We start from the raw sequence: 72089 nt of genomic DNA on the forward strand, positions 1-72089 counted from the left end.
TTTGGGTGCAGTTGGTTGAGGGAGTGCAGGTCTCTTACCATCATGGGGCAACTGGCTGGAGGACAGAAGCCAAGGGGTAGAAAAGCATAGAACAGAAAGATGGAAGGACGCTGGGTCCCTGAGAACATTATTGAGCTGCTGAACAAATACAAGGCCTGCCCAGCTTCAGGCTTTTCGGTTATGTGAAAAAAGCAAAATAAACAAAAAGACAAAACAAAACAACAAAAACCCTTTATTTAGGCTACTTTCTCTTGAGTATTCTGCTGATTGTATCCCAAAACATCTCAGCTGGTACAGTCAGCAAGAACAGGTGCAACGGAGTGGTGGGGATAAGAAGGGACAGTTGTTGCTGAGGTCCACTTAAACCGAATGTGAAGGAAAGGGACAATGGCTTGACTGTGAAGAAAGGTAGAAAAAGAAGAGATTAAACCTAGAACTTCCTTCTATAAGGCAGTATATGTGAGGGTGAAGGGTGTGGACTCTGGATTCAGAAAGACACTGGTTTAGATCCCAGTTCTACCATTTGTTAGTTGTGAACTGGTTATCTTCTCTCTTGGAGCCTCTATTTCCTTTTCTGTTAAGTGGGGATTAGAGTAGAGTGCATTCAGAGGACTGTTGTTGCAAGGCTGATCCGAGTTCACATGTGTGAAGCTCTTAGCACAGGGCCCAGCAAGTGTTTAACACATGTTAGCTATGATTTAGACCATCACTGATCTTTTTAGCCTTTTATATCTGCTCTTGCATATCTCCCTCTGGATTGCCTCATACACACCTCAAACTCCTGGTGCCTGGTCTCCCTCTCACCATGTGCTCTTCATTTTTGCTAATTAGGAAAATGTCTTGGGTGCAGCAGAAAGACATGTGGCATGGGCTGTGTGAAACTGGATGTTTGGGCTGGATAGATTTAATTCACAGAGTATGCTATGTGCTGCCTGGTTATCCAAGGAACCCAATAAAAGCTGATCTCATCATACTGATTGAATTTGCTGACACGCTTATCATTTCCTTTTACAGTTTTTTATGGTCCAGGATGACTCTGTTGCCAGCATCTTCTGATAGAAGGAATTACTTTTCCAGGCAGTGCAATAATGCTATTTATCAAAAGAAACACTGGACAGTCAGAATGGACTTCAGAGCTGTGTCCTGAGCCATCTGGCCAACTCTCGGCAAGAAACTTCTTTGTTCTTTAGAGACTGAGCTTTATCCCCAAGCACTAACAGAGTTGAAATGGAAGAAGTTGGACTTACTTGTCTTTGGTATGTAAACAATAACTTACTATTTACGCATATGAAGGGACATTTTTAAAGGAAGGAAGCAATTGTAGGGTGTTTTGTCCCTGCCTCACTGACCTCTCCATTTTAACCTTGCTCTTTTTATGTGGGGGGTGTGTTTACTCTTGTTTATGAAGCTGTGTCTGTGAATATAAACCCTTTATGTAATTCACTTGTTTATTCAACATTTACTGAATGCCTACTATGGTTCTGGCATCTTTTAGGTGTTGTGATACTGTGAAGTTCCTGCTCCCAGGAGGCTGAGCCCTGGGCTTGGGGTACCTGGTAGGACAGATTTGGGTTGAAGGCACTGGGGTGCAGAAAAGGAGAATATTCCAGGAAACAAATGGCAAAATTGCTCTGAGGGGAACACTGGATATAGAACCTACATTCCTGAGAGCGTCAAGGATGCCATAAAACAAATATCAGTGTTTCTATCATGCTTCTAACTGTACTTTTCACTACAGCATTGACGTATTCAGAGCTCCTATTCAAGTCAGAAGCTGTTATACAATCTTTTCTGAATGAAGGCAGTAATGATTCCCTGTAATATGGTTTATTATATGAAATTAGTAAAATCTTAAGCCTCAAGACATAATGTGCACCATAAAATCGTGATATAACATAGTTAATCTATACTTTGGGGGTTAGCTCAGTTCCCCTCAATTATCATTATAAAAAGGTTTCGCTCCAACTGGAAGAAAGAGCAGCTGAATTTGTAAAAGAGTTCTAGATGCTGCTGCCTTAGTTAAACAAAGACAGAAAAGCAGGAGGATGGAATGTGGATTTGGTGAAATGCTGGCATAGAATACAAAGCAGCAGTGAGTCCTTAATATAAATACATTTCACTCCAATAATTGCAGGTGAAATTAACTGTTTTGGGGGGAGAATAATAGGAATGAATCAATTCTATTTCAGGTTAGCATTTTGATGTGAGGTTTTAAGCATTTGTAATTCCAAGTTAAGAAACATGAAATGTGACATTTTTCATTTTGGGTATGAATTTCTATGTTTATGGATACTGTTTCTATATGTAATACGTATTTTTTTAGTATAACCATTTTCCTTCTCACACACTCTTTTTTTTTTAGAACTACATTCCTTCCTGAACTACCCTGCAGCCTTTGCATTAATTCCTAGGCTTCCTGAAGGAGGCTCCATGTTAATCTACTGATCCTATACCCTAGTCAGTATCCTTTTCAGGGATTTCAGAAATGGCAATAAAGCCCATTCTGCCCCTCTGGCTCTGAATTGCGGGGGCTGTGAGATGTGGTACTGGGGGCGGTGTTAGCGTCCATATTTCTTAGCGTGTGGTGTGGTCTGCAGAGTCCAAGAGAAGATGAAGCACGAGCCCAGAGGAACAGGAGGACAGACAACAAAAGCCTTCGTTGCAGTTGTTCCCAGGTTCAGTGCCAGATTTCTGTTCATGAATTGTGTAAGACACTCCGCTATCCTGATTTCCCCTTTCTGATTAAACTAGTTCAAGTGGGGTTTCTATCACATGCAACCAAGTAATTTCTGACTAATGCAATCACCCTCCCTGCTGCCCTCTATGAGCTCTTCAGTTAATTTGGGTTCTTCATCCTACTTTCTTTTCTTTTCTTTTTTTTTAAGATTTTATTTTTAAGTAATCTCTACACCTAATGTGGGGCTCGAACTTAAAACTCCGAGATCAAGAGTCACATGCTGTACCAACTGAGCCAGCCAGATGAAGCCCCTCTTCATCCTACTTTCTAAACCTCTTCTGTGTTCCTGCCTCCACACTTCTGCATTGAGATCATCACCATTCTCTCCCGTTATGGAAGCTCAGTCCTTAACAACGTCCAGCCAAAGTTCTGCCTGCCCTGCACATCTTTCCCTGACTACCTGGCCTTCTCTCTATGCCCAGAACTCATGCAGCCTTTGTTCTCAATATATGTGCACTGGCACTTTCATTTTCCCCAAACTGAGCTAAACTCCTTGAGCACTGAGGCAATTTATCCTACCTTTGTGTCTCTCCAGGGCCTTAAACATTGTAAGTGTTTCGTTTTGAGAGAGATGATGTTGCCAGCTATGATTTTATAGCTAGATGATAATCTTGAAGATCTAATTTAAATGGAAAACTAAATATAATGAGCTCATGTCAGCTGAGTAATTATTTTAGGATGAGGTTACATTGAATGGCAATAGTTCTTGTAGTGATGACTTCTATATAGAGATATTGTTGTATAAGATGTACACACCCTGCTTGGCAGGGAGGATGTGTTTTGGGAACTAGGACTGCTAACAATGTCACACAGGGTTGTTAGAGCACAGCCGTCAAGACCATGCATTCCCAGCGTTTTATATTGACAATGCCTCTTCCATTCTCTTCAAATGACTTGAAGTTATGACATGCTTCTGGCCCAGTTTTCTTCTAGGTATTTTTCACACAATAGCAGATCAATTATCCCAGGCTACAGAGATATTTGTGATGCCATTCTAATGTCACTGTATTTCCACAATCCTGGAATTGTCTGCTGAGCCTCACCCTATGTTTTCACATCTATTTCTTTGAGGGTAACACCAGCTGCCTTACAACTAGTATAATTATAGCATCCAGCATGACATTTTCCTTGCTTTCTTTGGGGCATGTCCAACTCTATCACTTTCAAACATTATGTTAGCCATTAAGAATAAAAATTCTTGACCAGACCCAAAATAATTGGCAGAAATAAAGACCAAGGAAAGTAGATACCCTGCAGAACATGCTTGCTTTTGGAGAGCAAGGCAACATACTCAGAGGCTGTGGTTTTTGCAGTTTGTGTCCCAGCTCTTATTGGTTGACTGCCTACAAGTATAACTAGTGCTCATAGCATGGCAGAAATATTCAGTAATAGAGAACCAAACTGGAGAGTATATTGATACATGTGTATGTGATTTGGGAAAATACTTCAGAAACAAAACGCTTTATAAAATTCAGGGGCAGATAAACAGCATTAAACCTGGTAACTTGGATAGAAAAAGGAGAACTTATATATAGGTATGTACTCAACTTACAAATATGGCTTCTTTGCTAACTACAAATGAAGGATTCAAAACTCAGAACTTTGATATAGGTTTGTGAAAAGAAATGGAAGGAGAGGTCCTGAAAGGTGAAAATAGATGACAAAAATAACAGACCATTAGTCACAATACCAAGGCAGTTACAAACCAGAGCTGGGATGACCGTTATTCTAGTTAATGAAGACAACAAGGTGGAGAATGACCCCTGGATAAGCAGCATAGGGGGAAATGTCAGAAAGGTCTGAGTCCCAGGACTCAGTAGGGACTTGTTGGAATTGCTTTCTCAGGATTCAAGACTTCTGAAGAGTGAATAAAATATGCTCTCATGAAAACCCTGACAAGCCACCATCCTGGTCAAATGACTCTGGCCATCTATATTATTTAAAATAGCTTTGGTTAACTCAGAAATGTGGAGAAGCATTTTTTCCTAAAAAAAGCTAATGTCTACATGTATTACATGTGGATAAAACCTAGCAGGTCATCGCAGTTCCATTGGATCTCATCTTAATAAGAAGTTCCAAACTTAATTTTTAAAAAAATTTCTTTCTTTCTTTCTTTCTTTCTTTCTTTCTTTCTTTCTTTCTTTCTTTCTTTATAAATTAAGATTTCAGCTTCTGGTACTGCAAGATCAGAAGAAATGCTGAGGGCTACATTTTTGAGAAATGAGTATAGTAAAATACAGAAGAAAGAAGTCTCTTTCCTATTGTGTTCTTGAGATGGCAGCATAACATGATCACATCCCATTTAATCCCTAGCCAACTGCAAGCCTTCCCTCCCCAGGAGGGCCAGGCTCATGGGTGTGCAAGCCATGCAGTGGCATATGACTCTGTTCCCAGAAGGAACCCTGTGCTTATTTTAATGTCTTGCTGTTGCTGTTTGGACATGCTTAGTAATTTTACCTTTGAACTTGTGTTTTATAAGTGGAGCCTGATGGGACAAGGAGTACACTCATGAACAGAGGGGCTACTCCTGGGGTGTGTACTGAGAGGCACAGACAGGCAGGTTCCAGGGGCTACAGACAGCAGTGTATACATGGAGCATCACCGAGCACACACACACAAGCCTGGGGTGGTCCAAGATGTGGAGGGGACCCCAAGGAGACAGCTGGGGCTAGACCTGGGTCTGACTTGGTGGTGGCAAAAACAGCACTGGTGGCCTTGGGAAAGAGGAGGGTATGGCAGGGGGCAGTACTGGGACCGAGGTTGTGACCCTGGCTTTGTGGTCCATCTCGGAAGCCCCAGAGCTTCTGCACAAACATTAATTCTCTAGACTGAGCAAGGGTATAGGAAATGCTGGCACCAAGGAAGTAAATTTTGTCCGTAAATAATTACAGAATAATAGCATACACATGGATATTGCTGTAAAGCATATTAGGGAGTTATCACTTTTCAAAGAGTTTAGAATTTTTGGGTTTGAAAAATGCTGCAATATTATGAAACAAATATCAGACTTATGAATAGAAATTAAATTTATAAATTCTCCCATTAGGGGTACCTAAGTGGCTTGGTCAGTTAAGCCTCTGACTCTTGATTTTGGCTCAGGTCATGATCTCAGGGTTGTGAGATTGAGCCCCATATCAGGCTCCAGGCCCAGCATGGAATTTGCTCAAGATTCTCTCTCTCCCTCTTCCCCTCCCCCCTCCTCTCTCTCTCTCTCAAAAAAAAGAAAGATCATCCCATTAGATGGAAAAGAACACTGTTTTCATATGAAGCTTCAGATGAATCAATTACTAATGAAGATGACAATTCTAAAATTAATTTTTCCTTTTAATTGAAAATGCAATAGAGGAGTCTGGGGGATGATGGCTGTGTAGGAGGACCCTGAACTCTCTCTGTCCCTAGTTTACAACAAGATACCATCCACATCCAAGTCAATAAACTGGAGAATGATCAGAAGACCAGAACAAACTCCACAGCTAAATATGAAGAAGCTACATCTGAAAGCTTAGGAAGGACAGAGAGGCAGAGGGAGCTGCCTGCAGAAGGGAGAGAGCTGTGACAGAAAGGGCAGAAAAATGGGTCCTTGCACCAGGGAGCTCACATGAAGAAGACTAATCCCCATAATGTTTGTCTTTAAAAGCCAGAGGAACTGAATTCTATGAGTTTGTAAAACCAGTGGGACTTGGAACCTGGAGCTTTAAAAGTCAGCTGACTCAGCACTGTGTGAGCTGGGAGCAAGTAATAGCTGGGTCCCCACCCTTAAAGAGACAGCAGCCTGCACAGAGAGGTAACATAAAAACAGCAGTTTATACAATGCTGGGGGAAAATGGGAGACAGATCTGTTCATATGGATTTTAGAGCATGGTGGGGCACTTCTATGAAAATAAAGGAGCTGGCAGGCACCATTTTCCTCCCTCGCCCCCCAGCATAAACACAGAACCACCTGGGAAGCAGGGCTACATGGACAGTTGGTACCTAATAAGCTAGCTGTGTGCCAGGCCCACAAGTTCTCCTAAGGTCTCACCCACTCCAAGCCTGCTAGCCTCTGTCCTGGGCTCAGGGCAAATTTTGTTAGCACACAAAACTGCACTGTTAGCCAACTGCACAGCTGCCACTGTATACCATGCCCAGTGGTGCTCCCCCAGCCACCCTAGCACTGTAGCATCTCAGGTGATCCAGCATAGGACGAGTGATCCAGTACAAACTTTGCCAGCACTGCTGCCCTGCTCCCAAGTTCCCCAGCAGGCACACCCTCTCAGAGCTGGCCTGCATGGGTCCCACTAACACTACAGAGAGCAAGCACAGCTCACAACAGGCAGCGTGTCAGTGCAGATGACTGCACTGAAAGGAAAAGTGACCCAGACACAACAGAAGGGCATAAGCAACAAACATAGGATACTCTCCTGAAGTGCCAAGTTCTGTTGAACAGGGGACATGCACTGCAGGGCACTCCAGGACCTCTTCTTCATAAAGTCACTGCTTTCAAGAGTAGAAGACATGGTCGACTTTCTTAACACACAAAGACACAGAGAGGAAAATAAAATGAGAAGACAGAGAAATGTATCCCAAATGAAAGAACAGGACAAGGCCACAGCCAGAGATCTAAGTGAAACAGATATAAGTAACATGCCTGATAGAGAATTTAAAGCAATGACCATAAGGAAGTGGAAGACATGAATGAGACCCTTAACGCAGAGATAAGGAATAACATAGCAGAGAAGAAGGGCTCAATAAATGACATGAGAAACATGCTTGATGGAATCAACAACAGGATGGAAGAAGCAGAGGAATGAATTAGCGACCTAGAAGAGAGTAATGAAAAGTAATCAAGCTGAACAAAAGAGAGAAAGAAAAATTATGCAAAATGAGAATAGACTTAGGGAACTCAGACTCCATCAAATGTAATAATATTCATATTTTAGGAGTCCCAGAAGAAGAGAGAAAAAGGGACAGAAAATTTGAAGAAATAATAGTGGAAAACTTCCCTAATCTGGGGAAGGAAACAGATGTCCAGATCCAGGAAGTAGAGAGAACTCCCTTCAAAATGAACAAAAGCAGACCCACACCAAGACATATTGTATTTATGCAAATATATAGTGATAAAGTGGCAAAGTATAATGATAAAGAAAAAATTTTAAAAGCAGCAAGACAAAAGAAGTCAGTAACTTACAAGGGAAAACCCATAAAACTAGCAAGAGACTTTTCAATAAAAACTTTCCAAGCCAGAAAGGAGAGGCATGATATAGTGAAAGTGCTGAATGGGAAAAATCTGCAGCCAAGAATACTCTATCCAGCAAGGCTGTCACTCAGAGTAGAAAAAAAAGATAAAGAGTTCCCCAGACAAAAAAAAAAAAAAAAACACTAAAGAAGTTCATGACCACTAAACCAGCCCTGCAAGAAATATTAAAGGGAACTCTTTGAGTGGAGAGACCAAATGTGAGAGTATAAAGGTAGGAAATGCAATAAGCAGTAAAAATGAATATTTCTGTAAAAACTTAGTCAAGGAACTCACAACAAAACGAAGATATAAAATACAATAACATATACCTTAAACATGGGGAAGACAGAAGAATGGGTTCAAACTTAAATGACCATCAACTTAAGATAGACTGCTATATGCAGAAGGTGTTATATACAAATCTAATGGTAACCCTATATCAAAAACCACTAATAAACATGCAAAGAATAAAGAGAAAGAAATCCAAATATGTCACTAAAGAAAATCAGCAAACTGTGAAAGACAGAAAGGTAAGAAAGGATCTGAGAAAATCTTCAGAAACAGCTATACAGCAAGTAATAAAATGACAGTGAATACATATCTAAAAATAATTACTTTGAGTTTAAATGGACTAAATGCTCCAATCAAAAGACATAGGGAGACAGAACAAATAAAAAAACCAAGGCCTATTTATATGCTACCTACAAGTCTCATTTCAGACCTAAAGATACATGCAAATTGAAAGTGAAGGGATGGAGAAGCATTTACCATACAAATGGATGTTAAAAGAAAGCCAAGGTACCAATACTTATATAAGACAAACTAGATTTTAAAACAAAGACTGTAAAAGAGACAAAGAAGGACACTATATAATAATAAGGGGGACAATCTAACAAGAAGATATAACAATTGTAAATATTTATGCACCCAAAATAGGAGCACCCAAATACATAAAACAGTGAATAACAAACATAAGTGAACTAATTGATGATAATACAATAAAAATAGAAGACTTTAACACCCCACTTACATCAATGGACAGATCATCTAAACAGAAAATCAGCAAGGAAACAATGATTTTGAATGATACACTGGAACAGATGGATTTAACCAATACATTCAGAACATTACATCCTAAAACAGGAGAATACACATTCGTTTCAAGTGCACGCAGAACATTCTCCAGAATAGATCACATATTAGCCCATAAAACAAGCTTCAACAAATTCAAGAAGATCAAAGTCAAACCATGCATCTTTTCTGACCACAACATTATGAAATGAGGAGTCAACCACAAGAAAAAAATTTGGGAAGACCACAAATACATGGAGGTTAAATAATATGCTGCTAAACAATGAATGGATCAACCAGGAGATCAAAAAAGAAATTAAAAAGTACATGGAAACAAATGAAAACACCATGGTCCAAAACCTCTGGGAGGCAGCAAAAGCAGTTCCAAGACGGAAGTGTATAGCAATACAGGCCTACCTCAAGAAGCCAGAAAAATCACAAATAAACAACCTAACCTTACACCAAAAGAAGCTAGAAAAAGAACAAACAAAACCTAAAGCCAGCAGATGGAAGGAAATAATTAAGATTAGAGCAGAAATAAATGATATAGGGGCGCCTGGGTAGCGCAGTTGTTAAAGCGTCTGCCTTCGGCTCAGGGCGTGATCCCGGCGTTCCGGGATCGAGCCCCACATCAGGCTCCTCCACTGGGAGCCTGCTTCTTTCTCTCCCACTCCCTCTGCTTGTGTTCCCTCTCTCGCTGGTTGTCTCTCTGTCACATAAATAAATAAAATCTTAAAAAAAAAAAAAAAAAGAAATAAATGATATAGAAACTAAAAAATAATAGAACAGATCAATGAAACCAGGAACTGGTTCTTTGAAAAAAATCAATAAAATTGATAAACCTCTAGCCAGACTTACCAAGAAAAAAAGAGAAAGGACTCAAATAAATAAAATCAAAAATGATAGAAGAGAAATAACAACCAATACCACAGAAATACCAACAGTTAGAATGTTATGAAAAACTATATGCTGACAAATTGGACAGCCTGGAAGAAATTGACAAATTCTTAGAAACTACCAAAACTGAAACAGGAAGAAATAGGAAACTTGAACAGACTGATAACCAGCAAAGAAATTGAATCAGTAATCAAAAAACTCCCAGCAAACAAAAGTCCAGGACCAGATGGCTTCACAGGTGAACTCTACCAAGCATTTAAAGAAGAGTTAATAACCTATTCTTCTCAAACTATTCCAAAATTTAGAAAAGGAAGGAAATCTCCCAGATTCTTTCTATGAGACCAGCATTACCCTGATACCAAAACCAGATAAAGACACCACTAAAAAAAAAAAAAAAAAAAAAAAAAAAAAGAACGGTAGGCCAACATCCCTGTTGAAAATAGTCGCAAAATCCCCAATAAAATACTGGCATACCAAGGGGCACCTGGCTGGCTCAGTCAGTGGAGTGTGTGGCTCTTGATCTCGGGATTGTGAGTGTGAGCCCCACATTGGGTATAGAGATTATTTAAAAAATAAATAAAGAATTTGTAAAAAATACTAGCAAACCAAATCCAATAATACATTAAAAAAAAATCATTCATTGTGGTCAAGGGGGATTCATTCCTGGGTTGCAAGAGTGGCTCAATATTTAAGATTCAATCAACATGATCTATCACATCAATAAGTAAAAGGATATGGACCATATGATCATTTCAATAGATGCAGAAAAAAATGTGTGACAAAGTACAATGTTGATTCATGATAAATACTGTCAACAAAGTAGGTCGAGAGGGAACATCCCTCAACATAATAAAAGCCATATATGAAAAACGCACAGCTAACATCATCCTCAAAGGGGAAAAACTGAATGTTTTCCCCCTAAAGTCAGGAACAAGACAAGGATGCCAACTGTCACTACTGTTATTCGACATAGTACTCGAAGTCCTAGCCACAGCAATAAGACAACAAACAGAAATAAGAGGCATCCAAATCAGTAAGGAACAAGGAAAAGTTTCATTATTTGCTGATCACATGACACTTTATACAGAAAACCTGAAAGACTCCACCAAAAAACTCCTAGAAGTGATACACAAATTCAGTAGAGTTGCAGGATACAAAATCAATGTACAGAAATCTGTTGCATTTCTATATACCAATAATGAAGCAGCAGAAAGAGAAATTAGGAAAACAATCCCATTTTCAGTTGCGCCAAAAATAATAAGATATCTAGGAATAAATCTAACCAAAGAGGTGAAGGACCTATAGTCTGAAAATTATAAAACATGGATGAAAGAAATTGAAGATGACACAAAGACATGGAAAGACATTTCATGCTCATGGATTCAAAGAACAAATATTGTTAAAATGTCTATACTACCCAAAGCAATCTACACATTTAATGCAATTCCTATCAAAATACCAAACAACATTTTCCACAGTACTAGAACAAAGAATCCCAAAATTTGTATGGAACCACAAAAGACCTTGAATAGCCAAAGTAATCTTTATAAAGAAAAACAAAATTGGAGGCATAATAATTCTGGACTTCAAATTATATTGCAAAGGTATAATAAACATAATGGTATGGTACTGGCATGAAAATAGACTCATAGATCAACAGAACAGATTAGAAAGCCCAGGAATAAACCCACAACTATATGGTCAATTAATCTTTAACAAAGAAAAGAAAATACAGTGGGAAAAGGACAGTCTCTTCAACAAATGGTGTTCGGAAAAGTGGACAACAACATGCAAAGAATGAAACTGGACTACTTTCTTACACAAAAATAAACTCAAAGTGAATTAAAGAACTAAATGTGAGACCTGAAGTCATGAAAATCCTAGAAGAGAGCACAGGCAGTAACCTCTTTGACATTGATCATAGCAACTTTTTGCTAGATCTGTCTCCTGAGGCAAGGGAAACAAGAGCAAAAATAAAATATTGGGATTACATCAAAATAAAATCTTCTGGCAAGGGCTTTCCAAGATGGCAGAGGAGTAGGAAACCTGTTTCATCTGGTCCCATGAATTCCACTAGGTATCTATCAAATCATTCTGAACACCTGTGAACTCAATTGGAGATCTAAGAAAAGAATAGCTGCAACCCTACAAATAGAAAAGTGACCACTTTTGCAAGGTAGGAGGTGCAGAGAAGTGAATCTGAGGTGATACATGGGAAGATAAACCGAGAGGAGAGGGAACCTCCATCAGCCAGCACCAGAAAGTGATAAAATAGCAGAGCACAAAATCAGAACTTTTAGAAATCTGCTCAGGTGAAGGACATCCCTGTCTGAAAGGCGCTCAGGTGATGAAACAGGGCAGAATCCTGGGTGGGACAGTGTGGTCTCAGGATCCTCAGGGTCACAGAAAGAGCAGGGGGGGGGTGCCTAACTGCGGCAGAGTTCCCAGGCATCAGAGCAGGGAACTCAGACTCCATCAAATGTAATAATATTCATATTTTAGGAGTCCCAGAAGAAGAGAGAAAAAGGGACAATTGTATAAACCAATTAAGAACAAAATTAAAGAAACACATCGATAATAATACAATAATAGCAGGGGAATTTAACACTCACTGCAATGGACAGATCATCTAAGCAGAAGATCAGCAAGGAAACAAGGGCTTTGAATGACACACTGAACCAAATGGACTTCTTAGATATATTCAGAGCATTCCATCCTAAAGCAACAGAATACACATTCTCCAGAATAGATCAATACTGGGTCACAAATCAGGTCTCAATCAATACCAAAAGATTGGGATCATTCCCTGCATATTTTCAGACCACAATGCTTTGAAACTGGAATGCAATCACAAGAGGAAATTTGGAAAGAACTCGAATACATGGAGGTTAAAGAACATCCTAGTAAAGAATGAATGGGTCAACTGGGAAATAAAATAATTAAAAAACTCATGGAAACAAATGAAAATACAACTGTTCAAAACCTTGGGGATGCAGAAAAGGCCATCCTAAGAGGTAAATATATAGTAATAGAAGCCTTTCTCAAAAAAAACAAGAAAGGTCTCAAATACATAACCTAACCTTACACTTAAAGGAGCTGGAGAAAGAACATCAAATAAAGACTATACCCAGCAGGAGAAGAGAATTAATAAACATTAGAGCAGAAATCGATGAAATAGAAGCCAAAAGAACAGTAGAACAGATCAATGAAACTAGGAGCTAGTCTTTGAAAGAATTGATAAGATTGATAAACCCCTGATGAGACTTATCAAAAAGAACAGAGAAAGGATCCAAATAAATAAAATCATGAATGAAAGAGAAGAGATCACAACCAACACTGAAGAAGTACAAACAATTATAAGAACATATTATGAGCAACTATATGCCAACAAATTAAGCAATCTGTAAGAAATGGATGTATTCCTAAAAACCTATAAACTACCAAAACTAAACCAGGAAGAAATAGAAAACCTGAAGAGACCCATAAGCAGCAAGGAAATTGAAAGAGTAATCAAAAATCTCCCAAAAAACAAGAGTCCAGGGCCAGATGACTTCCCAGGGGAATTCTACCAAACATTTAAAGAATTAATACCTATTCTTCTGCAGCTGTTTCAAGAAAACAGAAATGGAAGGAAAACTTCCAAACTCTTTCTATGAGACCAGCATTACCTTGATCCCAAAACCAGACAAAGATCCTACCAAACAGAATTATAAACCAATATCCCTGATGAACAGGGATGCAAAAATTCTCAAGATACTACAGAACTTTAAAAGGATTATTCACCACGACCAAGTGGGATTTATTCCTGGGCTGCACAGATGGTTCAACATCTGCAAATCAATCAATGTGATACACTACATTTATGAAAGAAAGGACAAGAACCATATGATCCTCTCAATAGATGCAGAAAAAGCATTTAACAAAGTATAGCATCCTTTCTTGATTAAAACTCATCAGTGTTGGGATACAGGGAACATACCTCAATATCATAAAAACCATATACAAAGAGCCCATAGCAAATATCATTCTCAATGGGGAAAAGCTGAGAGCTTTTCTCCTAAGGTCAGGAACATGACAGGGATGTCCACTGTCACCACTGTTGTTTGACATAGGACTAGAGGTCCTAGCCTCAGCAATCAGACAACAAAAAGAAAAAAAAGGCCTCTGAATCAGCAAAGAAGTCAAACTCTCACTCTTTGCAGATGGCATGATATTCTATGTGGAAAACCCAAAAGACTTCACCCCAAAATCCAAAATCAGTTGCATTTCTATATACTAACAATGAGACAGAAGAAAGAGAAATTAAGGAGTCAGTCCCATTTACAGTTGCACCAAAACCCATAAAATGCCTAGGAATAAACCTAATGAAAGAGGAAAGGATCTGTATTCAGAAAACTATAGAACACTCATGAAAAACATTGAGGAAGACACAAAAAAGTGGAAAAACGGTCCATGCTAATGGATTGGAAGAAAAAATAAAATGTCTATGCTACCTAGAGCATTGTGTACATTCAATGCAATCCCTGTCAAAATACCATCAACTTTTTTCACAGAACTGGAACAAATAATCCTAAAATTTGTATGGAACCAGAGAAGAAAACCAAAGCTGGTGGCATCACAAATCTTGACTTCAAGCTATATTATAAAGCTGTAATCATCAAGACAGTATGGTTCTGACACAAAAACAGACATATAGGTCAATGGAACAGAATAGAGAACCCAGAAATCGACCCTCAACTCTGTGGTCAACTAATCTTCGATAAAGCAGGAAAGAATATCCAATGGAAAAGAGACAGTCTCTTCAACAAATGGTGTTGGGAAATCAGACAACCACATGCAGAAGAATGAAACTCAATCATTTTCTTTCTTTTTTTTATGATTTTATTTATTTAACTGACAGAGAGAGAGAGCATGCGCACACAAGCAGGGGGGAATGGCAGGCAGAGAGAGAGGGAGAAGTAGGCTTCCCACTGAGCAGGGAGCCTGATGTGGGGCTTGATTCCAGGACCCTGGAATCATGACCTGAATCAAAGGCAGATGCTTAACTGAGCCCCACTTGGGGCTAGACCATTTTCTTACACCATACACAAAAATAGACTCAAAATGGATGAAAGACCTAAATGTGAGACAGGAATCCATCAAAATCCTGGAGGAGAACACAGTCAGCAACTTCTACGACTTCAGCTGCAGCAACTTCTTGCTAGACTGTCTCCAAAGGCAAGGTAAACAAAGACAAAAATGAACTATTGGGACTTCATCAAGATAAAAAGCTTTTGCACAGCAAAGGAAACAGTGGACAAAACCAAAAGACAACCAATAGAATGGGAGAAGATATTTGCAAATGTCTTATCAGATAAAGGGCTAGTATCCAAAATCTATATAAAAAAAAAAAAGCTTATCAAACTCACCCCCAAAAGAAAAAATAATCCAATCAAGAAACAGACAGAAGACATGAACAGACACAGACACATTTCTCCAAGGAAGACATTCAAATGGCCAACAGACACATGAAAAAATGCTCAACCTCATTTGGCATCAGGGAAATACAGATCAAAACCACAATGAGATATCACCTCACACCAGTCAGAATAGCTAAAATTAACAAGTCGGGAAATAACAGATGTTGGCAAAGATGCAGAGAAAGGGGAACCCTCTTACACTGTTAGTTGGAATGCAAGCTGGTGCAGCCACTCTGAAAAACAGTATGGAGGTTCCTCAAAAAGTTGAAAATAGAGCTACCTTATGACCCAGCAATTGCATTACTAGGGATTTACCCCAAAGGATACAAATGTAGTGATCCAAAGGGGCACCTGCATCCCAATGTTTACAGCAACAATGTCCACAATAGCCAAACTATGGAAAAAGCCCAGGTGTCCATCAACAGATGGATGGATAAAGAAGATATGGTATTATACACAATGGAATACTACTTGGCTATCAAAAAAATGAAATCTTGCCATTTGCAATGATGTGGTTGGAACTAGAGGGTATTATGCTAAGTGAAATAAGTCAATCAGAGAAAGACAATTATCATACGATCTCACTCTTATGGGGAATTTAAGAAACAAAACAGAATCATAGGGGAAGGGAGGGAAAAATAAAACAAGATGAAGTCAGAAAGGGAGACAAACCATAAGAGACTGTTAATCATAGGAAACAACCTGAGGGTTGCTGAAAGGGGTGGGGTAACTGGGTGATGGCCATTAAGGAGGGCACTTGATGTAATGAACACTGGGTGTTATATGAGACTGATGAATCACTGAACTCTACCTCTGAAAGTAATAATACATTCTATGTTAATTAATTGAATTTAAATTGAAAAAGGGGGAAAAATGAAAAGCTTCTGCACAGAAAAGGAAGCAATCAGCAAAACAAAAGGCACCCTACAGAATGGGAGAAGATAATTGCAAATGACATATCTGATAAAGGGTTAGTATCCAAAATACATAAAGAACTTATAAAACTCAACATCCAATAACTAAATAATCCAGTGAAAAAATGGGCAGAAGACATGAACAGACATTTCTCCAAAGAAGACATGCAGATGGCCAACAGACACATGAAAATATGCTCAACATCACTCACCATCAGGGAAATGTAAATCAAAACTACAATGAGATATCATCTCATATCTGTTAGAATGGCTAAAATCAACAACAGAAGAAACAACAGGTGATGGTGAGCATGTGGAGAAAAAGGAACACTCATGCACTGTTGGTGGAAATGGAAACTGGTGTAGCCATTGTGTAAGCCAGTATGGAGTTTCCTCAAAAAGTTAAAAATAGAACTACCCTATAATCCAGCAATTGTGCTACTGGGTATTTGCCCAAAGAATACAAAAATACTAATTCAGAGGGATACATAACTCCCAATGTTTATAACATCATTATTTACAATAGCCAAGATATGGAAGTAGCCCAAGTATCCATTGATTGATGAATGTATAAAGAAGATGTATTATATTGGGGCGCCTGGGTGGCTCAGTCAGTTGAGCATCCGACTCTTGATGTCAGCTTGGGTCTTGATCTCAGGGTTGTGAGTTCAAGTTCCGAGTTGGGCTCCATTGCTTGGTGTGGAGCCTACTTGAAAAAACAAAAGAGGGAGAAAAGAAGATGTGATATGTATATACAATTGAATATTATTCAGCCATAAAAAATGAAATCTTGCCTTTTGCAATGACATAGATGGAGCCAGAGAGTAAAATCCTAAGTGAAATAGGTCAGTCAGAGAAAGACAAATATGATTTCACTCGTATGTGGAATTTAAGAAACAAAAGAACAAGCAAAGAGAAAGAGAGAGAGAGAAAGACAAACCACAAAACAGACTCTTAATTACAAAGAACAAACTGATGGGTACCAGAGGGGAGGGGATGGGGGGATAGGTAAGATAGGTGATGGGGATTAAGAAGTGCACTTGTAGTGTTGAGCACTGGGTGATGTATGGAATTGTTGAATCACTATATTGTACACCTGAAACTAATGTAACACTGCATGTTAACTAACTGGAATTAAAATAAAAACTTTTAAAAATAAATGGAAAAAAAAAAGAAAATACAACAATACAATGTATTAGTAGGTGTTTTGAATTAGTTACAAATTTATGACACCATTTTTGGTTTTGGAGGTGCCACCTCCATTTCAGAAAATGATAGAGCAAATACTTTAATGCCATTATACTAATTTACATTTATAATTAAATTCAGATGCATGACACTGATTTTTATGGGGAATTAAATCTTTTAAAAAAGATTTTCTGCAAGAACCATTGGCTCTGGATACACTAAAAGTAATAAAATACTATTTATTGTATTATACAACTAAGCACCAAAATATTTTTCATAATTTGTAAATTTATGTTTTTGCTCATGTATTGCTATTATTCCTATTACATTTTGTAAGTAGTAATAAGGTATTTTTTTTAAAGGAAAGAGCTTTATATTTTTAGTACCTTTAACTGCACTTTCCCCTTCTTCTTGAACAAGGGACCCTGCATTTTTATTTTGCATCGGGTCCCACAGTTTTTTAGCCAGCCCTGTTCCCTTATGTTGTGACCCCTCCATGAGCACACTCAACCTGTCTTGGCTTTAGGACAGTCTTTGCCTTGGACACAGGGATTGATGAAGCTGTAGCCTGACTCACTTAGAATCAGTATTAGGTCTCCTTGTTGCTAGTCTCTTTTTGATGATGGCTTCTACTTTCTTTTCAACATTGTCTCCTTTGTACCTTGGTTCTGGTACCTGGCTTTCTGCTCTTCTCTCTAGCTTCCCTCCCGACCATTTTCTTACCCCGCCCTCCACAACAAAGGAAAGAACACTGAGACACGCTCAGCTGTTGCTGTATCAAATGGGGTAGTTTGGAGAGGCTCAACTTTGAACTAGAACCAACTATTTTAGTGGAACACGTTCTGAAAGAGTAGACAATTTTGCCGTAGAAATCTCAGAAATACATGGCTTTGTATCCAAATATATGATCCCTGGTTGTCCCCCCATGCCTATTTTCCCATTCTTCACCGTAATAGACGTTTGAGCTGGGCCTGAGCCTGTCCAGGGGAACTACATTTCCCAGCCCCCTTTACGGCTGATTGTGTTTTTGGAACTCAGCCTCATCAATGGGATGTTTGCTGAGACTCTAGCAGCACCAGCTAAATTTAGCAGCACTAGATAGCCGGGTTATACTTTTTGCACCTTCTTCCAGGATTCTGCCTGAAAAATGAATATGATGTCTGGAAATCTAACTTAGCAGAAGGACAAAGGGATGGTAGAACATCAAGTTCGATTCTGTTTTGCCATCTGCCCACAGGGCAAGTTTTTGTGTTTTGGAAGAAAAGCACCCATTCTGTAAATCCTTTATTACCAGATGCAGAAAAACTGCCATAATGAATTCACAGTCTGTCTTGATCATGTGAAGGGCCTCATCTCAGAGTTGTGCAGTACAACAAAACACGACAGCCTGGTCTAGAAGGAGCCTGGGCCCTGAGGACCTCACGGAAAGAACTTACAGTGTCTGCCATAGCTATCTACATCTGGACTTTTGTGTATGACAGAAATTAGCTTTCTTATTTAAGCTACTATTATTTTGGGTTATTTGAAGCCAAATCTCATCCTCATAGGATGATCCATATTGCTCGTCACCTTTTTTTATGTACAGTTGCTTCTCAAATCTTAGTGTTCATAGAAATCACCTGGCTGTCTTGTTAGAGGGCAGGTTCTGGTTCAGCAGCTGTGGGGTGGGGCATTTCTAACTAGCTCCACACAGATCACCGTTTGAACAGCAGGTTTTTATGAAACCATATATACTGCCATCTCTTCCTGAATGAGGGACGCCTCTTTTAACTTAACCAATCATTATCGTAAAGAGGTAGATCATCAACAAATATTTTTCAGGTCTGATGAGAAAAATGCCACATTGTACATTTCTCCAATTTAGAATCCTTTTGAGATAGTTTCTCAAAGTGTGATCTGTTAACCACCTATGTAAAGAAATTGGTTAGAAGAAGTCCTTTCTGGGAGGAGGGGTTTGTTAGAAATAGTGTTGTCCTCTCGAGGAAGCTATTAAATCAGAACACCTGTGGCTGAGATCGTGGAATCCATGTTTTTCACCAGCTGCCCAGGTGGTTCTGATGCACTGTAAATGTGAGACCTACGACTTCCGGAGGAAGGAAAGGCAGGCAAACGGAACTGGAGGAGCTCCGGCCAGCAAGACTTCTAGATATACCCACTGCCTTGAAGAAATGCATGATAACACGCTGAGAGTGGGAAATAAATGCAGACCAGAGCCTGGGAGTCCCTAGCAGTCGGAGAGAAAAAGTGTGTCCGTGGACTTTTGATGCAAAGCCAGAGCAGGTAGAGCCGGAAGGAACATTGACCAAATGTCTGTCCCTGGTGTGGAGTGAAAACACTCAGACTGAAGCCATCGTTTTGACATCGATGTAAGAAGAGGAGCCCCATCTGTGTGGGCAGGTAAGTTTATTCTATTCGATGTCTTGGGTGCACAAAATACATTCAAAAAAAAAATTAGGGCCACAAATTTTAGTTTTAAGGACCGGATTTATTTTACAATTTACTGTTAGCCTTTTACTTATTACGTTGAAAAATTACTCTTGGAAAATGTCTAACAAATGTGCATTTTATATAACTGGGAAAAAAGGTCCTGCAGAGCAGCTGTAGGAAGAGGAAACATTTTAAAGCTTTTATAAAGCATAACATGGAAAGAGAACTTCCCTTTAATTCTATTACTAGGTCTGTACCAAATGAGTATGGAGGTGCAATTCATCTCTAATAAAACTTTGTTCAGAGACCGCCAGAGTTTTGCTTGTAATTCTTGAGGATGGAGCAACTCTCCTTCACTAAGGCCGCCATTATCACAGCTTTACCCAGTGCCCCCCCAGCCGTCTGGCGTACTGCAAATTGTAGAATCTGAGTTCAAAACACTAACATTCTGGTCAGCTCTCCAGAATCAGACCTACAGCCTGTATAAAACTGTCCCAGGCTAGTAATGGAGACTTTACTTTCTCCCATGCAGTTTTCACTGTAAGGAAGACGAATCCAGATTGATCACCTCATGTATTTTACCCCTTGTATGTTGAACTTTTGAGAACTGCTTCTACATGACACCTTTTTAAATATTTAAAGAGAACAATCAATCTACCTTCTTTCTTCAGGCTAAATATCCCTGTTTTTTTGCCGTTTAGGTTGTAGAGGACGGAGGAACATTTATCTCCTTTATTATAGCTGCTGTGTCTATTAATACAACTCAAGGTCCTATTAGTTTCTTTTTTGGAGGGAGAGTCACATGTTGACTTATATTAAGCTTGCAATTGAATAAAATATTTATGCCTTTTCCACAAATGGTTCTGGGATATCACTGTCTCTTTGTCTTGTACTTTTGCAGTTTGTTTTTTGAATTGGTTGAATTTCATCCTTTTTTGTACCATCCAGTGTTCTGGGCTCCTAGCTTTTCATCTGTTACTGCCCTTCACTGTACTTATTTTCCTCTCAGCATCATGATCTGCACATGTGATGACCATGAATTTGATATTTTTACCCATGTTGTTGCATAGACGACATTCCGTGCTCCATCACCGGACATCTCTTTTTAGGCTGACAGTCACCCAGGAATCATACCTGAGGGTCACTCTCCTAGTTGCAGATTCTCCTAAATATCCTCGTATCTGGTTCACATCTCTCTAACTTGAGTGCAAAGATCTTATGGGAGACTCTGTTTAGTTCCTTTATACTACCTGGACGCACTGAATCAATAACACTTCCCCAAGTCAGTCCTTTATTTAAAAAAACCCAACAATAAGCAAATAAATCCAGCCTATTTTACATCAAAGTCTTATCTACTGGGTTGGGGCACTAGGTTGATGGTGGTGAGGTGGTGAGATGATTGTGAAGGGCCTTGAAAAATCATGATAAGGGGTGATGGCTGTTTTGCGGACAGTAGAGGACTCCCGCAGGTGAGCAAAGGAGCAACATCATTACATCTAAATGTGACATGTAGGGATGGTGGCTGCCCAGGTGCCTAGAAAAGCTGGCATCCTGAGGTCCGAGAAACAGGATGTGTAGTAATAGGGCTAGCATGTGCGTAATACATCAAAGAGAGGATTCTAATGCCAAGGCCATTGGGTTTTGGTCAGAGCACATCTTCCTAACTGCAGTGATGATCTTGAATATTTTCCTAACTGGTCTGGAGACATTGCTGAAGCTCCTTCAAAGAGAGGCTGTAGGACTTCTTCTTTGTTTTGAGCCAAAATCTTACTTCTACCTCCTGTTCTTATTTGTCCTGCTTCTCTCTCTGTGAGCAACTTTGAAAGCTTATCTATTCCTCTTTCTGTATAAGAACTTCTTAAATATTTTAAATAGTGCCCATGTTTCTTTTACTCAGGCCAAACATTTCTAATCTCTGTACTAGAAATGTTACTGACTTAGCATTATGTGAAACCAGGGAGTTAGTCTCTTATGCAATACACCTAACTGGAAAAGTATAAATTCAATTTTCATATTTTGTTTTAATCTTTGTTGTGTGTGGGTGCCAGTAGGGTTCAAAATGTTAAGAAAAAATTTCCCCTGAAGTCTTATTTTTAAGATTAAAAAACCCAGATTTTAAAGAAGATGTGAATGATATCTCCCTAATTTTCCTTGAGTCCAAACCAAGATTTTCATGAATGAAAATCTCGGCTAATTAGACCTTTTGGAAAATGGAAAAATTATGATTAATTGAAATTTTTTTGCCTGAAAAATGTTTTTTTGTTTGTTTGTTTTGGCCTTTAATGTTGAAAACAATTTCCTGACATAGTTTGCTATGAAGATATACTAGAAAGAGGATTTTAAGTTCTTTTCAGTTCATGAATTTTGTAGTAGATTTTGCTATTGTCCCACTTACCCACAGTGGAGGCAATTAAAAAGCAATCTGTTTTTTCAGATTATCTTTTACCCAAGCAGCAGGAGTCAACGTGCGGCAGGCTGAAACAGGTGAAGGAGATAAGAGGGAGGATGATCTCTTGATGTCTTGGCTGAAGTAAAGGAGCTATGGGGGTTTAAGGTAAAATTACAAAAGGGATAAATTAGCCATTGATGGCTAGCGAGTCTGGTGTCAGGATGAGGACTTTAGCTTTGACATCAAAGACAAAACAGAAGCCACTGCAGTTCTTAAGGTGAGAGGGAATGAATTACAATGTCAGGACAAACAATGAATGGGACAGCTGTGTGCCCATGAACCGAAGTGAGTCAGATCAGTTGGGAGCCTGCCGTAAACTAGCAGTGAGCTGTTAAAGTGTGCATGTTGATTGTGGCATAGGTGATGACAGCAAAGAGTTGTAGAGAAAACATCTCTTGGACAAAGGTGGAGAAGTCATCCTGCGTATGTTAACGGTGCATAATGGACTGGTGCCTCAGCGTTGTTCTCCGTCCCCATCCGCCAGGTCAGGGGTTCTTAACCTGGGCCTCTTGGCCTTTGGGGCTGGGTCATTCTTTATCGTGGGGGGTTGTCCTGTGCATTGTAGCATGTTTAGCAGCAGCCTCAGCCTCTCCCCCCAGGAGACCATAGTACTCTCCCCCAAGTTGCTACAAACAAAGTCTGCAGGTATTCCCAAATGTCCCCTGGAGTGGGGGACAAAATCCCCTGAGAGGAGAGCCACTGCCTTAGACCCTTCATTTGGCTCCATCACGCTGCCAAGTCCAGCCCCTGGAGAAACTGCTGATAGTCAAGAAAGAGGACAGCACATATTTTAAAGTTTTATTATTTAAAAATAGTAAATGTCTTGTGAACTAAAGTAGGATTTACTTTATTGCAGTTATAAGGCTTTTCTTGCCCTCATTTTCTGTTTAATTCCTTCCTTTAGCCCATATTTTCGGCTTAATTATTCTCCTTTCCTCCTCCTCTCATTTCTTGAATTTTGCCTTTTTATGTTGCTTTGACATTTTTCCAGTCTTATCAAATCTATTTTATTTTGTTACTACAAATCATTTTCAGGAGTGGAAGAGGTATTAAACAACACCAAACAATCTTATTAGCACTATATCACTTCTTTTAGTGGGTTAACTCCACATTAAAAAAAAAAGAATCACAACTTCAAATTCTATACCAATCATTTCAAGTATTTATAACCTAATTTTAAAAACTAAGTGTAGATTAAAAACAAAATTGATTACAAAGATGTGAGTTCAAGCCATTTTCTTTTATATGTTTTTATTTTAATCAATAGGTATTTGCCATAGAGCTATAATTGTCTGGTCTTTTGCCATCTTTATTAATCTCTTGCTCATGCTGATTTCTTAAAAACAAATTCCCTCTGTAGTGGAATTACCATAAATTCCATCCTCTATATTATTCAGTTTTCAATGATACTCATTTTTTTGTTGTAAGCTTTTCCCAAGAGATTGAAATCTTTAATACTTTTTGCTCTCTGAGGGACAAAGTTCTGCTAGATAGTAACCTGACTTCGCCACTACAGTATTTCCAGGTGTGGCCACTGACCATCATCAGTGGGTATTTTGGAAAGACCGTCCACAACCTGGTTGGGGTGTATTAGTTTGGGAACTCCAGACTGCACTCCCATTTCCTCAACTGCCCATCCTCCTCATTTACAGAATCCTGATTTTTTTTTTTTTCCCCAAGAGTACCTGGTCATGCTTAGGAGACTTATCAACCAATGGCAATGTTTGGGACTTACTTGGATCTCAATTCAAATAAACTTGATTGATTGATTGATTGATTGATTGATTGTAGGCTCCGTGCTTAGTGTAGAGCCCAATGCAGGGCTTAAACTCATGACCCTGAGATCAAGAACTGAGCCAAAATCAAGAGTCAGACAATCAACCAAGCCACCTAGGTGCCCTTCAATTCAAATTTTTTAAACACACCATGCACTTACGAGATAGTGAATACTGCCAGGATATTTGTTGATGTTAGAGACTTTTTTTTTTTTTTTTTAAGGAGATAGAATTTTACTGAATACTCTGCAAGACAGCAGTGGGCAGGACAGCAAAGGCAGGAGGCAGTGGTGGGGGCTGTAGTTAAGGAGGTAAGTAGGGAGGTATGGGAGGTATGGAATTTTCTTTTTTTGGTACCTGTGCTGGGTTGTAAATAGCCCATTGGTCAGCTAGGGCCTATGGATGTTTTGAGGTGGGTCACCTAATGAACCTGTTCGCATTCAGCCCAGTGGTAGCTGTGGGCCCTTTTATCTTACTCAGGTTTCCAGCGTTCAAGACTGTTACCTAAAAGTGGCCTTTACATTCCTCCCTGACAGATGGAAAATGACAGGTGTTTGGCATTTGGGTGGAGGTCCCATCTTCAGTAGCTGCTTCATGCTGGACAGAGGGGTGCGCTGTCCCTACCTAAACTTGTCAGTCCGTCTGGAGTTTTGTGCAGTTACAGATCAGAGCATGGTATTATATCAGTGTGCTGGTAGGCCATTTGGTGGAATTTGCTGGTGGCCAGGTCCATGGGGCTTGGGGAGGGTATTCTCTGATGGTATGGGCTGGAATCCTTGTTGAACCATCATTTGTATATAGAATTGTTGGATTCACTCAGACTGTAATGTATTTTGCTGTAGAGCAGGATGGTAGCTGGATCTTCGGGAATAAAGGATAAAAGGGAAGCTCAGAAGCAAGGCCAAGGAGAGTCAGCCAGCATCAGGAGAGGGTCCCGACCGAGTCTGTAACGTGTGCAGATCCACCCTGGATGAGCTGCCGCTGCCAGTTGTGCCATATGTTGGGAAAGGAGGCCTCAGGGCGATGGAGGAGGAGAGGAGAGGAGTCCTTCTCCCTTGGAGGTGTGGACAGTCTGATCCGTTCACTCTCAACCTTCAGAGCACACCAGTTAGCCGACGTGGCCAGAGACCTTCAGTTGTCTGAGGAGTACTAGGGTTAGACTGCTGAAGGGCTGAAAGGAGAGGGAGGGAAGGATCCCTCTGAAGGCCAAGAGGGGAAATCCCTCACCCTTTCGAGCAAGGGAGGTCCAGGAGGTACCCCCTGGGGCCTTGGATCCTCACTGAGGAATAACCTGGGCCTGAGGTCGTCTGTTCCCCAAGGAGTACTAGAGTCAGTCCCCTGAGGGAAAGTCCCGAGAAATTCCCAGAGAATCTGGAGAGAGCACCAGCTGGCAAAGGCTCCCTGTGTGGGGTCCTCCCTGTGAGGGATATCTTCAATATCTTGATCGGCCTTAAGGCAAGTGTTATTCCCTTTCCAGGGATTGAGTTAGGTAGAGTTTGCTGGGGGCTTCAGGGAAAGGTTTTCTTACACCTGGGACAGAAACACAGCCTCTTCTTCCTCTGGATGTGGTTGTGACTGGGCATGATGTCTGGAGCTTTGTAGCTGTTTTGTGACTCTGAGGGGTCTAGCCTGAGAACAAAGTGGGAGACACTGAGGATGGCAGAGCAAAAGATGGGAATTTCCCAGATCCCTGATGACCTTGTTGAGCCACTGAAACAAACAATACTGGGTTTTCCTTGTCTTGATTTATTATGTAAATGATCTCATTGTATAAGCCATTTTAAGTTAGTTACATTTTTTTCCTGCCAAAAGCATTCTACGTAGACTGTGTGCGCACTCTATAACACAGAAATTTTACTCTGTACGGGTATGTACCCTAAAGAAACTGTTGCACATGTAAGAATGGGATGTTCATAACAGTATTTTTGATAATAGCTCCACACTGGATACATCTAGTTGTCTTTGAACAGTTGAATGGATTAATGAAACCTGATACATTCATATAGTGGAATATTACACAGTGATAGAGTGAACAAACTACAGCTCTACCCATCAGCCTAGCTGAATCTCGCAAGTATATATTGACTGAAGAATATCAGACATAAAAATTCACATGTAATGATGTGATTACATTAAGTGAACAAAACTAAAAATACATTGTTTGGGAATACATATCTAAGCAATAAAAGTATAAAGCAAAGTAAGTGAACAGTTACCACCTAAGAGAGTAGTTTCCTTTAGAGAGAAGGTTTTCAGTGCAATCTGGAAGGGCATGCGGGGGTTCCCAAGGGACTGGCAGTGGTCTTCCTGTTCTTTACCTTCATGGTGGTTTCAGAAGTGCATGTTTTGTTATTTTAAAAAATGCACATCTGTTTAATTTGTTCTTCTATATGTATTGATAATACTTCGATAGATCTTTTTTTTTTTTTTGTCTTAACCAATACAGTGTTGTGTATTAGAAATGAACTGGGTACGAAGTTAAACAAAAAACGTAAGCTAAGGTTCTACTCACATTAGTCTTGCTTTGAGCTTTTTTGCTACCAAAGGCTTGGGTTCTGTTTCTGTAAATGGGAAAGTTGAGCTAATAGAGTCACTTCTTACAGTCATTTTCTATTTTCCCATCAGATATCACCTCATTCTGCCTTTCTTTCTCTTTTTCAAGCTTACTGGCTATTGGTCTTGATTATCAACTATGTGAAACTTGTGAATTTGAGCAGGGTGTCATAGAAACTTGTGTAGCAAATACGGCTATGAAAAGAGCAGGGCCTGTTGGAAACCCCTAAAATCCATCACTAGGCAGGGCCTCAGGGAAGAAGTTCAGTCTCGTTGAGCTGACTGCCTTCAAGTCTCAAATTGCTCTCTCCTTTTCTTTTCATTCTGAGCTAGGTTTTAAAACTAGGTTTTAAAATCTCTTGTTCTTTCTTGGTGGAATGATTATTTTGGTCCAAGGCTTGTGGCTTGTGCTCCAGAGAATTTCTCTGAGATGTTGTTTTTCTCTGAGAGATTCGTCGAGTATTTAGGGAAACATCTATTCAAAACAAAGGAAAAAGTACTCGACAATTTCTTCTGTGATACTGATTTTTTTTTTCCTCTTGCAGATTAGTGGAGTTTCAGATTGGAGAATGTCAGAAACGTTCTGTGTCCATTTTTTTTATGACACGGATTACTTTTCTTGGGCTCGTCCACCTATATATATCAGTGATTTCTTTTTTAGTGATAGAAGTTTAGGATAGTCTCTTAGCTAAAGATAATGAATGAAGGGGTTGTCTCAGGCAAAATAAAGTGTAGGAAGAGAACTGTAGGTGGTTTGAAAACAAGGTTTGGTCATCATTGGTCAAAGCTAGAACAGGAGTCATGGTACTGAGATAAGAAGAGCCCTGAACTGCTGAGACCACCTGAGCTTCGTCCTTACGGAGAGCACTGTGGCCTGAGTCACACCACCTCACTGGGGATTCGACGCTACAGTGGACGGGGCCCTACATTAAAGAAACAGGTTCTTCCTTTTTAGAAGACTATTGTAATTTCTCTCCCCCTTTCCTTCGGATTTTAGCTAATGGCTTATGGAAACTCACACTTCTGTTAGAATTCTACATGTTTTCAAAAGCCGTGTAGAATGGAAACAAAGACACGAACTCTTCTGTTCAGTTTCTCACCACTTTAAATTGTTACTTTGCATGTTTATGTTTTTGCGTAGTCCCCGAAAGCATTCAAATTTAGAACCTCTAATTGATAGAATCAGAAGAGATTAGGGAATTAGCAGTATTCAATGCTTCCTGAAGTGCAGGAATTGCATCCAGAAGAAATTATGCACAGGAACTGTAGGGCTACTTGAAAATCATAATGTAGAGTAAATAAAAGCAAGTATTTGTTACCGTAGAAATATGATAGAACTCATAATCTTAAAATACCATATAAACCCTTTAAATTAAGTGAACAGAAAATGTTACAGATGAATGTTCACTATTTTGAGCATATTTTTTTTACCATTTAAAGCAAACTTTCGGGAGAATTGTCTCCTATCAAATGTTATTACTTCATTCTAGGAAAGCTCTTCTAACTGGACCAGAGATCAGTGGAGCACAGTATTTATTGCTTTCTTATGGACAAAAAGACCGCCTTTAGTTGCTGATGATTAATATTTGTTTTCCTCTTCAAACCTATAGTCAGTGGGCTGCAGTTGCTGACTGGTGAAGTGCACTCTTCTCGAGTGGGTATGACTTCTGTCCTCTTGACAGATGATCTAGGAGAAGCAAAGTGCTGTAGGAAGTAGAGCACTGGACTGAGAGCCAGGGGGCCTTGGTTCTGGCCTTGCTACTTGTGTGTTCATAGAATAGTCATGTCCCCTTTTGGGTCCGTTCTGCACCTGCAAAGTGGAAAAGACTGAGAAAAATTATCTCAAGGTTTATAACTAGAAGTGGAAAGCAACTTGTTAATGGGCAGAAACCTAAAACATGACCAAGCCAGGATTTGTGCCATACAAATGCCCGTAGTCAACATTTTATGACTCAATAAACTAAAAAAAAAAAATTGATACTGATATAGTTGGAGATTATTTTGGCTTATCAGTTGATTTTTTAAAAAATCACTTTATATTCTTAACATAACCAAAGGACCACTTTTTCATCTTCTGCTTTATAGACCCCTAACGCATGATAGTTTTTGGATAAAGCTCACAAAGCATTTAAACTTTTGAACAATACGTAGATGTCCACTTCTAAACTGTAGAATCAGATACAGTGAGAGAGAGTCAGAGTTACGTGTACACTCCCTCGTGGAATGCAAGCTCGCTCCACTCCTATTCATCACAGTCACTCCGGTGAGCTGCCTCATGTGGGCTCCAGACCTTCACCGACCTTCCTGTGATCCTCTGCATTCTTGCCCAGTCTGAGCACTTAGTGCTGTACTCACGTGCTATCGCATTCAAATAAAGATGAGGTTTTTGACCCGCTCCCCTGAATTGTTTTTCACAGCAATGATGGATTTACAATAACCCATCGACCTGTATTGCCATGCCCTTGTGAACAATGGCACACATTTTTAAAAGGCCTTACTGAGGAATTACATCAAGCTGACTGACGTATAGGCTTTAACCATTTCCCCCGCCCCCGCCCCAGCATTAATCTGCTGCATGTGTTGAAGAATGAGTGAGTGATTAGTTCAGTAGTTACAGTGTGAAAAGTTCATTCTGACTGTGACCTGCTTGGAAGAGCTGAGATACGGAGTAGAATAATGATTCTCCGACTCGGGGATGTCAGTGACGAGTGAAATTTCAGGAAAACAAAAATTGGGGATACACACAAGTTTGCTGACTTGATTTTGCTAGGTACAAATATTTAAAAACCTATAGCCACCATTAACATTAAGAGGCATCCGTAATTTATAATAGAATGAACTTTTTTTTTTGGTACTAAAAAGGTTGTAAGGATAATCTTGGAATATTTGTTGTATTAACAAATTTAGTTTTATGAAAATTTGACTCTTCTTTCTTCATTTTGTCCAGCAAAAAGCATGTTTTGGACTGGCAGCTGTCCATGAACCAACATTTTGGTATTTTTCTATTCCAAGTAACTTACTTTTGTTAGACACACACACACACACACACACACACACCCTGGTTATAATACATAAAGTGGATTTAAAAACCCCTTCATGAGTCCAAATGCACAGTTTGAAAAGTACTGCTTTGTGGTGTATGTGCAGAAGTGGAACTGCTGAGTCGTGAGATACAGGGACTTTTGATTTTCATACGAACGATGTTAACTTGCTCTTCAGTATGTTCAAACTAGTTTATTTTTGACGGGTTTCATATGGGAACACAGTTTTTCCTACTTTGATAATTCTTGATGTTTGAGGACTTAAAATTCTTGTCAATGCTATGTGTAAAAAATGGTATATTGTTTTACTTTGATTTTGTGAGATTTAAAAAAATACGTGTTGTGGATACTCATTTTCCTTTATGTTTAATACTCTCCAACACCATATTTGCACTTTAATCATGCTTTGATGTCTGTGTTTAAATTTTAAATTTAGTTAATATACATACAGAAAAAATGTACACACATATGGACAGCCTGACAAATTTTCAAAAAGTGTCATCCTCACCTAGATCAGAAAGAAGAACTTCATTGGCGCTTAGAGAAACCCATCCCTTATAAACTCTTCAAATTACTACCCACCCATCTCTTCCTCAAAGGGAACCACTATTCAGATTTCAATCACCATAGACTAATTTTGCCTGCTTTTAAAATTTGCATAAAGAGCTTATAAAGTCAGAGTAAATTTTGGTATTTAGCTATTGTAGATTTTATTCAGTCAAATATGTTTATATTTCCTTAGTGCTTTTTTTGGTGGTTCGCTTAAGAAGACTTTCCCCATCCAGGGACACCTGGGTGGCTCAGTCGGTTCAGTGTCTGCCTTTGGCTCAAGTCATGATCCTGTAAAATAAAGTGTAAAAATAAATACTAATGTTTGAATATCAACTTTGAATCCAATAGCTTTGCTGAAATATCTTCATTTTAAATCACTTGGATTTTCTTGAATTTTCTATGTAGTAAATTTATCATCTATAAGTAATGACAATATTATTTTTTTTCTTTTCTCATCTTTATATCTCATTTGCTTTGCTTTTGCATTGCATAGACTAGCTATTTAAATTTTTAAAGATGAAGAAAATTAGCTTTATATATGTAAATGAGAAAAATGGTAGCATTCGAATTTGTCAAATATTTTACAATTTACGAGACTACATGAAACAACAAAATAGTGTGTATCACATTACTATTGCTTGAGACAAAATATTTTCTCGATTATGCACATAAATTTTACTACATAATGAAAATTGTCTCTTATTCTAATATCTTTCCATAAGAATGTTTCTAAAGTTTGTCATTACATAAGATATTTGGTGTTTTTCTTAAAGATACACTTACAGAAGTTTTCTCCTTTCACTACTTAGCTGGGCTTTTTTCTTTCTTTGAATCATGAATGAATATTGATGCATTTTTATCAAGTTTTTAAAAAATCTATTGAGATAATCATTTTATGATCATTTGATATAATCATATATATATATTATCTTGTCCTTTATGCTTTTCTTCTGAGTTTTTAAGTCTCTATTTTTCCTAAGTTTTCTAATGATACTTCCAAGTCTACTTGATCATGTTGTATTTTGTTATATAAAGATATATGGATACGGAGTTAGACTTGCTTAGCTAATACTTTATTTAAAATTGTTGCATTTGGGGCACCTGGGTGGCACAGTCAGTTAAGCACCTGACTCTTGATTTTGGCTTAGGTCATGGTCTCATAGTCGTAGGATTGACTGAGGGCTTGTGCTCAGCTTGGAGTCTGAGATTCTCTCTCTCCTTCAACCCCTCCCCCCACCGTGCATGCATGCACTCTCCCAAATCTTTAAAAATAAATAAATAAAATTGTTGCATTCATGTTCATAAATGAAATTAGCTGCTTATTTTACTTTCTTGTGCTCTGTCTCCATTGGGCAAAAATACACTAACGCCATAAAAGTTTGTCTTTTTTTTCCCCTCATTTTATTATCTGGAAGAATTTATACAGATAGAAATGATCTGGGCTTTTAAGTTTGGTGAAGTTATATTGTTCTGGCTTTCGGGGAAGGGATATAGTATAATGTTCTATTTCTTTAGTATATATTGGCCCATTGAGATTTTAATATTTGGTGATATTGTTAAAAGTACTTGTATTTTGTCAAATCAAAATTATGTATGATGTTACCCCTTTTCATTCCTGATATATTTAATTTGTGTACTTCTCCTGCCCCACTCACCCCCCCCATTTTTTATTCAATGAAGCAATCTCTTTTTTCCTTTTCAAGAAATTGAAAATTTCTAACTTTCATATTCTGCAATATTACTAAATTGCACATCAGTGTACTTCACTGGCATTTTCAAAATGAAGACTCGATCTTTCTTCACTTCTGGAAAATTCCCAACTATTATTTTTGCGAATACTGAGGAGACCCTCAATTTTACTGTTTCTTGAGTGCCTGTTAGATGTGTTTTGAATTTCCTCATACTCCCTGTCATTTCTCTTAATTAAAAAAATTTTTTTCCTACTCAATTTTTTCTGTTTTGTTCTGAAAAGATGTCCTTAGGTTTCTTTTCAAATTTATTGTCTTTTCAATTGCTTTAATATTTCTTCTATTGAGCTTTTTAATATCAGTGTACCATTTCATAACTTTCTGTTTTTGTTTCACAAAAGGATTTGTTTTTTATCTTTGAAGACTTTATTTTTTAATTTTTTTAAAAGATTTCATTTATTTGAGAGAGTGAGATAGCAAGAGAACACGAGAGGGGGGTGGGGAGAGGGAGAAGCAGACTCCACGTTGAGCAGTGAGCCTGACTTGGGGCTTGATCCCAGGACCCTGGGATCATGACCTGAGCCAAAGGCAGATGTCTAACTGACTGAGCCACCCAGGTGCCCCACCCTTGAAGACTTTAAATGTACTCATTTAAACACCCCTTCCTCAGTCTCTTATTATTTCTTTGCTGTGAGGTATGTTTGTTGTCTATTAGCTTGATGCAGACATTCTAATATTTTTTTAAAAGACTTCATTTGTCAGACAGAGACAGCAGACAAGCAGGGGGAGCAGCAGGCAGAGGGAGAAGCAGGCTCCCCGCTGAGCAGGGAGCTGGATGCAGGACTTGATCCCAGGATCCCAAACCCATGGGATTATGACATGAGCTGAAGGCAGATGCTCAACCGACTGAGCCACCCACGCATTCCAGTCATTCTTATCTGTGAGCTCATGTTCCTGGCACATTATCTTCTCTTTGTGCTTACTCATGTGTACCCTGGATTGTGGCGATTTCCCCTTTTTCAGTTTTCCCTAGGGGTTTTCAATGTCCCTGAGTAAGCTCTTAAATTTGTGTTTGGGTTCTGGATTTTTCAGACTTGGATAGTTTAACTGGGCCTCCACAATCATGTGACACAGATCCAAGATTCTGGAATCACATGGCTTGAGTAGCTGATTTGCTCACCAGGTTCTGTTCTTTCACTGGAAGACCAACTTTGGTTTTTCCACCGCAGGGGTAAGGTAGGTAATTGCACCTCTCATGCTCATGTTGGTGTTGACATACAGCCCCTATGGTCTCTTTACTCCCGGGATCTGCCTCTTCACCCATGAGTCCATGAGTTGCCAGACTTCAGCTCAGAATCACTACATTTCTGGCACCTGGGTATTTCTCAGTATGCCCTTCATCCAGGCTATGTACATAAAGATAAGTTCGTTAAATATATTTTATTTAGTATTTCTAGTTATTTGAGTGCAAGTGAGGATTTCAGTATGTGCTTAATATGTCTTCTTGACTTAGAAATTTCCACAGTGTTCTCTAATGCAACACAGAAAGAAATCACTTAGGGGTACCTCTATAAGGGGAAGTTGGGTTTCTTACCACAAATCTTAAAACTGAATGTTGTTTCTCTGTATTAGCCACTAGGTAGTTTATGGTACAATTTGTTGCTTACTTCTAGCACCTATAACTACAGAGTCCTGAATGGCCTGCACTTATGTGAGATTTTCCTTTTTTCTGATGCTCTCAACCATTAATTTTATACTTCTGCATTTTATGAATTTTTGTAAAATTTCTCCAATCTTTTGTAGAATGAGGTGGCATATAAATAAAATACTCAAGTATTTTTATCATTCTGTTTGTTTATATCTGTTAACCATATAGATCATGACCCCGGGAAGCAGAAGAACTACATTCCTCGGTGAATATGTAGGACTGTGTAGTTTTTGGGTGGTAGCTGGTGCTCAGTGAATGCAGGTTGACTGAGGAATGAAAGGCTGAGCGTATGACTCTCATCAGAACCCTTTACTTTATCTTCCCTTTGCCTTTTCTGCGTCAGCCAGGCAGAGTGTAACTCGGTTGTTGGAGAGTGTCCATGCGTGTGCACATATATTCTCCTTTCTACAGTAAACAAAAGTCCTAGACTCACTATCAAATTCACTTAGTGTTCCTCTTGTAGTTTCATTGGAAAATTGATTTGTTCTTTGTCATTTATTCAAAAAACATCCTCAGAAAATCATCACATACTCAAGAACTATTGTAGGCCTTGAGGACACAAATATGAACAAGACACAGTCCTTGACTCAAGATCTTCGAGTTTGGTAGGTAAAGGATCACTTACTGGCAGACACTTTAAGCTCCACTGAGAAGCTGAGCTGGCAGATACGGCCCACTCAGAGGCCCGAGAGGAAGTACATATGGATGGGCCTGGACAAGGAAGACAGCCATACTCAAGTCACTGTATAGGAAAGGGTCGTATTGAGGCATGAACAAGATAGAGTGAAGGCGATGAAGTCTTTGTGTTAGAGACTGGTTGGCACAAGGCCCTGGAATAGAGTTCACAATTTCAAAGGCAAGAGTTGAAAAGCTGAGCCTAAGGTTGAAGTCAAGAAGTAAATAGTTATTTTTACAACTTCTAAAAGGCAGAAGTAGGGCATCAGAAGTCAGTAAGATGCCACAGGGCATGCAAAATATAGACTTCAGTGAAATCTTTGGAACAATAATGCAGACGTTACTGTCTTCTGTCTGGGCCTGACATCTTGGGAGTTGCATATGGACTGAATTATGTCTCAGCGAAATCTGTATGTTGAAGCGGGAACCGCCAATATGACTGTATTTGGAGATAGGACCTTTAAGGAGGTAATTTAAGTTAACCGAGGCCGTAAGAGTTGGGCGCTAATCCAATAGGACTTTTGTCTTTATAAAAAAAAAAAAGGGGGAGAGACACCAAGCATGTATAAACACAGGGGAAAGCCAATGTGAAGACGTAGTGAGAAGGTGGCCATCTGCAAGCCAAAAAGACAAGAAACCAATGCTGTAGCAACTTGGTCTTGGACTTCTAACCCTCAGAATTATGAGAAAATAAGTTTCTGTTGATTAAGTCACTCAATCTGTAGTATTGTTATGGCAACATTAGCAGACAAATATACATATTCTCTTTCTTCTTAAAAATCCATGTGCTCTGACAGTAGGTTAGTCTTTCTGTCACCTGCAGCATTTTGCATTTACCCAGTCTCTCCTGTTGGTCACCAATACTCATCAAAATGTATTTTTCTAAAAGGTGTTGTACATTTTATTCTTGCCTTCTCTCTGTTCCTAGCAAATGGGCACAAAATAGTCTGAGGGCAAGACCCCAGGCAATACGGGACCCAGCTTCTAGCTCTGTGCAAACACTGGAAGTATTGCTTATGGTCTCCCTGTCCTGTAACATGAAGGGAACTTCTTACTTTCCATTTCACATATTTATTACTTTTTGCTTTGCAGCCTGGTTCTCTGCCTTTCTTTATCTTCCCTTTTTTTCTCCTCTTGACCCTTTAGTATATATTTGTGAGCTAAGGAGAAAATGTTATTCTCCAGTCTAACACTACTTTAAAGTGTAGAGAAATTGTCATTTATCAGAGCAAGTAGTTTAAGTGATACTAAAATGCATCTACTTGGGGTTCTTAAAAAAGGTCATTCTTTGACAGTTTTGTGAGATCAGAAAACAATCAAACCAAAATGTGTTGCTACTCAAGCCATGATAAAATTGAAAACTTCTGCCAAACCAAGAACACTTGTACAATGAAACAGTTCCTTTCCCTATTAACATAATTATTTTGCATTAATAGGTTGTTAATGAATTAAGCACTTCATAGAATTTTTTTTTCCTTTTTTTGACCCAGAGCAATAATCTGCTTCCCCATAACTTTCATTTATTAGTTCCAGCTCTTCCTCTGGACTTGGGCATAAAATGTGAAATCCCTCTTCTACCTGACAGTTCTTCCAATATCTGAAGACGATCACATGATATATCAAATGTGCCATCATAGAACACATATTTTTTTCACTTTGGCCAAAAAATGTCATGAGAGACTTAATCATGTGCTTAGCTGAAAGTTAGATGTCAATTCACTTTAATTAAATTCAAGTTAGTGAGATGTGTCGGGCTCTAGAGAATAGTGTCACAGTTCCTTAGCTGGCTCATATCTCTCTGGCCCTAATCCATCCTCAACTTAGTGACATTTCCACAGGTGCTTCTGCTTGTACTTCAAAGACATGAGGCTGGGACTTCCCATCCCTTAGGAGTGATTATTGAAAAATATCTCCCCTAAACGTGCTATGTGTTTCTACAGTGTTTTGCCTTTGCACGTGTTGATCCTCCTACCTAGACTGTCTTTCCCCCTTCACCATTATTCTTCAAAATTCAGCTCAAATCTTGTGAAAAATATTCCTTGATTTCCCCCCCCGGCAGAGTTCATTGCCCCCTGTTTTCTGCTCTGGACACTTGGTTTATGTCCTCCTCCTTTCCATTCTGTAATGTGACTTATGTGTCCATGAGGTTTTTGAGGGCAGGGACCATGTCTCTTTAAAATTTTTTTATTCTCAGTACTTAAAAACATTCATTGAGTTGGCCCTCAATAAAATATTTGTGGGACACATGATGCCTGGAGAATGAATGCATGCTCAGATAAAGCTTAAAAGCCAGAAATCTTTGGAAGACAACTAGTCTGATTGAAAAAAAGACAGTAATGAGGGAGGTTGTCAGTGATTCTGTACCCATGCACAGAGTGTTCAAAAGGAAGCTCATTGAATCAGTCCCAAGGTGTATCATGGCCATGGCTATGTCTGTTGCAGAGTGGCTCACAGCACGTCAGCACCTGCTTGTGCATTGCCCTTCTGGGAAGTCTATACTTGACAAAACTTTGAGTTATACTGCCCTGAGTCATTCACCCCCGGGGTGGGAAGCCCCTGCTTCCTGTCCTCTAAGTATCAGCACATGTACCTGTATTATGATAGCCCAGCTTGTGGTTCACTGTGGCTGGAATTGGGTTAGTCATTTATCATATCTCTTATTAAATGTCCCCATTCTTCAACATTTTTTCATATCCACAAGGAAGAGTGTTTCCTTTACCATAGCCAACTACATAAATGAAATAAAATCTAGACTCCTATAAATCAACTCTTGTGTCCCAGGACAATATCACGTGCCCTGGGAAGATAAAGAGAAAATTAAAAAGCTGATTTCCTTCCATCAAAGAACATGATCAAAATCAGGTAATCCCAGAAGTACCCAGACAGGGAGCATCACCCTTGGAGCAGGCAGAGGCGCAGATTAATCTTTCCTTCTTCTGCCATCATGTTCTTGTACCTGCTTAGCTGGCAGGCTGTATGTAGATGATCAGAAATGCCCTCAGGTGGTGCGATGTGGAGAACAGGTGTCCCATATGGAAAACAGGGGGGGCTGCTCTCCTTTTTTCTCTTTACTCAAGAGAAACCTTTGTGACTACTATTAGCAGTATAATCTGTCTGTGAGGGGAAGGAGTAGGAAATTGTATTCAGCAGGTAGTAAATTAAGAGCTATGGAAGAATGAATATACGTGATCCGGACCAATAGATCCTTAGGGATAGTGTGATTGGGGTAGAGGTGCTATGAAATCATGGGATGTAGGGTTTGGGGAGGAGGAACTCTGTTTGGAACCAGATGGGAGGTGTCCTTTGGCACTTTGTGCCTCAGCCTGACCTTGGGTTGGAGTTATACCGTTGCTTTATCATTTCCATTGTTACTCTGAAACATGTGGTATACACAAATATAGATATGACCCATTCTAACAACTCTAGGATATTTGAAATGGAACCACAAAATAATTGGACACAATTTGAAAATTTCTGAGGTTTCAGGTACTGGTGAGGATGAGGAGCAATGAGAATTGGGATATTTTTTACATTATTGAGGAGAGTGCAAATTGGTACATTACTTTGGAGAGCATTTGACAACATTTGGTAAAATTGAATACTCATGTAGCCTTTGACCCAAGCATATCACTGCTAAGTTTACATCCTGAAGTAGGGGTGGGCAAACTTCTTCTGTAAAAGACCAGATAATAGGGGCGCCTGGGTGGCTCAGTCATTAAGCATCTGCCTTCGGCTCAGGGCGTGATCCCAGCGTTCTGGGATCGAGCCCCACATCAGGCTTCTCCCCTGGGAGCCTGCTTCTTCCTCTCCCATTCCCCCTGCTTGTGTTCCCTCTCTCGCTGGCTGTCTCTCTCTCTCTGTCAAATAAATAAATAAATAAATAAAATCTTTAAAAATAAAAAAAAATTTTAAAAATCATTAAAAAAAAAAAACCAGATAATAAATATCTTCAGCTTTGCAAACCATACATTCTGTCAACACTACTCAACTCCACCACTGTAGTGTGAAAGCACCCATAGACAATATATAAACAAATGAGCATGGCTGTATTCCAATAAAACTTTATTGACAAAAATATGTGGCAGGCCAGATTTGGCCAACAGGCATGGTTTCTAACTCCTGCCCTTAAGAAACAATCATATACACAAAGATAAATGTGTAAGAATGTTCATAACAGCATTGTTGGTAATAGAAAAAAATGGAAACGACCTAAAGTCCATCACTAGAAAAATGAACAAATGAATTGTTATATATAGGCTCAACAAAATACTGTAACAGAAAAAAATGAACACTCTATATCACTGGATAATTCTCACATAATGTTTAAACAAGGATGCAGACAGGATTACACAATTTATTTAAAGTTTTAAATATACAAAACAATTAAACATTGTTTTGAAATACATACACATGTAGCAAAAACAAAATGACATTTTTGAGAAAGACAAACACCAAGTTTAGGATAATGATAAGCTATGTGGAGAGTAAGGTAGTGCTGCCAGAGAGGGACACATTGGAAACTTAAATTGCAATTTCAGGGGCGCCTGGGTGGCTCAGTCATTAAGAGTCTGCCTTCAGCTCAGGGCGTGATCCTGGGGTCCTGGGATCGAGCCCCGCATCAGGCTCCCTGCTCTGCTAGAAGCCTGCCTCTTCCTCTCCCACTCCCCCTGCTTGTGTTACCTCTCTTGCTGACTGTATCTCTCTGTCAAATAAATAAATAAAATCTTTTTAAAAAATTGCAATTTCATATTTTATTTCTTAAGCTCACAGAGGATACACAAATGTGTAAATGAGTGCTCATTATATTATATCCTAGAATTTTTGTAGGTCTCAAATATTTTGTGATTGAAAAAATTTCTAGGGTGTTTAATTTCGAATGCCTTTGTATTGGACTGCTGCTTTGACCCATTGTTGATATGCAGCTGCAATAACCTTGTCTCTTACTGTCTCATTCAATGGTGTGGCCTACATGTTCCATCCATGGGGTCTGTTTGATAGCACATGTTGAACATAAAAACATTTGTGCTGGACAATGAAAATGCTTTCAATAGCTTTGGTTGTTCAGCAACACTCTGATTTGTAATTGGAATAGGTTGCTATGGAAAATTGCTGGTTGAAGGGAGACAGGGATTTTAGGATTTTGTTTTTTCATTTATTCATCTTTAGATACTTCACCATGACTTCAGTTTTCTTGCTTAGATTCCATGGTTTCATTGCTGTTCTTTGTGTTTTTTTTTTTTTCTCTTTGAATATTCTAGTAAGAGATTCACCAACAGGCTTTGTCCTTTATTTCACATCTTAGCTAGATGAGTTTAGGTCACCAAGTCTTCCAAGTCAGGTGACTTTCTTGTCCTCCAGAGAGGATGAGACAAATTGGAAATGCCTTCTACATGGGGAATTGATTAAGCTCAGATTTTTCCCACACTGGAAAGATGCTGATTTGGATTCATAGTCATGATATGAGTCAGCCGCAGCTGGGAACATATCGTCCACTTACAGTGAGCTGTTCCATACTTGGGAAAGGTGACAGACGGACAGGGCAGGAGAGAGAAGTGTTGGATTTGTTTTAGTATTTGGGAATTTTTTCCATGAAGACATGCCTTGGACTCCCCTCACTTTTGCATGGCCCTTAGGCACAGCTGTCTGGGAAGGACTCTTGTTTTTGTCTCTACTGGGCACATAAGACAAAGAGTCTCTGAACTTGATAGAATGGAAATATCCAGGACAGATCCTAGCCAACTGATTGTTGACATAGAAGTAAATACCACCAGGGCATCTCTGATGTAGCCTATATGAGCAGGGTTGAGTTACAACAAAGGCTGGAAGCATATATTTTGTATGGTTGTTGTGCTAAAACACTGAGAATTAATTTCAGTGTGAATTGGCCAGTGTTTATCCAGCACACTGCATTCTATTTTCTCCACAGCTGTTCACTGCCATACATTTCTGATCCAAAACACAAAGTTGTCCAAAAACTGTGGAACACATTGACCTGAACTTCCCACTGGGGAAATAGCATTACAGGAAAGATGAGATTATTAGAATAAGGCTTTTGTGGGAAATTAAATATTTCTGGATTTATAGGGAAGATTAGTTTCCTACCTCTCTTGATGGCAATTTATCTTCATTATTAAAATGTGGGACTAACAAATGTGTTTTCCAACAAATGTAACTTTGATATTCGAAGAATTTAATAGGGCTCTTAAAAACTGAAATGGCAGCAAATACTGAATTAGAAATTATGAGTAATGAGAATGAGGGTCATTGGTATGGGATATAGAGTGTAAACATGAACTAGTAATAAATTGTGTAAAGGGATCTAGAAAAGTCTCAGCAACTCATAAGAAGATATACTTAAAAGACATCACGAAAGAAATTTGTTTCATTACTTTCAGATGTACATGACTAAAATATGCTATCAAAATAATGCTTGCTAAGATGCCTTATGTTAAGGTACGTATAAAAAATAAAAATTACCACATTAATGCACTATTACGAGAAGCAGCCATCTCTTAGAAGGACAAAGAGTATAGTGTATTGATTAAGAACCTAATGTTTGTAGCTAGGTTCTAACCTCTGAAGATACCATCTTGGTGGTTTCTCTCTGAGATTTAGTTTTTGCATCTGTAAAGAACAGATTAAAATAAATACTTCATAGATTTGTTGTAAGGATTTAATAAGATAATATAAAACAGTATAATTCCTTGCACTGCCAATCAACATTCAATTAATATCTATTAGGATTACATTATATAGTTGTAATGTCACATTGCTTATTAATAGTACTAGGGTAGACAATTTAGTTCAGTTCTTAACTGAAAGAGCACAGAATCTGAATTAATGTGGTCTGAATTAAAGAAGTTTTTCTCTAGCAAGTTTGGCATTTTAGATGTCCAAAGACAATGTTTTAATTAATGTTAAGAAAGCATTTTAAAGTAGCTACTGTGTGCAGACAGCTATGAAATACTGTGGAGGAAGAAATACAAAAATAGGAACTTCCATAGTTTTACATTATTTCTTTAAATTTATACCTTTTAAAATGCTATGAGCATGCTTGTTAGGACATTTAAACTATAAACTGTGTTTCTGAATATTACAAATAGCCACTGCCATAGGAGAATTAAAGTTTATTAGCTAAATTATGTTGTAGAAAAATATTTGGAGTAATAGTGTGGAGATTAGCATTTTCTTTTCTTCATTACAAGAAATTTTATGTGTTTCTCGGTCGCTTGGGTTTGATTTTGGCTTCCCAGTTGGTTGACCACAAAACTCTAGAGGATTTATGATTGGAAGGAAGAGCAGAAATAATTTTGGAGGAAGTTGGGGCTACTCTTTGGGTGGAGGTGGGGTCAATGGGAATTTATTTTTTAGTTGGGAAGTAAAGAGGAGATACACTGCACTCTGGATAGTTGTCAGCCCCTTAAAAAAAAAAAAAAGCTCTGACAGAGGTGGTGGGTGCTGAGGCACCTCCATATGCCTTCTTCACAGGGGACTTTACAGGAAAGAATGAGGATAGGAGGAGTGGGGGGAGAGAAATGACCAATTCCACATGACAGCTGAGAAGTTCTCAGGGGGACTATCTTTTACTATGGCCTGAGAAACGAATACATTGTATATAAAACAAAAGCTGTATTTCATGGTGGTGTTATTGAGATCACACAAGACTTAATATGATTTGGCTATTGTTGATAATGCTGCTATAAACACTGGGGTGTGTATATCCCTTTGAATCAGTATTTTTGTATCCTTTGGGTAAAAACCTAGAAGCACAATTTCTGGATTGTAGGGTAGTTCTATTTTTAACTTTCTGAGGAACCTCCATACTGTTTTCTAGAGTGGCTGTCCCAGTTTGCATTCCCACCAGTGGTACCAGAGGGTTCCCCTTTCTCCACATCCTCACCAAAACCTGTTGTTTCTTGTGTTGTTGATTTTAACCATTCTGACAGCTATGAGGTGATAACTCATTGTAGTTTTGATTTGTATTTCCCTGATGATGAGTGATGTGGAGTGTCTTTTCATGTGTCTTTTAGCCATCTGTATGTCTTCTTTGGAAAAATGTCTGTTCATGTCTTCTGCCCATTTTTTAACTGAATTATTTGTTTTTTGGGTGTTGAGTTTGACAAATTCTTTATTTATTTTGGATGTTAACCCTTTATCAGTTGTATCATTTGGAAATATCTTCTCCCATTCTGTAGGCTGCCTTTTAGTTTTATTGATCATTTCCTTTGCTGTGCAGAAGCTTTTTATCTTGATGATGTCCCAATAGTTCATTTTTGCTTTTGTTTCCCTTGCTGCAGGAAACCTGTCTAGTAGGAAGTTGGTAAGGCCGATGTCAAAGAGGTTACTGACTGTGTTCTTTTCTAGGATTTTTATGGTTTCAGGTCTCAGATTTAGGTCCTTAATCTATTTTGAATTTAGTTTTGTGTATGATATAAGAAAGTGGTCCAGTTTCATTCTTCTGTTTGTGGTTGTCCAGTTTTCCCAATACCAGTTGTTGAAGAGATTGTCTTTTTTCCATTGGGTAGTCTTTCCTCCTTTGTCAAAGATTAATTGACCATATAGTTGTGAGTTCATTTCTGGGTTTTCTATTCTGTTCTATAGATCCATGTGTCTATTTTTGTGTCAGTACCAAACTGTCTTGATGACTACAGCTTTGTAATACAGCTTGAAGTCCAGAATTGTGATGCCTCTGGCTTTTCTTTTCTTTTCTTTTTTCTTTTTCTTTTTCTAAAAGATTTTTTTTATTTACTTGAGAGAGAGAGAACACGCGGAAGCAGGGGGAGTGGCAGGCAGAGGGAGAAGCAGGCTCCCTACTGAGCACGGAGCCTGTTGTGGGGCTCAATCCCAGGACCCCAGCATCATGACCTGAGGTGAAGGCAGACTCTTAACCAACTGAGTCTCCAGGCACCTCTTTGCTTTTCTTTTTCAAGATTGCTTTGGCTCTTTGGGGTCTTTTGTGGTTCCATACAAATTGTAGGATTGCTTGTTCTACACCTGTATAAAACTTCTGCCAAAAACAAAAATAAAAACTAGTAAGTACAAGCAATTGGAAAAGCCATATATTTTTCTCCTGGAAACTTCATTGTGCTTATACCAACTTTCAACTAACCTCTTCCTTTCATTAAGATGTAAGTTTAATAAATGAATAAGCAGAAACAAAAAAAAAAGGAAGAAAGACAACATGAAAGTGCTTTAAAATCCATAGCTCTATACATGTGTAAATTAACATCTTGAAGAACTTCAGTGTAAGACCCATACTTCACTCCATAAACATTTGTAATTTGTGATGTTGGCAGTACTTTGTCAAGGTTCATTTGAGGATCTTGTCTTTTTTGGGAGCAGCTGGTGGCATAAATTCTATGCCTATTTTGTTGTGAAAGAAACTAGAGCACAAAGGAAATCGAATTAAGTTGACAAGATCTCCAATGGATGATTAGTAGAATTGGCAGTTGCAGATGGGTTAGTTATTCTGCTCACTAACTCTTAGAAATTTAGTTCTTCTTACATACATGCATGTTATGTCACTATCACAGTGTCTTTGGGGAGTTTGCTCTCCCCCACTCTCAGTCCATTTGGTTTAGATAGGGCTCACACTAGGAAACTCCAGGGATGGGGATATATTTCAGATCAGATTAATGACCATACCACTTGTCTTTAGTCATAGTGATTGGTTCAGAGTTGGTCACAGGGTCTAAAGTAAGCTAATGCTGTCTAAATGGACTTGCTAAACTGGTTTAGATCTTTTCCATCTTTTTACAGAAACCTTGACTGAGTATAAAGCAGATACTGAGGAAAACAGGGCTGTGAAATAGAAACACAGTGTCCTGATGATATCATGTAAGACCCTGGGTCCAACTATTCCAAAGCCAAATTCGTCTCTTAAATTCCTAGTTATATGTGTCAACAATTTCATTTTTGTGGCTAATTTATTTTGAGGTTGGTGTCTGTCATTTCCAACAAAAATATTCTTCTTTTTCATTTTCCTCTCTTCTTCTACCTTTCTTTTTTCACTTTCCTTCCCTTTCTTTTTTATCCTTTCTTCTCTTCCTTTCCCCCTTACTTAAAAGGTCCTCAAAAGAAACTCCAGCAAATAGGATCAGGTCATACAGGACACTGAAAACTAGGATAAATGTTGGACTTGATTATGTATACCCTAAAGCTTTTTTATTTTGGAAATAAATGACATAAGAGTTGTATGTTAGGATGATTACTCTGGTAGAAGTGAAAAGTAAACATTGATGAATGAAGAGAATACATAGATGAAGAGTCCAAACTTAGAAGGGAGAGTTCTTGTCTTGGAGTGTTAATCTACTGGAATAGAGATATAGGGATAGATACAAATAGTAATAAAAATCTTTGAGAGAAAGGTGGAAATTGCTAACTAATCAAGTAAGAGAGATAAAGGAGAGTTAAAAATGATTCTGAGGTTTTGAGTACATAATGACTGGGACTTCGATGCAACAAAGGATTATTGTAAATAGAGAAATGGCAGGGGAGGTGAACTCATTGAAAGTGAGTTTTATTCTTGCTGAATCTGAGTACGGGCTTAAAGAAACAGGTTTGGAACTCGGAGACCTCATTGCTGAAAATACCAATTTGGAAGTCCTCCTAATGAAAGTGGTCTTTGATGTTGTGGGCTAGAAGAGAATGTTTTAGCCAGCAGAATGTATTTCACAAAAAGAAGCATAACTGAAGCCTAGTGTATAGTCACAAATGATAGCTATTATTATTGTTGAAGAGTGAGCAATAGTAGGGTGCTTTATTAACTTGGTATTGAATTCACCAGGGGACAGAATGGAGATGGAAAAGGGGGACCACTTGTCAAAGCTGCGTAGAAAGTAGAACATGCTCACTTGCCGTTATTTGATAGCACAAACTGCTCTGCCACAAATGAAAGACACCTGCAGTGTTGCAGATTAGTACAATGCAGCCAAGACACCAGGAAAAGCAACAGAGCCTATTTTAGGGACTGTTTTTAACCAGCGTCAGGGATCTGAGTGATGACTCCATCACATGTGATCATGACTCTCACGTATCAGATGGGAACGCAAATCTCATGAGACTTTCTGAAGTGAGAAGATGCAGAATACCCACAATTGAAGCAAATATGAGTCATTTTTATTTTAGTGTTATCTGATGTCATTCTCAATAAAAATATTAAATGATATTAAGCATTTTATAGTAAGCGTCAGAATTAAAATTTCATTAACAAGTAGCTGTCAAATGCTGGCCAACAGTTTTTCCTAAGATGACTACCATTAAGAAAGTAAAGAAAATGTCTTTTTTGAGGCTAGGTTAATAAAATGATTTTTATGAGAATATGATAATGCCTTATAGAATTGATCTCTGACACAGGTATTCTTAACACTAAAGAAAAAAAAAGTTTTGTTAGTCTACCAAATGTTGGACTGAATGTACCAAGAGTCAAATCCTGAGTCCATACGTGGTACAGAGTGAACAGTAGTGAGTGTATTATTGTGTTCATATAAAAGTTGAACACATTTAGGAAGGAACATATTACTAAGTGGATAGAATCTGTGTGGACAATAACAATGTAAAGATTCATTTCCATTGGTTGGATTCTCTTAGGTCAACGTCTTAAATTACTTTTGAGACATGTATGCCATGTTCCATGCCAGAATCACTAAGGCTTTTAGCTATTAATCCCATTCCTAGATGTCCTGTCATAAAATTCTAATACCAGCTTTGTATTCATTAACTGTAAAAAGTGTTATGGACTGAATTGTATCCCCCACCGCCAAATTCAGATGTTGAAATCCTAGCCCCCAATACGTCAGAGGGTGACTGTATTTGGAGACTGGGTCTTTAAAGAGGTAATTAAGTTAAGATGAGGTCATTAGAGTGGGCCTCATCCCAATATGACTGGTGTCCTTCTGAGAAAAGGAGATTAGGACACAGACACAGAGGGAAGACCACGTAAAGACACAAGGAGAAGACTACCATCTACGAGCGAAGGCGAGAGGCCTCAGAAGAAACCAACCCTGCTGACACTCTGATCTTAGACTTTTAGCCTCCAGAATTGTGAGGGAAAAAACTTATGTTGTTTAAGCCACCCACTCTATGGTGCTGTGTTATATATAAGAGCCCTAGCAAATGATTTTGAGCTTTCACTTCAGGTATTAAACTCTTGATTATAACAAGACAAACAACCAGAAAATAAGCCTGATAATTCCCAGATGATTTTTGGTGATTTCCTCCTTCACAATTTGCAGTTGCTTTGGAAAAGGAAAGTTTGATGTCCATTTATTTGCTTGTAACCCAGAGGTTGTGGGGATCCCATAGTCACTCTGGTTTTTCCCAGCAACATCCTTGAGGTGGGAATCCATTTGTTCCTTATCCCAAAAAAGAAACTCATTTCATAAAACATAAATATACATGGCAGTGTACATTGAGTGAGTTTCCCTGGCTGGCAGGCAATTCTCTATGCTCTCTATATCGTCAGATGTGACTGCCGGAAGAAAGAGGCACTATCTTCACGACTCCACTGGGAGAGGACAACTGGAAGCTCATGCCTAGAACTCTTGACCGCTGCCCTGTGTGCCCGTCTTCTGGGCTACTTGTTGACCTATAGTCTTTCACTAGAACAAACTATAATCATGAGTATAATGGTCTTAATGAGTTCTCTGAGTCTTCTAGCAAAGTACTGAACCTGAGGGTGGTCTTGGGGAAATGCAAACTTGAAGTTGGTGCCAGAGATGGTCTTCAGGACTCCCTTCCGACCCACACCTTGCATTACGTGTCAAAAGTGAAGGTAGTTTTAAATACTCCCAGTCTCTGCACTAAGTCATTCACCTTTTCTCTCTCTCAGAGCCAGGGCCCATCCTGTGATGGAGTAGCTGATAGTAGGTGGTAGGGNAAGTCACACCTGCTTTTGTTCGTCCCTCCAAGGCTTCTGTAAGTTGTAAGGGAAGGGAGCTATAAGTCCCCTGAGTTCTTTTCTTGTGAGCCTGGAACATGAGGAGATACACAAAGAGACACTCTGACCCCCTTGTCCATAGACCTCATGCCTTCCACAGCTTGAGAGAGCAGGGGGAGGACAGCAGCTACCTGGTGGGCTGACAGGCTAGAGGGTGTGACCTTCAAATCAGGAAGTGGAAAAGGGAATAATATTTTGATAACGTTTTTTCCTTTTATTTTTTCTTTGATCCCCATCCTTAAACTCAATTCTGTTCTTGGTATCTCAAGTCCTCTTTCAGGTGAGGTATATTAGATAGCTTTATCATAAAAGGTTGGATGCTTTAAATCAACTTTTCAATTTGTGTAACAAGTGAATTTACTTTGGAGAAGTAGCTTCATTATGAAAACCTATACTGTGCTTGTAGAGTGGCTAGTAATGGGAATTCTCGGAATGAATGAATTCAAACTTAGGTGTATGGTTGATTTCCATTGTTGCAGTTATATTCTGTGTTGTACACATGTTGTAGTTATGTTTTTATTAAGTTGCCACATACACGGAATTAGTGAATACTGAACCATTGCCTGGAAGGAAAATGCATGGTTGATTTCCTGCAAACTGCTGGTCACAGCATTTTATCGACTGATCAGTAGACATTCTTGTTTTATGTATGCTTCTGTATAAAAACATTCTACTTAATAAATTGTTGATTCAATAACTTTGAACTCATGGCCAGTAACACTCTAACTTAGGCCTGAGAGAAGCTAATCTAACACATTTATTTTCTCCGTAAAACACATCACAGCCTTCTTGCACTCAGGAACGCTAGACAGCATTTTGACACTACTCTTGGGGCCCTTTTAAACAGCAAAATCACCAACAAAAAGCACAAAACTGTGAAAAATGTGCACTAACTGGATCATGAAAAGGATACCTCCTTACAGTGTGAGAGCGGAAACAGAAGGCCGAATACAGCCTTGTTTGACCTCAGCTGGGAACTTGCACATGGGGCAACTCAAATTTTTTGCACTCTGTGCATGCCACTAATGACCACAAAAGTGCTACAAGTATTGATTTTGGGCCTACAAATAAATTTTAGCAAGTAGGCAAATCCACAAATAATGAGGATTGACTCTATCGTCTGAGGAAAATGCTGATTACTGTAAAATGTCTTTAAAAGGAAATTGGTACTTTGGTTATGATGGTCATGTGTCTGTGAGAAACGAGAGCTTCTTACATTTTCCCCCATCATTCCAAAAGGGACAAGGCTGGAATCTCTGCCCCTTTGACCTACTGAATGTGTCAGCTGTGTGCTAGGAGAAGTAGTCATCGGTCTTGGTGAGGAATTTGTTTTGTTTGCTAGGACATATGCTGTGCTGGAGGACAGATCCGTGGACTCTTTGTCAGGAATAAAAGTAGTTGCGAGGAGAGGGGCGGTTTCTAGGTACTGTTGACAAAAATAAAGATCTGTGAGTCTGTTGTTTAGATTATGAGTAAGGTAGTGAGATCAGAGCCTCTATAGTGATGGACTAATCCAGACTGCTTTTCCAGCCACCGTAAGGTATTGACAGTGGGGCTCCACTCTTTTTTTCCCTCCACTGTAGACTCTGCTTCTTTATATTTGTTACAGAGACACCATCTTTCTTAATTGTTTTGTCAAAAGGCTCAGAGAGTATGATCTGCGGGCTGCTGACTGCGGTAGATGGAGGCTTCAATCAGGAACAATAATAATGCTAGCGAGTACTCCTGGAAGGCTTTTGATGCTCTAAGTTCTGTTTTCAGCCCTTTACATGTTTGAAGGCACTTCATCCTTAGCATAGGCCTTTGAGGTTAAAAATAGTTCATTCCCAATTGGTGGATGAAGAAAACGAGGCCTGTGTTAGATCATTTGCTCTAGAAGACATACTTAGAGTAAGTGGCAGATTCAAGACTCCAACAAGGCTGTCTTCTTACAGAGACAATGCTCATATACTGTTCTTTCTCAAGGAGGAAGTGAACTTTGAAAAATTTTAAGTTCAAATTTCACTTGTCCAGAGGCTAAGATTAATTTTTTAAATTGAATTAAAATCGTAATCTATTATAAGACAAAAATCAGATGCAGTTACTGGCAATAATACCTCACAGTGTAGATTTGGATAGTTTAGGTTTATAGGATACTATGTAATACTGTTCGGTAATCCGATGACCCATATGATGACCCTCTTGTGCAGCAGTAGGAGAATTGGGAGAGGATGTAAGGATCTGTTTGTGAAGGTCTTCGTATCACAGGCAAGGAGTATGGACAAAGAAATGGAGCATCCAGTGAGATGGATAGTGAGGGACAAAAGTCTGGCGCCCTCGGGGAGGATGGCCAGGGATGAGTGTGTTACTACAAGAACTCAGAGGCTACAGCCAGGGTGACTGGTAATCTAAGAAGGGCTGGACAGACACAAGGCCAGGGGAAACTCTGAGGGAAAGCTGAGCCAGAGAGGAGTGTAAAGGCAGAGGGGCAGATAGATGCGGAGGTTAGATTACATGAGCAGGACAGGGCAGCCAGAATGGGTGCAGAAGTCAGCACAAAGAGCATTTCAAAAGGGAAGACTAAAAAGTCAAAAGTGGGTCAAAAGTCAGAGGTCAGGAGCGCCTGGGTGGCACAGCGGTTGAGCGTCTGCCTTCGGCTCAGGGCGTGATCCTGGCGTTATGGGATCGAGCCCCACATCAGGCTCTTCCGCTATGAGCCTGCTTCTTCCTCTCCCACTCCCCCTGCTTGTGTTCCCTCTCTCGCTGGCTGTCTCTGTCTCTGTCGAATAAATAAATAAAAAAAAATCTTTAAAAAAAAAAAGTCAGAGGTCAGCCTTGGTCAACCTAAATCTGAAACAGGAAGGTGAACTGGAGCCTCAGACTGGTAGGCCCATTGAGCCCACAAGTGGTGTGGGTGAGAGGCTGGTGCCAACCCAGATGGAGACCTACATGGTAGGATGGGAGGAGGGGGAGATGGGCATAAGGATGGAAGTAGAGAAGACAGAAAAGTGCCCTCTACGTGTTTCTAGATAGAATTGGAGACCTGGGAAGACATTATTCCTTTGTTTGGGGAAAATAGACGGGTCCTTCAGTTACCCAAGAGTTCTATTTTGTGGTTTACATGGCTGCTTTATCTTTAACCAGAGCTATGTCTCCTAAAACTTTGTTGCTTTTCTTACGAGGAGGGATGGTTAATGTTTCTTTACTCTGTGTGTAGTAAAATAGCTGTGCCTTACTTGGACACTTGTTCCCTAGGTAATAGACGATTTTGTGGGGGGAAGAAGGGAGTAAATGGAGTAAATGTTGAGAGCTCTGTACAGGAACTTTGTATTTGAAAAGGAGAGTAGGAGTGCTCATTACTTTATGCTGGGGAGGAGATCATAAAAAGCGTTGAAAAGGCTTGAACAATTCAACTTTGATTCATCCGCTCAGTGAATTGTGGTCAAACACACTTATCACATGCAGGATTCTCCTAACTGTGGGAATTACTCTAGTGAGAGAGACAGATAGGACCCCTGGACTCCGGGAGGCTACATTGATTTGCGAAGTTAACCAAATAAAGTTCTCTTCTTAATTTTCGGTGTCCTTTAAAACTGAAAACCTCAGCGTACTGGAGTACAAATTCTAAGCTCTGCTGTAATTATGTCATGGATGATAACAAGACCTTCTTCCTTAATTAATTAATTACGTAAGGCCACTCTCCTCTGAAGGTGAAAGGTACTGTTCTCCTGAAGGGGCATTACTATTGCCAGTTATCTTATAAAGAAATTGGTCCTAGAGTAGAAAATGACGGGGAAGTAGATCCTGGACCATAGGGAAGGAGAAACCATTCTCTAGGGGCCTCAGGTAAGACTAGTTTCCAAGGGCAAAGAGTCAAGAATATTTCCATTGGTGGGAATAAGTTGGTTCCTGTCCATGGAAGCAGCTCTTGAATTAGTCAGGGAGATACCTGGATGGGCCTGGAGCTGCTGACTTTGAAAGAAGTCAAGGCTAGTAGGATTGTAATTTAATTTCTTTGCTATATTTCAGTGACTTTTCTATGCACCTTGAGTAGAAAAATTGTCAAAAGTTGTCCCTTGGTCTCTGCTGTCTCCGCAGGGAATTAAGAGGATACATAGTTGTGCACTGGGGACACAGCTGTGAGGGCAGCATGGCAATGGCTTCTGTACTGGGTTGAACAATGTCCCCAACTTCTTGTCATCCCCAGAACCTCAGAATGTGACTTCATTTGGAAGTAGGGTAATTGTAAATCTAATCAGTTAAGATGGTCACTCACACTCGTTAATCCAGTGTGACTGGTGTCTGTATGAGAAGAGGCACAGAGACAGACATGGAAGAGAATAGTGTGGAAGACAAAGATGAGGCAGAGATTGGGGTGATGTGTTTGAGCCATGGGGCACCAAAGATTGCGAGCAACCTCCAGAAACTAGGAAGAGGCAAGGAAGGATTCTCTCCTAGAGCCTTCAGAGAGAGCATGGCCCTGCTGGCCCCTTGATTTCTGACTTCTAGCCTCTAGAACTATAAGAGAATTAATGTCTGTGGTTTAAGCCACCTAGTTTGAGATCCTTTGTTATGGCTGCTGCAGGAAACTAATATAGATTCTTATTCACATGTGCCTGGGCATAGCATTAAAATGATAGAAAGGAGATTATACTCTTTTATTCTAAGATGTACATTTTACATTTCTGAAAAAGGGGTGGACAGTACAATTGTAGTCTACATTTTTAATGTAATTGGTGCAGGAATAATCTTCCCTCAAACCAGGTATGATCTTATTTTTCCCCCATATTTCAACTAATTTTTATTTTATTTCATTGAGATGGCAGAAACTTAAACTTCCCTCATTCTCTCATCCCCCAAGATTTGTAGCTACATTTCAAAGTACATGTGTAGCAAGTATGACAGTGTAGTAGGAGGTAAGCCTATATGTGTCTGGACAGCATCTTCCGCTGCTGGGAATGCCCATCCTCCCCTCTGAGTGTCAGTCCTTGGTCTCTGTGGGTCAGTGTTGAGATGGTCTTGTTCTTTTGCTCCTGGACCTCCAGGTCCTTCGGTGTTCTCTACTAAGTTCAAACAATACTGGGGTATGGAGATCTCTGGGGTGTTGTCTAAGGTCCTATTTCCTATACTCAATAAACAGCTTTTCTCTTTTTGTGTTTGGGGATTGACTGGAATACTTCTTTTTATCTCTGCTTGCTGCTGTGTCACCTCCCTCCCATGCGGTTATGAACACAGCTTGGCTGCTCTGAGTGTAAGGCAGGGAAAGGGAAAGTGGGAAAATATTGGGAAATTGTTAGTTAGTTTTTAAAAAATACTGTACATCTACATTTCTCTTCTAGAAAAATAATTACTAAAACTACCCCCAAAAGAAATCCTACATAAGTACTCCTTCTTTTCTAGGTGGCCCTCTCAAGCTCGTCCTACCTACCCACCTCAACAGGATTTGGGTCTTCATCCAGAATGTGTTCTTCGAGAACAGTAACTCCCACAGGCAAAGCAGCATCTGGCCATGTGGGTGATCTATTCTCCAGCCTCTCAAAGTTGTGTAGGTAAGTCTGGCTAAAGTTACTGCCTCCCTCATCCGGGGGTTGTTGCTTATTCCCCTAGGAGGTTCTCTGTCCTTCCAAGACAGTTGTATTGTCTCCAGGTTGCTCAGCCACTTGCACTGACTGGCACAGTGTCCCACCTGGGATAAACCTCTATTGGGTTTCACATAAATCAGGCACTAAGCAGCTCACTGCTTAAGGTAGTAGGCAGTGTGGACTGGTTCCCATTCTAGAACTGCAGCAGGCACAGCTTCTTTCTCCTCAGAGTCAAAGAAAAGTCCTGGAGCCACTTGCGTCAGGCTCGAGGGCCGAGGACGGCTAAGGCAGCTCCTCTCATGGACCCTCTCTGGTTTCGGAGGCCATCTAAGCCTTCCCTAGCTTCTAGATTAGTAGCTGTGGGTTTTCTTTATGAATGCAGTCTACCATGCAATGTCCATCTTTCCCTCAAGCAAAGGAAAATGAATGGTGCAGGTGCCCTTCAGCTCTTAGACGTCTGGGACTGAGCAATACCCTTCGTGGATTTGCAGACCAATTGGATATGGGAAGTTAGGGCAGGTGTAGATGAGAATCTCTCCCATCAGAGAAAATATGGAACTTGGACAATTGGGGGTGATGGGTGTGGGTGAGAAAGAATGTAGTCATTTTGTCCTTGACCCAGATGGCAATACACTCTCAATGAAGGTTTATATGTAATGGGCTAACCATGTAAGGGGAGAGCTAACAGAAGAAACCAGGAAGGAGTCTAAACGGATTTACCAGCCATTATGGTCAGTGCACAGTTGTAGCCTCAGAACCCCATCCTTTTGAAATTTGACCACTCAAAAATTGTTCCACAATTACTTGATTTATTTTCTTTGGGGGATCCCTTTTTAGATACCAAATACTTTCCTAAATGATAGGCTAAGAAAAAGCATTTGTGTCCTCACTTGATTGGAGTTTAAAAAGCAGTCTTCCTTGCAGTGGGCACGGTAAAGCAGTGGGACTCCAAGACAGAGCCATGGGGATGGAGGGGGAGGGTGTGGGGTTCCTCTCATACCCACGTGCGTATATTTCTTTCCATAAATCCCATTTCTGCTGAAGTCTTAAATGGCTGGTGGTTTGATTTTAGGAGGCAAGCGGTTATAATACTAAGAAGTCAGAGGCATTCTGGGCTTGTCAGATTTGGTCCCGCCCCAGGGCAGAACCATCTACCTTACGTGACATTGTCCGGTTGGAGCCGACTGCTGGGTGATCCTCCTACTTAGTTAGGGGTGTGAGGTTTCCTTCACTTGTTTGTGGGGCTTAATAGAAGGATAGAATCCAGGGACCGGCACTGCCGGCCAAGAGGACTTGGCTTCCTTGGCTGTACTGGCTGTATCACTGGTGAATCACTTGACTTTTAGCTAGCATTGGTATGCTAATTTGGGGTCTTATAGACCAGATACCGATATTTCAAAATTCCCTGTAAGAGGTTTTTTTCCCCTTATACCAAATATGTGAGAGGAAACATTCATTCACCTGAAATATTAAAACCAAAATTTTAAAAGGAGAGGGGACAGGTTTTTGTTTTGTTTTGTTTAATGAGAAAGAAGAAACTAATCCTTTTGGGGAGAAGCACTCATCTTTGAGTAAATGTGCGTCTTATTTTGCTACTGATTGCACATTGGTAATTCTTGACTTGTACCATTTCTGACTTGAAATCCAAGTCTAAATTTAGATACTTTGGATTACTCAGATAGTGGATGTGGCAGTGTCTCTGTAGGATGGCTATGATATTTTGAGTATAGTGCTGGATTATTTTGATCATTCATGTTAATACATTCATTCAATGTGTTGTGATGGCTGTTTCTCATCCACACTCATGTTTCCCTGTGTTCTGAAGGACACTGATGTCTCAAGAAACACAGGTATTTTTGTTGGGGGAAGGAGGATGGAGGGGGCTGTCTCTAGTCACTTTAAATTTGAGAAATTCTGAGTTAAACAAAAGTTAAGTAGATTTTTTTGCTGAAAGACTTCCCCAGAGTCTTTAATATGCTATGTGTATATTTTGACTTTCTACCTCCCCCCTCCCTTATTTGGTAGGATATCTGTTAATATCATGCAGGATACTTTTTCTGTAAGAGAGTTTGGGAAAACTACTCGATTCTAAGCACACAGTGAGATGCAATTGTTAAATCATGACCAGAGGGATTTTAGCCTCTCACCAGATGGTTGCAAAGTAAGGCCCTGGAGCAACTGTTACCTCCATTTTTGGAAGGCCTTAGGAGAAAGATGTCTATTTAGCTCAAATAGCATTATACAGTCTTTTTAAGAAGGAGAATGAACCAGAGAACCCTATAATTCTCTTGTTCTAGAATGCAGTCTTTTAGAACATTTTATCAATTAATGCACCTTTGTCTGAAAATGTTAGACTAAATCTTAAAAAAGTGTCTCTGCTATCTACCTTTGTGCAACAATTACCCCAGTATCTAGTGGGTTAAAATGACAAATGCCTCACCGTTTCTGTGAGTTGGGAATTCAGGGGTGACTTAGCTGGTTTTTCTGGCTCAGAGCCTCTTACCAAGTTGGAGTCAGGAGGTAGGTGGAGACCGCAAATCTCAAGGCTTGACTGGGGCTGGAAGGTCTGCTTCCAAGATGGCTCACTTACCTGTCTGTTGACTGGTGACCTCGGTTCCTCACCATGTGTACTTGGCCTTAGGCTACTTGTGTGTCCCCATGGTGTGATAGCTAGCTTCAACCACCATGAGTAATCAGGAGAGAGAGGGAAGAGGAAGTCATAGTGCCTTTCATGATCTGGTCTCTGAGGTTGTATAGTGTACCTTCTGCTTTATTCTATTTGTTAGAAGGGAGTCACTGAGGGGCGCCTGGGTGGCTCAGTCCTTAAGCGTCTGCCTTCAGCTCAGGGCGTGATCCTGGCGTTTCAGGATCTAGCCCCACATCAGGCTCCTCTACTAGGAGCCTGCTTCTTCCTCTCCCACTCCCCCTGCTTGTGTTCCCTCTCTCGCTGGCTGGCGCTCTCTCTGTCAAATAAATAAATAAAATCTTAAAAAAAAAAAAGTGAGTCACTGAGTCTAGCTCACACTCAGGGGAGGAGATTTGGGCTTCACCTCCTATACAGAAAAGAATGAAAGAACTGTGGACATAGGTTAAAGCTACCGCAGAAGGTTTAAATAACAAGGATATGAGAAGGGGCAAAAGAGGGCAGCGCCTAGATGATTTAGTTCAGCAGATAAGTGCCATCATCAAGGATCCAAGTTCTTTCCATCTTCTGTTCTGCCATGCTCATTGACTTGGCTTTGTGTTCAGGTTAGTTCTGCACATAGTTGCCAAATGACTGCACAAATACTGGCTGTCATGTCTAGTCACAGCAAGATCCAGAAGAACAAATGGATTGCATCTTTCTTGTGACGTGATTTTTCCATTAGGAAACCTTCCCTGGGCGCTCTCGGTGGCTTCCTGTCTTGCGAGGAGGTCAGAACTCTGTCATATGCTCAAGACTGAACCAATCACAGGCAAGAGGAGTGGGATTGTCATGAATGACTTAGGTAGACTTATGTAGACTTGGGGGTCAGGATATGTGCCCCGAGGGTGATCCTGAAACAGATTAGGGTTCCCTTTACAAGGAATAACGGGAGATGACTACTGTGTCGACAATGAACAGGTAGCTTACTGTGGATCCTTCAGCTCTTCCCATAATGGTCTTCTAGTCACCATGCCATTTGCACAGGGCCCCATCACGCCTTTTGTAGAATATAAAGCCTTATACTTTAGACAGAAAGTCAAGTCTAGGGAACCCCTCAGTTGTTCTTTACATAAAACTCTTTATAGTAAAAAGTGTAAAAAATTTCAGAAAATGTAATCTCAAAACACCTTAATAATATTCAGTGTTGTTAGAAGAGAGGGGTTAGAGATTAAACTAAATCTACCACTCATAAGGGAACTATTCTATCATTAGGGGTATGGGAGGGCTCCATTCTTCTCATTTGGGGTTAGTAACAGAGTAGAATTTGCCATTTGTCTTTATGGAAGCCTAACATTGAAAAAGAAATCTTGAGCTGTGTATTAAATGGTCTAGTATTGAATCGGTTGTCTTATGTTTTATTTCCCCTCTGTTTCATACTCCTCAATGGTCTTGCTAAATTAGAGCCCCACAGAAGGCATAGCTCTTGCCTCTCTATGCTCCTGAGACCTGCAGAGCTATTCAGGTTTTCAGCATTGCTCGCCCAAAGTGAATCTCCCCAGCAGTTTGTCATGCCTCAGCTTCAATCTGTTTTAGTCATTTCATGGAGTTTTACAATTGCTGGACAACTGCCTGAGACAAATTCAAGGGAACTGAAGGGAGAGGAAAAAGCAAAAATAATCTGCCTCTCTTGGGAGGAAGGCTAAACTTGTTTAGTTCAAAGGAATTTGGTTAGGTCCTTTGCATTTAGTAGGTTTTCCTTCCTTCCTTCCTTCCCTTCCTTCACTCCCACCCTTCTTTCCTTTCCTTCCCTTCCCTTCCCTTCCCTTCCCTTCCCTTCCCTTCCCTTCCCTTCCCTTCCCTTCCCTTCCCTTCCCTTCCCTTCCTCTCTTCCCTCCCTTTCCTCTCTTCCCTCCCTTCCCTCCCTTCTCTTCCTCCCTTCTCTTCCTCCTTTCTCTCCCTCCCTTCCTTCCCTTCCCTCCCTTCCTTCCCTTCCTTCCCTTCCTTCCCTCCCTGGTTCACTCACTCACTCACTTATTTAGCTTTGGGTCTACCTAAGGGCTTCAGTTTCCAATCACTCAAGGAATAAGTGAATGACTGGGAGTGGAAAACATTGTTTGCCACACAGGAAATGCCTTGACAAATTGAGTAACATAGGAGTTCTAGTACACAGAATTGATTCCCTAAGGATTTTGCCAGCCCTGAAACTGTGAACGTTGTCGTGCAGATTTCTTATTTCCTATAGAATTCTGTGTCAGTCATGCACATGTTAAGAAAAAGAAAGATTTTTTTAAAAACATCAACTTGACAACAATAAGGGAATGTAGCTTAAAAGCATCTAAATATCTGTGGCCAGCACAAGCTCCTTAGAGCATGTGGTGAGGAAAGGCCCTTAGCTGGAGGCCAGACCTCTGCAGACGTGGTTTGCTAGTGTTGGCTCCCGAGGCCGACCATTGGGGAAGGTGGAGGACTAAGGACTCCTTCACTCCTTAACCCACTGGCTCTCCTCTTTAAAAAGCTTTGGCAAAATTCCTTACTATCTTAAGGTTTGCCTCGTTTTGGATTATCTACTTGCTCCAAAAGGCATAGCACTTTATAAAATATTCATGTCATTTTACAAGTGCAATATTTTGCCAAGATTAATTTGGAACCAAAGGCATTGTAGGATCCCATAAAAATTTAAGCCTTCACAGCTAGCTACCTGTTAGTCAACCCAGTAGTCCTTTCCTTCTCTTCCTTTTAAAAGGAACTCTAATCTGTTTCAGTGTGCACCTTAGGACAGACATGCTGACCCTAGCTCAGCAATACATCGGAATCTGTATAAGTCATTCGTGGCAATCCCACTCCTCTTGCTTGTGATTGGTTTAGCGCTGAGCATGTGATGGAGTTATTTCTACTTGCAAAGACAATAGAAATAAGTGTATCATCTAAGATACTATTACCATTTGCTAAACGATCCTTTTCCTTTTATTGGGGAAGGGCTAGGGAGAAGAGTGTTACCCACTAGACCATATTAGCCCTGATTGGTTCTAATTCTAGATAGAAAACATAGACATTTATTATATCTATCCTAATGGAAAATATACATATAATGATTTATAGAGTGCCATGTTAGATGTTGCTCCAGAATAGGGGTGTGTGTGTGTGTGTGTGTGTGTGTATTTTAAACTGGCACATACACACTCTAGGGCATACGTGAACATTTTCTAGTGAGTATGTAAGCTGGGATTGTTTTAAGGAATAAACTTTCATTCCTTAGCTTCTATATGTATTCTTTCTTAAATTGGCCACTTTAAATTTTTTTTTTTTTTTAAGATTTTATTTATTTATTCGACAGGATAGAGACAGCCAGCGAGAGAGGGAACACAAGCAGGGGGAGTGGGAGAGGAAGGAGCAGGCTCATAGTGGAGGAGCCTGATGTGGGGCTTGATCCCATAACGCCGGGATCACGCCCTGAGCCGAAGGCAGACGCTTAACCGCTGTGCCACCCAGGCGCCCCAAATTGGCCACTTTAGAATGTGCCTCTGGTCTATGGGTTCTCTCTTCCCTTTTCCCTTTTACAGTTACCTTCCTCTTACTTCACTCACCCTAAATTTAACCATGATGGATTGTTCGGGACTAACAATCAAGGTGCCAAAGGGACAAATGGAGACTTCACAATACAAAGGGAGCATTGTGTGTGTGTGTGTGTGTGTGTGTGTGTGTGTGTGTGTGAGAAAGAGAGAGAGAGAGAGAGAGCGCGTGCGCGCGTGCTTCTAATAGGAAAATCTTTAGGAGAAACACATTATTTCATCAGGTTCCAAACTTAAGGCTCCTTGCTTCCATTATCTCTTTCAGAATTGAGATTCAGAAGTCAGATGGTTAACCAAGAACACAGATTAATACATGCATTTTGATTCAAATACCATGCCAGATATTTTTTCTGACAAAAATTAAGTCTGTTTTGCCCAACTGATTTGAAACTGAGAACTTTGTTGTTTTTCCCCTAATGACAATTTCTATAAATTAAAAAAGCTAAATCCAAGACTTCAAGATTTGGAGGAAAATAAATTTAAAGCATGTATATTATATGCCAGAAATCACAACCTTTTTAACTACTTAATTTTATGATAAAAATGCTAGATGTTCAAAATCTGTGGGGTGCAGATAGTTGGCAAAATTCTTTTAGGGGATGTATGACCAAAAATATTTGAAGACTGCTACTCCAGAATGCCATATTATCTCAGATGGAAAGGAACAAGGGGTAGCCATGGCAAAATTGTCAAGTCAAGAAGCCCCCGGCATTTATCTTTCCTTCTCTCTCCACATTGTCTTTCTCCTGGAGTCTTTTCTCTCAAGATTGCTGGCAGCTGGGCTTCTCCAGTCCAGAGCCCCCAGAGCTGTAGACCTTTTCATAATCCTTCCTCTTCATTCTACTCTGGGTTTCATTCCCTCAGAGCCCTGACCCCCAAGAGCATCACTTGACTCCTCTTTTAAACTAGTCTGCCAGGTTACGTATGGATATTGGTCATTCTTTTATGCCTGCTATCATGTGGTTTGGAAAGACCCATCTTTTGAATCTTGATTGAATGCTCAGTCTATCTCCCATAATAAAATTTGAAATCTCCAGATATTTCCTTCCCTAATTCCTCATAGTAATAGACATCATCACTTCTAAGTAACTCATTTAATTCACAACAATCTTGTGAAGTAAGCACTATTATCAAATTGATGCAGTTCAGGAAACTGAAGCACAGAGAGAGAAAGTAACTTGCTCATGGTCACACAGCAAGTAATTGGAAGAGCCAAGATTTGAACTCAAGGAATCTGATTCCAGAATCTAAGCTCTTAGTCACCATGCAAATGTACATGGTCCAAGTTCAAACAGGTATAATCATTGCAGACTTTAATTCAAGAGCTGGTGTTTAAGAAAAACGGGGATAAGAGACTCCACCTAGTACTAAGGAGAGCCACCATTCAATATCTGGACTCTCCCAGGACAACAATGACAGTGGGTCTTGGGCTGGCTTAGAGTGCTGGCCATCTAGAGTGCAGCTTGAAATGCCAGCAGGGGCAGTTGTGGACCACTTCGAGAATGTGCCTATGATTGTGGCTTTGGCTGTGCAACTCTGTACCTGGTTCTCTGTCTCTTCTGATAGACCTGGGAAAGCTATCTATCTATCTATCTGTGTAACTGTAAAATGCTTTTAGTTATATTTATAACTATACACTATACATAATATATAGTTCCCATTATTATATATATATAAAGAGGCTGATATAATATATATATTTTATCATCCAAAATGGGTTTCTATTGATTGCAACTAAGGACCCTGATAGTGAGCTTTTAAAGGTGAGGGTGGGTGCTTCCCTTGTATCCTTCCTGGCTTCCAGCAAAATGCCCTGCATGAATCAGGTGCTCGAAACACGTTTGTTACATGAATAATGAGCTGATGTGCAACAAGGTGTTAGTGGGTGATAATAACTTATAGGGGCAACTCTTCTAGTAATATTAGCATTTAGATGCAAGTCCTTAATGTCCCAAGGCACTGGTTGTAACCCACTAATGGGCCCTGAAATCAATTTAGTTGGTTGCTGTTAGCATTTAAAAATGAAATAGATTCACTTATAACAGAAAACATTGGAAAATAGAGTGCATCACAGGTCAGAAGAACAAATATTTAACAAAATGTTTTTTTGATTGTGTTTGTGTTTATGTATGAGGCTGTGTGGTGGTATATTGGGTTGTGGGGTTACTATGGGATAAAATGTTTGAGAACCATGGCCATAGGGTTCATGTGACTAATGGTTGGTGTGTTACATCTCCTGACAGAAGAGCAATGGAAGGATTGGAAGACAGGGTCTGAGTGGTCTCAGTGATTATCTGTACTGCAAAGTTTAAGGAAGGTCCAAGAAACATGTAAATATTCACTCACGCTGTAGTAAAGGGGAAAGAAAAGGCCACAATTCCCTTTACCTCTTGCTCACTCACCTGACACACACATACCTTTCTTACGCAAGATGGATTATTTCTTAATCAACCAACTAGAATATAAAGTAGTTACACCTGTGTGAAAGACGACTAAAAGTTGTATGTTGGCATGCCTAAATAGTTCTTTTCTCATACAAATTTTTGGTAGTATGTAATTACTAGCATACTTTCAAGTATAAAATATTTACAGAAGGGGAACCTGGGTGGCTCTATTGAGCACCCGGCTCTCGGTTTTGGCTCAGGTTGTGATCTTATGGGTCGTGGGATCCAGCCCTGAGGCAGGCTCCATGCTCAGGGGGGCGTCTGCTTGAAGATTCTCTCCCACTGCTCCTCCCCCCACTCACTCTTGCTCACTCTCTCTCAAATAAATAAATAAATCTTTTAAAAGAACTTACAGTAATGTACATTTCTGTGTATTTCATAAACAGCCTTTTTCTGCTCCCCCCTCAGCTTCATTCACACGTGCACCTTACAACTTAACAGGGTGTGTGGGGGTGTGGGGGTGTGTGCGCACACACCTCACGTGAAAGGGTACACCTAGGTGACCAGTCTTCTGCTTCTAACTCAAGCATCCTTGGACATGGCTGCCTGAAGTTTGGGAAGGCTGTCTGCATTGGGGGAATGGGGCAGATAGATGCCAGGAATGACACACAAAAGATACCAGACCACTATGCATAAGTGCCATGGAGGTGTGCTGGGGAGAGAAGCACTGACTGAGACCCAGGTGCTCTTGAGCCAGTTCCCAAGACCGGGCTGGGCCCTTTTTGTATGTCTGTGATTGCCTTCTTTGCAGTGTTACCCAAAACACACCAGCCAGATTTTATTTGGCTGGTGTCTTAGGTCAGGGTCCCTAGAGGCTAACTCTGAGATGACAATTCATGTGCAAATAATTTATTAAGGAAGTACTCCCAGGAGAAGCTGGAAGGAAGTGGGGAAAAAGTACTGTAAGAGAAGAGGAGACTATGGTGTGACTTCAGGCCAAGTTTATGGAAGGTAGGGCTCCCTTGACCGGAGACCAGAAAGCTGGACTCTCACTATCCTGCACCATCTGTCACTGGGTTAGGACTACCCTTGGGGAAATGCAAACTCTCAGGCGTGTCCAGCTCCCTGTGTGTGCATCCCCGTAGCCTGAGGGGGTCCCCAAAAGAAAAGTCATTGATAAGGCCACAGAAAGCAACAGCACAACAAAACCAATACAAAGGCACACAGAACATGTCAAAGGAATCCGAGGGCATTGGGCTGGATTCATTGCATTCACTATAGCCAGTCAGCATGGGTAGCTACGCCTATAGTTAAAAGACTTTTTTGGTACAACATAATCATTTGATACTTGTATGTATTCTGAAATGATCACCACAGTAAGTCCAGCTAACATCTGTCACCATATATAGAACCTTTATTAATGCAGATTGCATAGTTCGAGAGAAGCAATGAAAAAGAAAAACAAGATTTTTGCAAAAATAGGAAGGCCACTCCCTGAAAGTGATGTTGGGTACATTCCTAAGTTCATATCCAGGAAAGTTATACACTTAAGCTTCTCAAGTTTCTCTACCCACCTAAGGTGGAAATGTTCTGCCTTAGGCAGAGGGATAGAGGCTGAGAACTCCCTTTTTCAATAAGTACTTGAGCTAAAGACCTATCAGCATCATGCCTAGAAGGCTCATTATGGTGATCCTTGGATCTGAAGTAAGAATACTTCCCTTAGCTGAGTGCGTACTCTTGCATCTGACTGCTATTTCCATTTCAATTTTTTTCCCTATCAATAAATTCAAATCTGAAAGTACCAGTGACCACCAAATCATCTTACTCTTTGATGCCTAAGGATGTTTGCGTTCCTTTATCCCCTAATTCAAGCTGGGCATGCTTTTAGTTTTTAAAAATACATCTGTGGCTTGACTTGTATTGAAGATGCCCTCATCCATCATTAGGTAACTTTAAAAGCTGGTATTATTTCAGAGTGGAGTCTGTCCTACTTCTCTCATCTTCTCATACTTTGTTAGTCTTTTTGCAATAATAGTACCATTCCTATAATCAGAGCCAGAGATGGGGAAAGGGGAGAACTGGGAAATTGCCCCTTCTCCCTTGTGAAGTAGGAAAGCCTATTTCAGCACCCATTCTTTCCCTGCCCTAGTCTCCTATTGGTTCCTTCTTTTGGCTTCGGGCTCTGTCTCTTCTGGTCGTTGATTGTCATCACTTTTTAGCCATTTAGGGCCTTGAACTATAGACTCATTCCCCTGTTAATCTGGGAAGACACTTATTTAAATCTTCTTAAACATCCCTTTCTCCCATCAAAATGTACCTGTCCTGAATTCTATTTATACAAGGTCATTCTTTCTGCTAGGAGATAGCTTGATGCTTTTGTCAACTAGTCTGTGGTAGTAGATGAAAGACAACATGCTAGTTACCCATCTCCTGAAAACACCTGCAAGTGTTAAGAGGAATATTTTTATAAGACTCTCTCAATGAGGTGGTGTGGTATAGTGGAAAGAGCGAAGTCTCAGATTTGAAATTAAAGTGACATTGGATCAAATCCATCTCTCTTTCTTATTCCCTAAGAGATCATCCATAGTTACCTAACCTCTCTGAATTTGCCTAACTTGCCTTTACAAAACTGTAAAAAGGGGATACTAATACTTATTTACCTCCCATATTTTGGGGGCTATTTAATTAAAAATTATAAAAGTACTCAAGCTAGTGTCTGATATATAGTAGATGTCTTATATATTGCAACTAATATAGTAACAATATTGTAAACCAAATAGGAAACATGGGTAATCTTAATGGACAAATATTTCTTAGGCATTCCATACAGAAGGAAAGAAATATGAGTGGTACCTCTTAAATTAGATTCTGTTTCACCTCTGCTCTACACCAGCTCTTTTATAGTCTATTCATTCACCAGCCAACTATCTTTTCATTTATTTGTCATCTTATTAATGTACTATTAGGTACAAAAGGCTGGGCTGGGTACTCTGAAGGACACAATGATATGTGGTACATAGTCCCATGTTGACTTATCATGGAGTGTGGCAAATAAAGTCTTAAGGTATTTTGGATATTGGAAAGGCAGGAAATTGAAAATATCTCAATCCTTTCTGAAGTTTGTCCATGAAAGTGCAGAGTCAAAGAAGAGAGACAAATCTATATCCTTCAAGAAAGTTGAGGAATCGATCATTTTTATTGTATAGAAAGAATAAAAAAAAAAAACAGAAAGAAAGAATAGATTATGACCCCATTGGTAGGGTCAGTAAATGGACCCAGCGGCTCTGTGACAGACCGGTAGTCAAGGGCATTAGGAGAACAGGGGAAGGTGCTGAGCGGATGAAGTAAAGAGGCTTAACAGGTAAATCACGCTCACCTGAAATGTGGCCAGGCAAACCCTCGCCCATCTTGGGTTCAGTCACTTGCAGGAGTCACACCAGACCGAATGACAGAGTCAGACAAGAGTATGGTAGAGAGGAAGGAAAAGGCTGATGAGTGTTGTCATAGCAACTTACACCAATTCATGAAATGGGAAGAAAAATTTAAGCAGACAAAAAAGTACAAAGACTGTTCTAGTTAAAATATTGGATATTCTAGCATAAAATTTGTAATCTTAGAGAAGTTAAGCATGCTAGATTTATATGTGTATAAGGTAGATGGTGCAGTGCTTACTACCTGAACTCTAGAGGCTGAAAGACCAGAGATGACCTTTGTCCTTGCCACCAGTCAGCTGTGTACCTCTGGACAGCTTATTTAGTCTCTTCATAACTTATGCCATCTCTAAAATGGGATAAAGACTAGTATTTGCCCATGGAATGGCTCTGGATACTAGATGAAAGGCTGTGTGTATATGTCTCAGCACGGGGTTTGACACATAGTAGGTAGGCAGTGAGTATAAGTTATTTGGGGTTTGGATTTACATGTCTGTTTAGAGGTCTCCTCAAGCTTATGCAACTTGTCATATGGTTGTGCCTATTTTTATGTCTTTAGCTGCTCATAAAAATAACTTTCAGACCCTATGACCAAAGCCAAAAAGAAGTCAAGTTAAGCCTGAAGAATAGTAGCACACATGTGAGTCATTTAATCTCTTTGGCATTTCTTTTCTTTCCTATTTGTGAATTATTTATGGGATCTGTGCTTTTGGGGAAAAGTCCAAACACATCTCCAACTCACTCAGGCTCCTTGAGGGTCTCTTTGGGGCCCAGAAGGATTTCTGCCACATAGTAGGTGTTCAGTCAGGGTTTCCCTTGATGAATGGCATTAGAAATGTGGATAATACCAACTCAGATATCTGGTATTTATTGGGTTAAACTAGCAATAGATAATGTTTCTGGGAAAATGTATAAGTAAAAGATATGAAATAAGGAAAATAAATAGGTCATTTATCCATCAATTTACTCAGAAAAACCTATTGAGTAGCTCCTATGTGGCAGACCCTTTTCTTTGCCCTGGAGATATCCAGAACAGTGGAAGAAGGGGTGATTTCTAGACTACTCAGCAGCCAGTGTCATTTGAGTACTAATCAGAACTGACACTAGTGACGGGAGAGGTGCTCCTCTCTGTCAGGTGATGCCCCCCCCACTGAAGCTTCCCCGCTAGAAAGGGGTAGGGTGGTAGGAGACCATTTGGGGGATGCACACCAGTATCTGTATATGGACTAGTCAGAAATAACCATTTAATATGTGGAAACTTGTGTTTTAAAAAGCCAGGTTTACTGATGCATTCTGTCAGTGAACAAGACAGAGAAGGTCCCTTTTCATGGGGTTTTCTTGGAGTTACTCAGATGGCATTAGAGGGCTCAGCTCCTGGGAATGCCTTCAATGTCTTGTAGCTTGTGGCCAAGCTCCTCAGCTCCACAGCCCAGGGCGGTGATAGCGCCTAACAGCACCACGCCCAAACCCATCCTTGGCAAGCATTTTTATCCTTAGCACCTTTCATATTATTTGAATCTTATCTTAGGTACAATTTATAATTTACCATAAGTTTCTTCTCATGGAGTAAGCCAATTCTGATATGTATGTGGGTCCTTCTGTGTTGTTCATTTCTTAATATCGTGTTGGTTGTGAGGACACCCTGCTACCAGTCCCTCATAATAAAGACAGCAGCCAATTCCCACACATTGGCCCTCTCTGATGGTACCTGTGAGAACTCTCATAGGTAGAATACGGGGAAAAAAAGATTATTTAACTTACCTTTCTAGGGAAGTGACAAGTTCTTTATTCAGTCTATATTTAAAAAATTTAAGATGCTTTCATGGCGGAGACTAAAATGAATGTTATCTTTCTTTGGTACCCAGAGTGAAAATTCAGGGAGGTATATGGACAGGCAGGAGTGCAGATGGTTTTATCAGGGTATAATCAGGATAAATTTGGCTAGCTGAGGATAATTGAATTTAAAGAAATGGAAAATATAACAGTCTACAAAAGATTCAGTAATTTATATTCTCTTGTAAATGTGCATTATATGATAACAGTAAATTATATTGCGCCTGCCTGAGACTTACTAATCAAGTCAGTCTTATGTGTGGAAAGAAAGAGAGAGAGAGAGAGAAAGAAAGAAAGAAAGAAAAGGAAGGAAGGAAGGAAGGAAGGAAGAAAGAAAGAAAGAAAGAAAGAAAGAAAGAAAGAAAGAAAGAAAGAAAGAAAGAAATCACAAATAAAGCTGTGGCCCAGATATTTAAATTGTAACTGCCTACCTAACCTACAAAAGGAGGATTTTATGGTTGGAATTGCGGGGATGCTAACGCGGTGATGGCAGAGCAGTCTGTATCCAGTTGTGTCTCACGTGTTCATCAAGAAACTGTCAGATGAGTTGTTACTGCTAAATCTGTTATCTGTCCTTGATTGGAAAGGCTGGGAGAACACAGCTTGGTGTGGAGGCTCTGGGTGGAATTTGTATCAGAAAATGAAACTGACATGGAGATGGGATACATTTGAGATGTAAGCCCTTACGAAAGGATACGTGGGGATCCGCACAAATAGACTTCCCTGCTGTGACCTCTGTTCAAGTGTCTCTGTTCTCTTTTTGGTGCTTTTAGATCATAAAGACTTAAAGCCACTTGGGCTGGAAGTACATTTGCTTCCCGTGGGAAAAGCAAATTTACCACCCCAGTTCATTACCCAACAATATCACGACCAGCTACGTTCCGTGACAGAGAAGCTGGTTACATTTCATTTTGTAAATGCATAAAATAACTCTTTATAATAAATTAATTAAATGATCATCAATATAAAAATCAATGTTGTTTAACATATGGATTACAAAACCAAGCCCAAATGTGCAAATGAGCCTTTTTGTTGTTGTTGTCCTGCACTGATTAAGGGAAGAAACTCAGCTCTGTGTTCATCTTCTTGCACCATTTTAGTTTTTCACAAGAATTTGTCTTTGTGTGTGTGTGTGTGTGTGTGTGTGTGTGTGTGTAGGAGTGGGGGTTAGGAATAGGACTGAAAAAAGATCCGTATTCCTGAGAAAAGTAGGGCAAGCAAGTATTTTATAAGTAAGAACAGACACAACTTCAGTAAGTTTTTAAGAGCAGTTTTAAGAAATATAAGACTTTTCCGTTCTTTGTCTTTAAACGATAGGCTTATCATATTATATATTTCCTAAATATTAAGAGATTAGTTGGTAGATGTGTTAGCCTAATTTTTTGTCCTAAGCAGTAGAAGTATTTATTTGTGGAAGTAGGTATACGAAGCGATTTTCTTGTCTCCTCCCTCCCCTTTTCCTCCTTTCGCCCTTCTCCTCTACCCTCTCCATCTCTTTCCTTCCCTTCCTTTCTTCTTTTTTTAATCTAACAGGTATTTATTGAATTCTCATTATGTAAGATTCAGTAGTCTAGATATTATGAATTTAAAACATTAGGATCACATGAAAATGTAATAACTAATATTTACTTAAATGTTTATTAGACTTTGGTTATTACAATTAGAATAAAACATGTTTCTGTGAAATCACAGTGTTCATTACCTACAGACAGAAAGGAAAAATTGCTTATTAATTTTCTTGAACTTCTTTTTACTTCTCTGGCATTTTAACTTTCTAATGTAATTAGTCCTTTCAGTTAAATCATGCTACTGCTCTGCCTGAAACTCTTTAGTACCCTCTCTTTCACTACAGTAAAAGGCAACATTTTCACAATGGCTGACAAGGCCCTATATGATCTGTCATGTTGCCTCTCTGAATTCATATTCTTCCTCTCTCCCCCAAGATTATGGAATGCGGCCAAAGCTGTACTTGGAGTAAAATTTGTAGACTTGAATCTCCTCACTATTAACAAGAATGAATTTTAAATTGTCATTTAAGCATTTAATTCAAGAAAGAACACAAGTAATCAGGCAATCATATTTTACTGAGGTTTGATTAGTAGGAATATTGTAATTTATATTTTCTTCTTTGTATTTTCATGTCATTTGTTGCATTTCCATAATAACATATATTAGTCTTGAAATCAGTAAAAAAAAAAAAAAATGTCAATCCAGAATGAAAAATTTAGGTTAGGAAAAGGGAAGTCTATTAATAATGGAGAACAAAAGTTAGAGTAAACCCACTAACCGTGGAGAAAGAGACTATAATTCAAGTTTCATAGTCTCTTCCACTGTTTGAGTCATAATAGGATTGAAGTAATCATGGAAAAGTTAGGGTGCCAGCAAAGAAGTCTCGGGAAGATGTCAGCTAGGACAGAGGTGAGCCAAGAGAGCAGAAGGAAACACAGCATTTTAAACACAGAAGGCAGCCACATAAGTTTTATCAAGTATGGGAAAATTAGATTGCAGAGAAGGAACATAGGAAAATTTGTCTGTGTTGAGACCCAGCTCAGCTTCTCTTCAGGAAAAAGTCAAGCAAGAGTTCACTTTTGGTGTCATATGGTATGAATTAGACTGTAGAATGCCCTGGTGGAGTACTTTCTTTCTGTACTGAATTAGTTGTCAAACATTTGTGCTCCAATTCTGTTTTTAATAATTACCAATGTAGGACCATGGGCAAATCATTGACTGTAGCTGGGCAACAGTTGTCTTATTTTAAAATATATAAATATTTGCCTTTCCCATGTCACAAATTGTGGTGAAAATAAAATTTTATCTGCATAGGAAATACTTTGAAAATCACAGTGTGTTATTGGAATGTAAGATTTCATTTATTATTAATAATAACGTATGCTGACCTTTGTTAGAACCAGGTTTGAATCTAATGAATAACATCTGTCCTACAACACCAGTAGTATAATCAAGAATTAAATAATACTAAATAACAAGTATGATGATAAAATGTATTGAATATTGAAAGAATAGATGATATTTCATTGTGGGTTCCTGGACTGTCTGGGACGAAGAATAAGGAATTATATTGTGACCCAGTCTTCTGTGAGTTTCTACCCCTGCCCTTGCCCCACCCCAGTGCCTAATAGATTTACATTCAATTTTCCATTATCAGAGAAACTTTGAAAAGTACACAGGGTTATTTGCTCAAGATTTTTCAGTAGAAAACAAAGTACAAAGGTCAGTCTGTTAGTTGACATTAAATGAGGCCGATCTTAGTTAAATGTAGGGGGGAAATTAGAAGTAATGGGAGGCAGGCCATGAAACATGGAAGTTATTCCTCAGAAAATGAGCAGATACTCTGGTTAAGTGGCTGGTGGCCTTTCCTGTGTTGATTACCCAAGTTTACACATAGGCTTCTGGATATTAGTCATTTCCATATTACCTATGCTGATTAGTGGTCAAATTTATACCAACTGTGTAGACTCGAGTACCCAAATGGTACAGGTACATGCTATCCAGCCTCGCGTGGCTGTTTCACGGGCATCTAAAACTTGATGTGCCTAAAATAAAATTCCCGATTTTTCCCTCAAATCCTGTTCTTCCCCTAGCTTTCTCCATCTTGTAAATGACCACCATTTACCCAATTGTTAAGCCAAAGCTTAGTTATAATTCTTGACTCTTCAGTTACTCTCCCCCTCTAGCATGCATTGTGATCACTTCGATTTGTCTCCACTGCTGTGACTGTAGCCCAGGTCCCAAGCGTCCTGCACACAGACTTTTGCAGCAGCCTCCCACTGATGTCCGTGCTTCGTCTCATGCTCCCTGCTCTGAATTCTAGTCTCTGCTTAGCAGCTAAGGTAGTCTTTTTGAAAACAGTAAAAAGAAAAATCATGTTGCTCCTTTTTTTTTTTTTAAGTTTTTATTTTTATTTATTTGAGAGAGAGAGAGAGAAAGGGAGGGAGAGAGAGCCACCATGAGCCGGGCAAGAGGCAGAGGGAAAGACTCTCAAGCAGACTCCCCAGAAAGCGCAGAGCCTGACTCAACTTGGGGCTTGAGATCAAGACCTGCGTTGCTCCCTTTCTTTCTTTCTTTTTTTTTTTTTTTTAAAGATTTATTTATTTATTTATTTGACAGAGTTAGAGACAGCCAGCGAGAGAGGGAACACAAGCAGGGGGAGTGGGAGAGGAAGAAGCAGGCTCACAGTAGAGGAGCCTGATGTGGGGCTCGATCCCATAACGCCGGGATCACGCCCTGCGTTGCTCCCTTTCTTAAAACACTGATAGCTCTCAGTCACACTTACAGTAAGATCCAAACTCCACCGTGAGCTGTAGCGGAGTTGATGCTCATCCCGGACACACTGTACAGCCGTATGGATTATGTACAGACAGCGCCCAACTCGACTGGCTGCCGTTCACGCCACAGGAGGTGCTCTATCTTTTGCCTATTACTCCTGCTTCTAAGGCCCTCCGTGAGCTGGTGGTTCTCAGCTGGAAGATTTCCGATGTCCCAGGGAACATTTGGCAATGTCCGGAGACATTTTTGGTTTCCATACTTGGGGAGTGCTGTCGGCATTAGGGAGAGGCCAGGAACAATGCGAAGCACCCTGCAGGACTGGACAGCCCCCTGCAATACAGAGTCATCTGGCCTTACATGTCGGTAATGCCCAAGTGGAGACACCCTGAGATAATTCTTATCCCTTTCTGCCTCATCTGTACCACTCTCTCCCTCACTTCTTCTGCTCCATTGCCTTCTCGCTCTTCCTGGCAAATGACTACTAGCCCAGGGGTTCTCTATCAAATTATCTGTTTAATTTTTTTCCTGTAACCCTGAAGCTATCTGATATTACCTTGGGAAGTTACTTGTTTCTTCTCCACCACTCTCTCCTAGAATGTAAGTTACATGATAAGAGGAAGTGTTTCTCTGCCTGAGTATGGAGAGCAGTGCCTTGACATTTGCTGAGGGTTTGTCTGTCCCTTTCATACCCAACCACCTACCCCAGCCTCATTTATTTTTCACTATTGCCAATTCCTAAGCTCCACTCAATCCCCAATCTCTAAAGGGTGTAGTGAGGTTTTAGGATAAGATGAGCATATCTCTTTCACACATCACTGGGTAATAAAAGCAGTCAAAAGGGTATTGATTGGTTTTTAGTCCCCATCAGATTGTCTCTGAATTAAAATTATGCCTTTGTCAACACCCCCAACATCAGCAACATACAGCAGCTTCAAAAGGCATAACTAGAGCCAATCCTGAGAGCCCTGCACTCAGATGGTATTCTAAGAGCTGTTCACCAAGACTGTTCGCCTAGGCATCCTCTGTTGAACGTGGGTTTTGACTTTCCTGGTGATTAAACATCTTCCAACGCTGTTGCAGAAGATCTGACTTCAATTTACCCTGATAACTGT

General features: G+C 39.8%; 1 long non-coding RNA gene across 1 annotated transcript; it reads left to right on the top strand.

The window, feature by feature from the left end:
• The first annotated feature begins 1019 nt into the window (after nt 1-1019).
• LOC103675791 lies at nt 1020-52808 on the top strand. Its single transcript, XR_005832377.1, has 3 exons — nt 1020-1256; nt 19522-19878; nt 52666-52808. It is a non-coding gene; the product is annotated as an uncharacterized LOC103675791 (long non-coding RNA).
• The last annotated feature ends 19281 nt before the right edge of the window (nt 52809-72089 follow it).

The sequence above is a fragment of the Ursus maritimus genome, unplaced genomic scaffold, assembly GCF_017311325.1.
Source record: "Ursus maritimus isolate PB19 unplaced genomic scaffold, ASM1731132v1 scaffold_5, whole genome shotgun sequence".
Taxonomy (NCBI): Eukaryota; Metazoa; Chordata; class Mammalia; order Carnivora; family Ursidae; genus Ursus; species Ursus maritimus.